Source organism: Neofelis nebulosa, chromosome 2 (genome assembly GCF_028018385.1).
Source record: "Neofelis nebulosa isolate mNeoNeb1 chromosome 2, mNeoNeb1.pri, whole genome shotgun sequence".
Lineage (NCBI taxonomy): Eukaryota > Metazoa > Chordata > Mammalia > Carnivora > Felidae > Neofelis > Neofelis nebulosa.
In genome coordinates this window covers 34,955,377-35,022,777 of record NC_080783.1, presented here as the reverse complement: position 1 = coordinate 35,022,777, position 67,401 = coordinate 34,955,377, and the positions used below count along the sequence as shown (strand labels likewise).

Sequence of the window (67,401 nt, the reverse complement as noted above, 5' to 3'; positions counted from 1 at the left end):
TGACTGATATTTCACTTAGCATTATATCCTCTAGATCCATCCATGTTGTTGCAAGTGGCAAGATTTCATTATTGTTTTATGGTTGAATAATATTCCATTGTGTGTATATACCATATCTTCTTTATTCATCTATCATTGGTTACTTGGGTTGCTTTCATATTTGGCTATTGTAAATAATGTTGCAGCAAAAATAAGGGTGCATGTATCTTTTTGAATTAGCGTTTTTGTTTCCTTTGGGTAAATACCCAGTAGTGTAATTATTGGATTATATGGTAATTGTATTTTTAATTTTTTGAGGGAACTTCATATTGTTTTCCACAGTGGCTGCACCAGTTTGCATTTCTACCAATAGTGCAAAAGGATTCCTTTTTCTCTACATCCTCACTAACATTTGTTTCATGTGTTTTTGATTTTAGCCATTCTGACAGGTGTGACACAGTATCTCTTTGTGGTTTTGATTTGCATTTCCCTGATGATGAGTGATGGGCATCTTTTCATGCATTTGTTGGCGATCTGGGTGTCCTTGGAGAAATGTCGGTTCATGTCTTCTGCCCATTTTTAATTGGGTTATTTGTTTTTTTGGTGTTGAGTTATATAAGTTTTTTTTAAAATATATTTTGGATATCAACCCCTTATCAGATATAACATTTGCAAATATCTTCTCCCATTCAGTGGGTTGGTTCCCTTTGTGTTTTGTTGGTGGTTTCTTTCACTATGCAAAAGCCTTTTATTTTGGTATAGTCCTAAAAGTTTAATTTTGTTTTTGTTTCCTTTGCCAAAGGAGATAGATCTAGAAAAATGTTTCTTTGGCTGATGTCAGAGATTACTGCCTATGTTTTCTTCTAGGAATTTTATGATTTCAGGTCTCACATTTAGGCCTTTAATCCATTTTTAGTTTATTTTTGTGTATGGTGTAAGAAAGTGGTCCAGTTTCATTATTTTGCATGTAGCTGTCCACTTTTCCCATTACCATTTTTTTTGAAGAAACAGTCTCCCATTGTATATTCTTGCCTCCTTTGTTGAAGACTAATTGACCATATAATTGTGGGCTTATTTCTGGGCTCTCTATTATGTTCTATTGATCTATGTGTTTATTTTTATGCCAGTACCATACTGTTTTGATTACTACACCAACGTAGTATATCTTGAAATCTGGGATTGTGATAACTCCAGTTTTGTTCTTCTGTTACAAGATTGCTTTGGCTATTTGGGGTCTTTTGTGGTTTCATATAAATTGGAGTGTGATTTGTTCTAGTTCCATGAAAAATTCTGTTGGTATTTTGAGGGAGATTGCATTAAATTTATAGATTAGTTTGGGTATATGCACATTTTATCAGTATTCTTCCAATCAATGAGCATGGAATATCTTTCCATTTGTGTCATCTTCAATTTATTTCGTCAATGTTTTATAGTTTCCAAGGTACAGGTATTTCACCTCCTTGTGTAAGTTTATTCCGAGGTATTTTATTATTTTTGGTGCAATTGTAAATGAGATTTTTAAAAAAGATTTTAAGTAATCTCTACATTGAACATGGGGCTAAAACTTATTGCCCCCAGATCAAGAGTTGGATGGCTCCGCTGGTGTCAGCCAGTGCCCCCAAGATTATTTTCTTAATTTCTGTTTCTGCTACTTCATTATTAGTGTATAGAAATGCAACAGTATTCTGTATATTGATTTTTTATCCTGTGGTTTCACTGAATTCATTTATCAGTTCTAGTAGGTGTTTTGCTTTTTTTGTTTTTTGTGTTTTTTTTGGCGGAATCTTTAGGATTTTCTTCATGTATTATCATACCATCTACAAATAGAGTTTCATGTCTTCCTTACCAATTTGGATGCATTTTATTTTTTTCTTCTCTGATTGATGACGCTATGACTTCCAGTAATATGTTGAATAAAAGTGGTGAGAGTGGACAACCTTATCTTATTCCTGATCTTAGAGGAAAATATATCTCAAATTAAGACTTCAATAGATAAAATTAACAGCAGACTGGACAAACTAAAGAGGATTAGTAAACTGGAAAACAGACCAGAAGAAAATCCCCAAATTGAAACATGGAGATCAGAAATGTAAAGAGTATGAGAGACATTTCCAGAAAGACAGATTGAAGTACTTTGCTCCTTCCGCTAAGTACAACTAAAAACCCTAAGCATTATATATAAAACAAAAGTAAGAAGACCTTATCTGGATCTTAGGAATGACATGGTTGTGAGTTTTCCCTGGCTTTTCTTTATCCTAGACTTGATGCTGGAGAAGTTGGCAACCTGGAAACATCAATAAGCACAGACAAAAATCCTCAATAAAGTCTGCTCTCTCTAGCCAAAGGGCCAGGAAAAGAGCAGCCAAGAAAACAAAATAAAGAGAAACAAAAACAACAAATTTGAGATGGTGGAAGAACAGAGGGAGAGAGAGAAAGAAAGGAAGAGCATCTCAAGCAGGCTCCACAGTGCAGAGCCTGATGCAGGGCTTGATTGCACAACCCTGGGATCATGACCTGAGCCCAAATCAAGAGTTGTACACTCAACCTGAGCCACCCAGGTGCCCCTTGACAGAAAACTTTTTTTTTTTTTTTTTTTTTTTTTTAGTAATTGCTACAACTTATTGAGTACCAGATACTTTGCTTAAATTTTTTTAAGTTTATTTATTTATTTTCGAGAGAGAGCAAGTGGGGGAGGGACAGAGACAGAGAGGAAGACAGAGAGAATCCCAAGCAGGTTCTACACTGTCAGCACAGAGCCTAACACAGGGCTCAATCTCACAAACTGTGAGATCATGACCTGAGTCAAAACCAAGAGTCAGAGGCTTAACCAAATGAGCCACCCAGGTGCCCCAATACTTTATTTGGGGGGGGGGGCGCAAGTGAGTGAGGGGCAGAGAGAATAGGAGACAGACAGAATCCCATGAGGGGCAGAAAGAGCGAGAGAGCTCACCCAGAGTGGTGCATGAGCTCACCCAAAGCAGGGCTTGTGCTCATCTGAAGCGGGACTTTAGCTCACTGGATGCAGTGCTTGAACTCACCAACTGTGAGATCATGACCTGAGTCAGATGCTTAACTGACTGAGCCACCCAGGCGCCCCCTTAATAGAAAACTTTTAAAAATACAATTGATTGCTCTACTCCAGCCGAACACCACAGAAAAAAACATGGTTCTACTTCCACTTTAGCTAGCAAAATTCAAGTGGGGATCTGAGATTTCCACCCTACCAAGGTTCTGACAAAATTACTCAACCTCTGACTAGGTGGTACCAGAGAAGGCTGAGTAGGGAGCTGGGGCTTTCATCTCTGCTGGGTGATAATACTCCTCCCTGTTGTATCCATCTGGAGATTTTCATCCTCATTTGTAGTAATGAGATACCCCTCCCTCTTCCTGCTGGTGTGGCATTTTGAGGCCATGTGGAGAGTCAGAACTTTCATGCTGTCCACAGACAACATGGACTGAGGCCACTCCACTCAAGGTCAGTCAGGCCATCTGAGGTAATAGGTAATGAAGCAATCCTGCCCCTCCCATGCAGTGCGGAGTCAGAATTGCCAACTCTGCCCAGAGGTGAGGTGGAACTCCTCTCTGACCTGAGTGTTAACATAAGCTGAGTGGAGATCCTGGACTCCTCATTCCCCTGCCTTTCCCACCAGGGTAGTATCAGAGGAGTCCTAGTGAAATAGAATATTTAAGTAAGACCCAGAGTCTTATAAATGCCCCAAATACTCAGGTTTCAATAATAATAAAAAAAATTACTTGTCAGACCAAGGATCAAGAAAATATAATTTAAAAATGTCAACAGATGCCAAAATAACAGATCTTGGAATTACCCGATGATGACTTGATTTGAATTTTTTAGAGAAAAAGCGAGCTTGGGGGAGAGGGGCAGAAGGAGAGAAACTTAAGCAGGCTCCACACTGAGCGTGGGCTCAATACCATGACCCTGGGATCATGACAATAGCCGAAATCAAGAGTTGGTCACTCAACTGACTGAACCACCCAGGTGCCCCCCTACGATGATTTTAAAGCAGTCATCAGAAAAATGCTGTAATGAGCAATTACAAAAACACTTGAAAAATAAAAAAAGGAAAAATAGAAAGTCTCAGCAAATAAATATGAGACACGAGGAACCAGATCGAAATGTTGTAGCTGAGAAACACGACAGTTGGGGGGAAAACCCCCCACGGGATGGGCTAAACAGTAGAAAGGAAGGAATTGAGGGAAAAAATTGGTATTCTTGAATAATAGAAATTATCCAATCTAAATAACAGAAAATAGATGGGAAAAGAATGACCAGAGGATCAAGGACCTTTTGAACTATAACAAAAGATCTAGTATTCATGTCAAGAGTCCCAGAAAGAAAAAAGTGGGCAAGGCTGAAGAAGTATTCAAAGACATATGGTTGAAAACTCCCAAATTAGGCAAATGATCTAAACCTTCAGATTTGAGAAGCTGAATGCATCTCTAAAAAAGATAAACCCAAAGAATATATACATAGTCAAACACATAGTCAAAGACTATACAAAGACACATAGTCAAACATCTTTTGAAAATCCAGCCACCCACTACTTTTTGTAAAGTTTTACTAGAATGCAGTGACACCCATTCATTTACATGTTACCTACTTTCTCACTACGATAGCAAACATATACGCTTAAAACATATAGAAGAAAAAATACAGTGAACCTTCATTGATTCATCACCTAATTTCAACTATTATTATCTCACAGCCAATCTTATTTGGTCTATACTCCCTCTCTCCTCCCTTCTGCTTCTCCCAACCCCTCGGATTATTCTAAGGCAAAACCAAGGCACGGTAACTTTTCCAGGAATCCTTTCCTGTAACTGTTGAAAGGGAGGCAATATTCTTTCTTCCACTAGTAGAGTATAAGCCAGGACTGCAAGCAACCACTTTTGCAACCATTCAGAACGTTCTGGTGACTTCCTATCTCATCCAGAACAAAATAATCTACAAAGCAGGGGTGTCTGTCTGGCTCAGTCAGTAGAGTATGTGACTTTTGATCTTGGGGTTGAAGTTTGAGCCCTACATTGGGTGTGATTACTTAGAAATAAAATCTTAACGCTCCCCCCGCCCCACCCCCCCCATGATCTACAAAGCCCTACATAATCTAGCCCCTGGATCTCTCTCTAACCTCATTTCCTAACACTCTAACACCCATTCAGCTTCAACTATACTGGTCTTGCTGTACGATGAGCATACTAAGGATGCTTCTGCTTCTGTGGCAATTACTATCTCCTCTGCTTGCATAATCTTCCCTGGGTTATTATCTACATGGGCCTCTCCCTAATTTCCTAAGAATTTTACTCCAAAAAAAAAAAAAAAAAAAAGGTTACCTATTTATTCAATATTTACTGAGCATCTTCAATCTTCCTGGCACTGTTATAGGTTCTTGGGATATGCAATGAACAAATTAAAACATCTCTGGGATCACGGAGCTTACCTCTCAAAGGTGTAAAAGTAAACTCCTAGAGAGAAACAGCAGAGAAGGGAAATATGGATGGTGTTAAGGGAGGTTGTGGCAATTTTAAGTAGTCAGGGAAGGACTCACTGAAATAAACATCTGAAGGAGAGTGAAATGTGTATACCCAGAAGAGGAAGGACTATACTTGGTATGTTTGAGGATAAGGAGGCCAGTGAGGCCACAGAACTACAGAGGAGAAAGTAGCTGGCATTGTTGTCAGAAAGATGTAGTGGCATAGAAGATATTATCTATTTAAAGTTTATTTTTTTTATTTTGGAAGGGAGATAGAGAGCAAGCAAGGGAGGGACAGAGAGGGAGACAGAATCCCAAGCAGGCTGTGTGTGGTGTGTGGAGCCTGATGCAGGGCTCAATCTCCCGAACCACGAGATCACATCCTGAGCCAAAGTCAAGTGTCAGACGCTTAACCTATTAAGCCACCCGGGCGTCCCAGACAGTAGATATTGTAAAGGTGATTATAATGACTTTGGTAGACTGATATGGAAGCCTTTGGCTTTTGAGATGGGTAACTTGACATTGAGTTTTAACAGGCTCACTCTGACTTGTTTGTAGACTGGGAACAGTTAAGATGGATGATTGATTCCACTGATGGTCCAAATTCTCTACCATTGCTTTTGTCCCCACCTTTTGCCATGTAATCTTGTAATATCCTCCCATGCAGATGCTAACACCCAGCCACATGCCTTTCTTTGACCAATGGGATATTAGCAAATTGGCCCTAGGACACCATTCCCGAGGGGCAGGATAAGCCTCAAAGCTTGAACTTCCTTGCTTTTAAAGGTATCTAAACCCATGTTTTTTTCTTTTAGGTTTATTTATTTTGAGAGACTGCGAATGGGGGAGGGGCAGAGAGAGACAAAGACACAGAATCCCAAGCGGGCTATGTACTAACAGCGCAGAGCCCCATTCAGGCCTCAAACTCACGAAACCGTGAGATCATGACCTGAGCTGAAATCAAGAGTTGGACACTTAACCAAGTCACTCAGGCACCCCAAAGATCTATAGGCCCTTAAAGGTTTATGTCATTCAATCTAATGCATCTCACTTTCAAACATGTAACCAATCCACTTTTCTTACATCTTAAAGGCTGTTAATTAGTACAACTGAATATGCAGGTCACCATCTGCAATGGCAAAATTTATGTAACTCAAAAACTAGGACTACAGTATGTAATTTGAGATTATCTAAGGTCAATTTATTTAAAATGTACTATCATTTAGAATGTACTCTTAAGAAAAAAATTCAGAGAAATCCTCTGCACAGGCCACCTTAATGTAATTTTTGAGTGCAAATTAACCCTAAGATTATTGTATTGCAGGGGACCAAAGGAACATGCAAAATACCAGTTAAGAATATGTGACTCCTTCCAGAGCTAATAGCTTTTGTATAATCCAGGCCACTATTCCACTTGTGCTTTTCATCTATTAAACACACCTGTAACTCTGAGATAAATACTGTAATATTCCTTAGTTTTACAAATAATATAGTCAAGAACAGACTTAGTGACATTCCAAAGTCATGCAGCTTATAGTAAGGGCTAGTTTTCAATCTAAATAGTATGGACCTGGAGTTGAGATCCTTATTCTGGCAACAAAAATTTATACTATGCCCTAAAAATCTGCTTAAAATCTCAGCGTTAATTTTATTTTTAAATTTCTAAAAAACCCCAAAACTCTTTTCAACAAACAATGCAAGAACTGGACATCCACATGCAAAGATTAATCCTTCACAAAAATTAACTCAAACGGATTAGATTTAAATGCAAAGCACAAAACTTTAAAACTCCTAGGGAGAAAAGCTAGATGATCTGGAGTATGGCGACTTTTTAGAGACAGTAATGCCATAACCCATGAAAAAAAACTGACAATCTAGACTCTCTAAACATTAACTGCTGCTCTGTGAAAGGTCAAGAGAACAAGTCAAGCCAGACTGGAAGAAAATATTTGCAAAAGACAGGTCTAATAAAGGACTTTATCCCAAATCTACAGGTAACTTTTTTTTTTTATTTTTGAGAGACCACACACATATGCACACACAGGGGAGGGACAGAGAGAAAAATCCCAAGCAGGGTCCACACTGTCAGTGCAGAACTGGATGTGGGGCTCGAATGCAATCTGACATCATGACCTGAATGGAAACCAAGAGTCAACTGGTTGACTCAACTGACTGAGCCACCCAGGTGCCTTACAAAGAACTCTTAATGTATCTTTATCATTTAATCTAGCAATCACTTGTTTTCTACCCAAAAGAATTGCAAACTTAGGTCCAAAAAAACAAAAAAACCCACACCCGTCCATGGGCATTTTTAGCAGCTTTATTCAAAATTGTCAAACTAGGAAGTAAGATGTTCTTTAGTAGGTGAGGGGATAACCTATACTACACCCAGACAATAGAATACTAATTCAGAACTAAAAAATGAACTATAAAGCTATGAAAAGATGGGAGGAACCTTAAATGCACATTACTTAGGTGAAAGCCGCCAATCTGAAAGGCCAAATACTGATTCCAATTATAGGACATTCTAGAAAAGGCAAAACTACAGAGTGAAAAGATTGGTGGTTGCCAGAGTATGGAAGGGGAAGAAGAGATAATAGGCAGAGCTCAGATTTTTAGAGCAATGAAAACACTCCATATTCTACAACGATGGATGGATTACACATTTGTCCAAACCCAAGAACGTATTACACAAAAGTGAACTAGAGCAATCTATGGACTTTGGGTGATTAGGTCAACATAGATTCAATTAGAATACATACCCACTGGTGAGGGATGTTAACAGAGGATGCTATAGACGTGTGGGGGCAGAGGGTACATCCATCTCTGTACCTTCCTCCCAATTTTGCTGTGAACCTACTACAACTCTTAGAAGTCTCTAAAAATTTTTTTGAGAGAGTGCATGTGCACAAGCAGGGGAAGGGCACAGGGAGAATCTCAAGCAGTCTCCATGCCCAGGGCAGAGCCAAACACAGGGCTTGATCTCACTCATGACCTGGCCCAAAATCAAAAGTCAGATGCTTAGGGCACCTGGGTGGCTCAGTTGTTAAGCATCTGACCTTGACTCAGGTCATGACCTTACAGTTGGTGAGTGAGTCTGACATCAGGTAAAAACATGAGCCCCAGGCGAGTCCTACTTCTCTCGCTCTCTGCCCCTTTATCTTTTGTGCCCTCTCTTGCTCTTAAAACAAAAGTCAAATGCTTGAATCACCCAGACATCCCAAAGTCTTAAAAAATAACAAAAAATAAAAACCCTGATGCAGAGTCCTAAATGGATCAAATATAAATGAAACCATCGGCAAAAGCCTGACTTTTGTCAAGTCACTTGATAACTTAAACTTGGCTGCCAAGTATTCTGGAAGTTATTTTTATTTATTCATTAAGTTTTTTTATGATTTTATATTTTTTAAGTAATGTCTACACCTAACGTTGGACTCCAATTCAATACCCCAAGTTCAAGAGTTGCATGTTCTTCCAACTGAGCCAGCCAGGTACCCCTCTGGAAGCTTTTCTGTCATTCATTATCAGTCTTGAGCATAGGACATGAGGCCATTTGTAGTATCCTACTGGGGGGGGGGGGGGGGAAGTTAGAATAAAGAGAGGAAGAAAACTGGGGACTAATTTCTACTTCTTTGTGTCCTGTAATGTGGGCTCATTAACATTTGGTTTTAAGAAGGAAGAAGCTCCAATGCTAGCAATCCCTAAAATGCAAACACAGCTATTTCTGAAGACTTAAGGAAACCTCCAAGAATGGAAATCTATGCACGAAGAAAAATGGTGCTAAAACCAAGTTATAGATTCCTTTAAATTTCATAAGCGCAAAAAGTTTATTCTGAATAAATCATTTTATACAGTAATTACTGGAAAAAATGTTCATTACTTTAGCAATTTACTTAACAATTCAAATTATCCAAGCAAAATAAACATGGCAATAAAAAAAATGTAAGAAATTTACAAAAGCTATACAAAATAACTTATTTAAAAATTAAGACTGATACAGTCTATAAAATCTCTTCAAGAGAGCTATACTGTTACAGATCTATGTATCTTTTCTCAGGGGATGAAAGAAAGGATGCTTTAAGGCTTCTCTGAGAGTAATCCTTTTAGCTGGATCATACTGTAACATTTTCTCAATGAGGTCAAAGAGAAGTTCATGTTCAGCATCCTGAGAGAGCATAAATTCCTGAAAGGAAAAGAAATACAGTCAACAATCTTTTCTACTACCATTTATTACCATTTTATTTTCTACCATAAAAAGAAGGGAAATTCAAGGTTTTGATGATTTAAGCCCAGGCTTAAATGGGCCAGGCTCACCTTCAGAGGTTTACAGCGCCTTGAAACATATCTGCCAGCAGAACTGTGTTCATCCCAGTCTAATCGATCATGATGGAAATATTTACGTTTCCTAAAAGTAAATACCCATTCATTTATAATGCTGACAATGAAAACTTAAAAACATCTAGCAAAACTGATTGGTTTCATCACTTATGATGATTTTATTGATCAAAGATTAACACTTTTCTAGAGACTTGGAAAATTACTTAAGTGAAGATGCATTTGTCAAACTTCACCATTTCATAAAATTCTAACCAGAATATAAAACCAAGTGGTACGAAAGATGTACCTACTCTTAAACATACCTCGTTTTCTGTATCATATGTTTTGGTAAAGGTCCAAGAATTCTTTCCATCATTGCCAAATGCTCCTTACTATCATGTGTCTAAAATAACAAACAGAACTTGTTAAGCACATTGTGCACTTTGATCTCATTTAACACAGCTGCTACACTTCTAGTCCAGAGAGAGGTCACAAGGAAGGTGATTACTAAAAAAGGGCAAACTTTTAGCAAGTTACAGCTGATAACAAATATCAAGGCACACAGAACAAGGTCACCAATGACTTCTCTAAATCAACAGCATAATTGTTTATAAATGCTTAAAAATGTTTTTAAATAAAATAATAAATTACGAAGGGAAATACAAATACCCAATAGCATCAGAGTCACAGGACTTTCATTTCTTTATACTCATCTACAGTTAAGTCTACAAGGAGAAAAAAAGCTACCTAAATGTGCATACTTTGCATTAAAGTGCTCATTCACATAAGACTAAATAAATAAATAAATAAATAAATAAATAAATAAATAAATAAAGGGCTCATCCAAACAAACAAGCACTTTTCTTGAGCAAAGCCATCGAAACAGATCATGGTCACTTACTGGAAATACTGTAAACCCAAGGTAGTATTCAATAAGAATACATCCTATACTCCAGACATCACACGGCTGGGACCATCCCAGGGCTGCAAAGCAAAGCAAACTGTCAGAAAAAGACTTCAATATTCCTTGAAGACCTAAAAAATGCCATAAAGATTAAGACTAGAATTCTAAATTTTAAAGTGAGCTTCAATAAAGATATATATAGAAGTTCCCAAACCATAATTAAGAAGTAACTTACCTAAAATAACTTCAGGTGCCCTATAATGCCTTGTAGATACCAATGTACTGTGATGTTCATCATCATATGTTGCACTTCCAAAGTCTACAACTTTAATATCTGGATTTATTAAGGTACGTTCATCACGTTTCTGAAAATCGTAATTCGTGGGTTAAGGAGGCATAATACCTTGAGGCATAAAATATTCATTTCTAACTATGAAAATACTAATACACTGAAGACTTACCATTTTGGGATTATATGCCTCTGTGTAGTCAGACTGCACAAATAAGATGTTTTCAGGCTTTAAGTCTGTGTGAGTCAACTTATTACTGTGCAGAACTGAGAATGAAACAAACAACTGCTGTAATTGGAAAATCAAAAACCTAACCAAACTCAAAGCCCTACAACAAAAAACCTCTCTGATGCCTTTTCCACAGGTCCAAAGTTGTCAACATCCAACAGCTGGCTAGAAAACCACCCACTACCTTCAGTTAGTCCACTGCCAGCTAACAGCTAACTACTCAAAAAGTAAAGAAAGAAGTATCTTTCTCTTACAAAGCCAAGATTTATCATTCTTCAACCCAGTGGTTCCAGGTTAGTAGTTTTAAGAATCAAGCTAAATTACAGTCTTCTCTATGACAATGTACTATTGTATGATAGACAATATACTATTTACTGAATAAAACGCAATGAACTGACCAGCAGCTGGTTATCAACATCTTCCTCATACCTACTCTTAGGCCAGGTTTTTAAGACCTATAGGTTAGATCCCATTTTTTATTTAAAAATCCCAATCAATCTGGCACTAGATCAGTCTCAACAAACTCAAGATTCTCATTCTCAAAGATATGCCAAGTACTCACAATTCACGGACTTGCATATCTGATATGCCATCTTCCTGATATGATCCAGACGAAATGGTAGAAAACCATTTTCCTTAATGAAGTCATAAGTACTAAGTCCTAGTAGTTCAAATACAATGCAAATATGACCATGATGCTCAAACCACTCCAGCATCTGGACACAGCGGCTATAAACATATGAAAAATAACTGAGTACAGCTTCTTACAATTCAAATCTACGTGACAGAATTTTCTGAATTGTTTTTATACTTACAATGTACTGCTGGGGTCTGTTGTATTCAAGTGTTCCAGAACTTGTATTTCTGAGCGAGCAGCTTCACAGTATCTATCCACATTTTTAACTATTTTTACTGCTACATGTCTACCTCCTCTGTTAGAAAAAGTCCAAGTCAAAAAAATGTTAAAGATGATGTCCTACTCCATTTTCCTATCACTCTTTTCAAACTGTGCGACTTCTACTTTGACCCACTGTATTTATCTTCTTAAATCTGTGGTCTAACATTTGGTTTTATCAGATGTACTATATGGAAGTACTCTCTTATAACTGCAACTCAATGTAAATAATGAGAATGATGCATATTTTTTTCATCAAACCACCACTCACATGAATGTTTTGGTCCTTCTATTAAAATGTATGTTACTAGTTGTAATTTAATAAGAACATTGGGGATATCACCACTTCAGTTTGTATTCCAATTAAGACTCAAAACATGTACATATAACAGTTTCTCCTTATAGTACCTGGCAAATATTTTATCAAATTCTTCCTTTGTCTACGTTACCAGAAAACTTTAGAGATAGTAGAAGCATAGCATGGAGCTCCAGCTCTCAAAACCTTACTAACCAATAGTAGGAAGCCTTCTCTAGTCATTTGTTTAGAAAAACTCTGCCATTCAAAAGGGGGGAAAAATTCAAATAGAAGACAAAAAAGGTAAAAGGAGAGTTCTTACATTATCAAGAAATTTTAATTTGAAGAACATGAATAAAGCCAACATGTAATACCATTTTACAAGAGTATTCAACCCTAATGGTGTAATCACAATGATAGCATCTAAAAATACAGATTCCTAGGTTAACTACTCTGATAATTGTTTCAACATGCCTTAGGTAAGCAAAATTCCAAATACCCCTAACATAAAACCAAGGCTTTGAAAAGTTCTGATTTAGATCACTGATCTGGGGCAGGGGGGATCACAATATCCCAGTGGGATAACAAAAGAATACTTTCTAAAACAATAAAACCTGCTCTCAGCTTAAAATTAAAGGCTACGTACACTATTAATAGCTAATACTTAAAAAATGCAAAGTGCTAGTACCTTTTACTGGGAATTTCCCACATTACAGTGAAAAAACCAAATGAAAGGATATAATAATATATTTCATTCATGATCAGACCAGTCTAAAGCTAAAAAAATTTTCTAATGCTGATGACCTCCCCAAATGCAATTACAGTAGGAAACTTACGCTTTATGATCAATGCACTCCACGACTTTTCCAAAAGCTCCTTCTCCTAAAGTATCAACAATTTCATCTAAAAGAGAGAAATAAAGCTCAGTCATACCAAGAAGTGGAAATAATTTACTTATCATAATAAATGCTATCAATGCACATTATTCTAGTTGATGCTACAAATTTCCTTATCACTAGACATTTTACTGGTCAACACTGTCAAAAAACATTTATAACTATTTTTAGGTCTAATTTCATTCTTAAGTTCATTTTATTAACTTGATTTACTGTTTTGGAAGTTCTGCTTAACAAATATTAAATTTCTAAAGAAAGAAAAAACACAATCCCCACCCACCAAAAGAAATGGAAAACAAACAAACAAAAAACAGAGAAAGAAAAAAAGATTTCCAAATCCCTGAAATGTTTATATATAGATTATGTTATCTGAAAAGTTAATAAGTGTTGAAAAATATTCTATACATCTTGCACTTAGTACGTCTCCACTCTGACAGATCAGGTGACCCTCCTCATCATCCTCTACACTCCTGGTTCTTTTCCTTCGGTGACTCTTCTGGAAACGTCAAGTGGGCGGCACCAAGATCATCCAGCCAATCAATATACCCGAGTGAATTCAGGGCAGAATACGAAATTCATTCAGCGGGGAGATATTCAGGCATTCAGATACACGCCAGGCCACAAACGGTTGGCAGGAGCAATTTCAAATTCAGTCCCCAGAAATTCACAGGGCACATAGTTTATGTTAACAGGAGAAAAACATGGCAAGGAACAGATTTTCAGATAAGATACTCAAAGTGGCAAGGCAACAAAACATAATACAATTGTTTTTCTTAAAAAAAAAAAAAAAATGCTTAGTTGTAGCATTCACTGAAACATAATTTTAAGTTTCTAGTGTTCTAATTTAATGTTGCAAAATTGTAGGATGTAATAGTTACTTGGTCAAAGTAGACTGTGGCCAAATTAAGACTTCCTAGCTAATCTAACAAATATTGAAGCAGTAAATAAAATTAAAGTCCTAATTTTGGGGAGAAAAAAAAAAAGATTTGGCATACAAGAATAACACTATGTCATTTAAAATGTCATCTGAACTATCTTCAAATTAACCCATAACCCATTATGTTCCAATCTGTTAAGTGGTTTGCTTAATGAAAAAAGAATTAGAAAGCATGCTTTGCTAGAAAAAGGCATGCCTAAACCTTTACTCTTACAAAAATAAAATGCCTATTCTACTTTTGTGATAAACTTCAATTTATCAAAACAAATCAGATTTCTTGAAGTACCACAAAACTAAGTTAATCACCTCCACTGTTTCACTGGAATGACAATTAATTGCTAACTAGTAATAAAAAGTTACTCTATTACTTAATATGTATTGTATTCAGGAGTTTCCTATGCAATGCACAAACACAGAAAGAATCCTGCAAGTTAAATTGAGATGACTTCTTTTTAAACACAACTTTCTCAAATAATCAAATTCAAGTTTTCCTGTCCCAAGGGGGAAATAAACTTTACAGAATGTTTTAAAAGAGCTCATACCCCATGTGAACGATGGTGTGAAGTACTATGGTGAATCCTATGTTTGCTTTTATAACTACTTCTTCCACTTCTACCAGAAGACTTGCTACTATGGTTCTGGTATCTGCTTTCATGGTCTCTATGGCGATGTCCAGGTTCACATCCTTGACTGTAGTCATTTCTGTATTCATCAATGTAGCGTCGACTATGATAATCTTTCTCATTTATGGACCTGTTTTCCACGTAACGGCTAAAAACAAAAAATACTGTTAATTATTTATGCTAATACTAGATATCCTCAAACCGACAGTACTCTTAATACCTTTTGCTTTCCCCACCAAAAAAAAAAAAAAAAAAAAAATCCCATGCAATTTTAGAAACGTTATAAGCCATCATTGGAAACAGAAACAAATGCTATTCATGGCTACTTACTTAAGTGATGCTCTAATTTTAATCATGAAAATATACCCCCCTCCACCGTTTTACTGAGGTATCACTGACATACAACATTTTGATGCAATATATGTTCATATAGATTATCATTCTTACCTATCAGATGTTTTAGAGTGATTATATTTGCAGTGCTTATTCTCCCGGGCACTGCTATGTGATCTCTTCTTTCTTTTATGACTGCTGCTGCTTCTCCATTTTCCACAGTCCCAATCTTTTTCCTCCCAATCAGGGCAATAAGTTCTCTTTAAGTGTCTCATCTACATAAAAGAGAAGTTTTAAGTAGTATCCTACCTGTCAGCACTGAACACTTCAATTAATAAAACTCTTCTTTGCTAATTCATTCTAGCTGTGATTTTTAAACTGTTCTTTTATTGTTTCTTTAAATATTTATTTTTAAGTAATATCTCAACACCCAACACGGGATGGAACTCACAATGTAGAGATCAAGCATTGCATGTTCCACCGACTGACCCAGCCAGGTGTCCCTAAATCGTTCTTTTATTTGTATATTTATTTTTTAATGTTTGTTTGTTTTTGAAAGAGAGAGAGGGAGAGTGTGAGCTGGGAAGGGCGGGGGGAGGGAGTGGCTGCAGAGGATGTGAAGCAGGCTCTGTGCTGATAGCAGAGAGTCCGATGTGAGTTCGAACTCAAAAACCATGAGATTCTGACCCAGACGGGAGTCAGATGCTTAACCGACTGAGCCACCCAGGTGCCCCTAAATTGTTCTTTTAAATCAAAGTTCAAAATTCATTGTCAGCCAATCTAAAATCACCGATAAATCCGATGAGAGCATTGCGCCAAAATGTGGAGTCCAAACTATTAACAATATTCTGCATTATCCATGTTATGCTAAGATTTATTTATTATTATTATTTTTTTTAATTTTATTTTTTTAACGTTTATTTATTTTTGAGACAGAGAGAGACAGAGCATGAACAGGGGAGGGGCAGAGAGAGAGGGAGACACAGAATCGGAAGCAGGCTCCAGGCTCTGAGCCATCAACCCAGAGCCCGACGCGGGGCTCGAACTCACTGACGCGGGGCTCGAACTCACTGACGCGGGGCTCGAACTCACTGACCGTGAGATCGTGACCTGAGCTGAAGTCGGACGCTTAACCGACTGAGCCACCCAGGCGCCCCTATGCTAAGATTTATTGAAAGTGTGTAGGAAAAGAAAAAAACGGGGAGAGGGCTGGAAAGTCCAATTCATCAACTTGGTAAAAACCTTACCCCTTTCCTGTCAGTAGCATAATTTACTATAGGTCCACATATGTAACTCTCCCCATTTAAACGTGTATCGGAAACTAGCCTCCCAACTCAAATGCAATCCGAAACGTTCTTTGCGACAGAACACTCATTATTGTGTATTTCTGTAAAGGAGATATATCCCCAAGGCCTTTTACTATACACAAATCAATGGTGGCATTAGAAAACCACAAAATACCATCTTCGATGACCATTCCCCCGGCATGTATATATATAATAAAACCTAGCTTATCTTAAAAGCAATCTTACATAATCAACTTAGAGGAGGGCAGCACCTTCCTTCCAGAAATGTTTCAAGAAGAATCCCTAACAACTTGGAAAAAAAAACCACGCACACAGAAATGACTTTTCATTGTCCACTATCGTTTTTACCAGTACTAACTGCTGGGGCTCCACCACGTCTCTGCACACAACTCCGAGTCAAAATATTCTGAAGGTTGCTCTCAACATGTTGGGGGATCGAGGGCGCAAAAACTCCAACGCATAAGATGTCTGATAGCCTGACTGCTCTCACACGCTCCTTCAAATATATCCTATTATTTCTCCTTTTCCTAAACCCTATTTTTGTTAACGCCACCGAGGGCAAAGACACTCGTGATTTTCACTTTATTAAATCTTTTAAGACTCGAGTAGACCTTAGGTGATGTCGCCTCGTATCAGCTCAATGCGTTTTTCTCTGTTTGCTAGGAACACAGTTCCTCACAGGAGGCTGACATGCACATTCCAAGAGACAAGTAAACACCACCCACAGCAGGAAGCTTCGCCTCCTCCGCCCCGCCGCCATCTTACAGTTCCGCCGAGGTGGCCAGGGCCGCCGACGACAAAATGGCGCCTACGGGCGTCCGGCCAAGCCCTCCCAGCTCATCCAAGTCACTACGCCTCGCCAGTGTCCGGGGAGTCGCGGTTCAAGGAGAAACTCGCGGCAACAGTCTCGGCAGAGAAGACAAGCGGGCCGCCTCCGTGCGACCCAAGAGGGTGAAAGAGGAAGGGTCGTCGTACTAGAGGTTGTATGCACCACAGGGCGCTCTCCGGGCACAGAAAAAGGGTCTTGACACCTAGCCCGCTTCCTCCTGAGTCTTACCTTCCTGGCCAGAGCGTCCAAGCCGAAGAAGACAAAAGATTGCAACGAGACGACAGAGTAAGCCCAGCTGGCTACCACGAGCTCCAACAACAAAATGGAGCTGACAGCCGCAGCGTCTGGACTCACCTCGAAAATATTGGTGACGCTGCGAGCGCGTCCCCGCCGCGGGGCGGGGCGGGGCGGCACGGGCGCGTCACTGGAGCGCAGGGATGGAAGGAGACTAACGTAGGAGCCGTGTGCGCAGGCGCCGGGTGGGGAGCTCAGCGACAGAAGGTGGAGGTGGGGAAGTTGTGGACGGCGGCTCTGTCGGCCATGTTGTCCACTGTCTAGGTCTTAGGAAATAACGTAAGTACTGTGGAAAAGTCTCGTCCATGCTCTTTAAAAATATTTGGGAACGCTGGATACAAGAAGTGAGGCAAGCATGATACAAAATATCCTGAGCCCTGAATGCAACCACTAAACAATCTTTAAAAAAAAATAAAAGCACCTTTTCTATCATGTAGCCCTAAATTATTAATTGTCTGGATTTCAGCATTTGCTAAGGTTCTGAGACCTATTTTAAACTAGTTAAGGCTTTAGTGGCTGGGACTCACACACCCTGAAATTGGATTGGAAGAATTTTCAAGATTTTGAAAGTTTAAACGAGTGATGGAGACAGGAAGTGGATACCCTACACAGTTAAACATTTTGGCATTAAGCCGGTCCTTTTCAGTGTTAAGGCCAGATGAACTGTAAAAAAAAGGAAATGGAAGGTCGTGAGGGAAAAGCGCCAGGAAACAACCTCTGAACAACAAAATCTTCAAACTACACTTCAACGGACCAAAATGATTGCCAATCCTGACCTCGCACCCTTCCTCCCATTTTGTTTCTTGAACAAAATGATTGCTTATTCATTCCAAACAGTGGAAAATGTATAAAATCAAACATTAACGATTAAGCATAATTTTACTGCTCACACTTGCACAGGAGAGCAACGTATATTGCCCAGCCCTATGCAGATGCACAATTATGGGTAAAAAGTGATGAGGAATACATATTTCCAAAGTATCTGTGGTAGTTTGCATTTCTTAAGCCCCTTTTCTTAATGGATTTGAAGATGCTTTAAAACCATTAATACTTAAATCTTTACATTGGGGCCAAGATCACCAAATACAAGGTAAATATTTCAGAGGGAGAAATCACAATAAATTGTGAAATTTGTAGCTGTTCAGGATACAGTTAGCACACTTAAATGTTAAACAAACCTAGGGAATCCTGGTCTTTGGAGGATGATAGCTAATCATAGTGGGCTAATTATTGTGCCAAGCGCTGTACATACATTTTCACTTAATCCTAACAACCTGCAAGATAGGCATCAACTATATTCTTCTATTACAGATAAAAGTTGCAGTGCATGTGCAGAGAGCAATTTAGAATCCCTACAGTAAGATTATAAGGGTGAAAGAAAATGAACATTGAAAAAATCTTATATATACTACCAAAATTAGTTTCTAAAATGTGTTTTTTTCAAAATGGTTTTAAATTTAGCAAACCCTCTCACACCTAGCCAGTTACTAATGTGAGATTTACCCAAAGTTACATTTATGAAATGAACTATTTTGTGTGTTAGTGCTTATGATTGGGGCATGCTATGTCCACCCCCCCACCCCCCCACCCCCCAATAATAATCTCTACTACCTCAGATTGTGACTGTATTTGTAGATAGGGCCTTTACCCAAGTACTTAAGGTTAAAATGAGGTCATTAGGATGGGCCCTAATCCAATATGACTGACGTCTTTATAAAGAGATTATGACATAATTACCCACTGAGGAGGATCTTGTGAAATAGAAGATGGTCATCCACAAGCCAAAGTGAGAGACCTTTGTGTAAATAACCCTGCCCATGCCTTGACCTCCTAACTGCTAGTCTCTATAACAGAATTTTAAGCTACCCAGTTTCTGGTACTTTGTTATGGCAACCCTAACAAATTAATACAGTGCAAAGATTTAAAAATGGTATTTTGGTGAGGGGCACCTGGGTGGCGCGGTCAGTTGAGCATCTGACTCCTGATTTCAGCTCAGGTCATAGGATCAAGCCCCAAGCTGGGCTCTGAGCTGAACTTGGAGCTTGTTTGAGATTCTCTCTCTCCCTTGGCCCCTCTCTCCCACTCAGTCTCTGTCTCATAAAAAAATAAATGGTATTTTGGTGGAACCTTATAACTTGATTCCCTAATTAGTGAAGTTGAACATTTTCTCTTTTCTCTTGTGACTTGCCCATTCATACCTCATTGCTTTTTTGAATGTACAGTTCTATCTTTTAAGCTTTTTAATTGCAATGAAGTTTTTGATTTTCATATAGTTAAACCTGTTTCATCTTTACCTTTGTCATGTTTGTGAACGGAGAAATTCCTCTTTGGAGGTGTTTCTCCCCACCCCCGCCACCCCGGAAACTTATCCATCTGGAATTTTGGTACATCATGTGAGGCAAAATTCTTTTGCTATTTTTCTGCATATAATTTACTGGTTATCCTAACACAATTTATGGAGTAACTCTTTAATGATTTTGGATATTGCTTTAATTATATATTAAACTCCTGTGTATACACTACTCTACACTCTTATACTCTACTCTCTAAAATACTACACTCTTTTAGTATTCTAGCTATATTCCCCACACCATTTTATTTATTATTACTATTCTAATGTTTGAGGGAGAACAAGTGGGGGAGGGGCAGAGAGGGAGACAGAGGATCTGAAGTGGGCTCCGTGCTGACAGCAGAGACTGATGGTGCTTTAACTCAGGAACTGAATGATCGTGACCTGAAATGGATTCGGACAATTGACTGACCCACCCAGGCGCCCCTCCCCCACACCATTTTGATGTTTGCAGCTAATAACATTTTCATTGTAATTTGTTTTTTAAAATTTCCATTATCAATTATTCTGGATGTGCTTTACAGTTATTATGTTGAGTTCCCATCTCTACCTCTACCACAATTGGTACAAACTGAATTGAAAAGAACCATCAGTTTTCTTTTAAATTCAATAGTGAAATGGTAACTAATCAACTTTTCTAAACTGATGAAAAGTTGAATCCTATGTATTAAAATTTATCTATTCGGCCGCCTGGGTGGCTAAGTTAGTTAAGCATCCAAATCTTCATTTTGGCTCAGGTCATAATCTTACAGTTTGTGAGATCAAGGCGGGCGTTGGGCTCCAAGCTAACAGTGTGGAGCCCACTTAGGACTCTCTCTCTCCTCTCTCTCTGCCCCTCCCCTCACTTGTGGGGTGAAGCATTCTCTCTCTCAAAATAAACATTTAAAAAAATTAAAAAATAATAAAGACATTATAAGAATGAGATCTGGGGCGCCTGGGTGGCTCAGTCCGTTAAGCGTCCGACTTCACCTCAGGTCATGATCTCGTGGTCTGTGAGTTCAAGCCCCGCGTCGGGCTCCGTGCTGACAGCTCAGAGCCTGGAGCCTGCTTCGGATTCTGTGTCTCCCTCTCTGCCCCTCCTCTGCTCTTACTCTGCTTCTCTCTCTCTCAAAAATAAATAAACAAAAAAAAAAAAAAAAAAAAAAGAATGAGATCTGAGAACCAAATACTCACCATATTGGTACTTAAAAAAAAAAAAAAAAGACAGTTTAGAATAAAAATTGAGGGAATACCAGTCAATACAAAAACATTTTGACAGTAAAAGCCTCTTAAGAGTGAGGACAAAAAAATTCAATGACATTCAGTTGGAGAAGAAAAATATCAGGTATAAGAAATGTCAAACCAAATTCTGGCCCAAAAGAGGCTTTAATATTAATTCTTGAAACCTAAATGATTAAAATAAAAGGGTGACTCAAAATGTGAGGGCATTAGGGGTACCTGGCTGGCTCAGCAGCTACAGCATGTGACTCTTAAAATTTTTTTTAATGTTTATTTTTGAGAGAGAGAGAGCATGAACAGGGAAGGGGGAGAGAGAGAGGGAGACACAGAATCTGAAGCAAGCTCCATGCTTTGAGCTGTCAGCACAGAGACCTATGCGGGGCTCAAACTTAGGAACCATGAGATCATGACTTGAGCCGAAGTCGGACACTTAACTGACTGAGCCACCCAGGTGCCCCTACAGTGTGTGACTCTTGATTGCAGGGTCAGCCCATGTTGGGTGTAGAGCTTACTTTAAAAAGTGAGGGTTATTAGTATAATTGGCACATCAGTTTAGTAGAAGGTATAAATGGTAATAAGAGGGTATTGCAAGCTAACTTCTAAACTGTAGTTAAGAAAGAAAATATGGGGGCGCCTGGGTGGTTCAGTCGGTTAAGCAGCCGACTTTGGCTCAGGTCATGATCTCGCGGTCCTTGAGTTCGAGCCCCGCATCAGGCTCTGTGCTGACAGCTCAGAACCTGGAGCCTGTTTCAGATTCTATGTCTCCCTCTCTCTGACCCTCCCCTGTTCATGCTGTCTCTCCCTGTCTCAAAAATAAATAAAACGTTACAAAAAAAATTTAAAAAAAGAAAGAAAGAAAATATTATTTAGATCAACTATTTGCAGAAATGATACAAACCAATAAATACCTGGCATCAGTTTTAGAATACCCAAAACCTAATCAAGGTGTGGAATATGGTTCTTGATGAAACCAATGGGATAGCCTGATAAATGATAAGGCCTGATTCAGTGAAAGCCCTATGGTTGAAATAAATGTTAGGAGAGAAGCTTCCATTTACTCTACAGAACACTTACCGCATGCCAGAAGTTTTATACACATTATCTCATTTAATCCTTGCAATAGTTTTATGAGGGAATATTATTTAGGGATGAGAAAACTTGGAGATGTTAACCTGCCTAAAGTTACTAGTAGGGGGCAGAGCTGTGATTCAAACAGTCCAGGACTCCACAACTGGTGCTTATAACCAACTAATCGCATTTTCAAAATGATCACCTGTAGAATTCTGTCCTACAGTACTGTAAATGATAGGCCTTAAAAAAAATGTTCCATGGGCAAATTGGGAAATTGACTGTTTGCTGTACTATAGGACTTCTCTGTGCCTTTACTGTAATTCTAAAGACCAGAAAATAGCAAATGGATTGGCTGGTTTTTCTAGACCATCTCTGTATCTTGTCCTTTCTAACTATGCAAAGTGAATAATTAATGGACAAGGATACTTCCAGGATATGGACTAGATATGGCAGGAATATGTAACTAGGGTGCTCAAAAATACTTGAATTTAAGGCTCAGAATTTGTTTGTTTTTTGCTCAGTGTCTTTTTAAATTATTTTTAAATGTTTCTTTATGAGAGAGTGTGTGAGTGGGGGAGGGGCAGAGAGAAAGGGACAGAGGTTCCAAGTGGGTTCCGACCTGACAGCAGTAAACCTGATGTGGGGCTCAGACTCACAACCACGAGATCATGACCTAAGCATAAGTGGGACGCTCAACTGAGCCACTCAGGTGCCCCGAAGCTCAGCATTTAAGAATGAATGTTTATATGTAATAATTAAACAAAAGGGCTTAAAAAAAATTAAACTTAAATACATTAGATGCTAGTTTTAGTAAGGAATATGCTCTAATAACGGGAATAAAAGCTGTGTAGGGCCCTTTGATACCACCAACTCATAGAAAATCTTATTTGTAAACAAGCAGAAGGATGATGCAGTCTCTTGACATAATTTAAAACTGGGTAAACCACAATAGGTGTGTTCCTCTGAATAGTCTGCCAAATATTCTTCCAGATCTATTATAGCTACTGTGCAAATGGATTGGCATGAATAGTTATGTCCTTAATGTGTACATCATTAAGCGGTCGGTATGTCTTCTCATTTACTGGTAACTTCTCCAATTCATCTAGAGTCTCTAGACCATCTATTACCCTGAAAGAGAAACCATATAAATGTATGAAACATACTATCGAAATACCTATAGCATTAGTTTCCTTAAAAGAAAAGGATAATGTCTCAAAGTTCTTTGAATTTCCTAGTTGAGTGTACAATAAAATATTGATTTGATTTTCTACCACAGATATGAGCCAAAATTCAAGAATTCATTTTTATGCCTTTAGATAATAGCAATGAATAGGAATATTACCACTAAAATATTCCCACAGCATAGCTACAAATGGGTCTAATATAACCATTCACAGATTTTCTTTACTATGGGAAATACCCAGAGAAACTATGTAAGGGTGACACTGTTGTTAATCAGTACTGCCCTATACTGAAGGTGCTGAAGTGGGTGGCTACTTTGCACTTTATCGTGTAAATATGGTATTTTTATACTTTTTTACATCTGGGCAACAACAAAAAACAGTAGTAATAAAATAAGAGGAGGGGAGATGGGACACTTAAACCCATTTACAGCAAACCCACTTCATGTTTTCACCAAGAAAAAAAAATATTGACAGCTATCCTTCTGGCAAGTTAGTCTAAAACATTTGCTAAGAAAAGGTGGCTTTAGATTATACCTCCTAGTTCAACTCAAATCAATTCTGGACACTTGTAGTATTACTCAAAAAAAAAAAAGATAACAGAGGGGCGCCTGGGTGGCTCAGGTAGTTAAGCATCCAACTTCAGCTTAGGTCATGATCTCCCGATTCCTGGGTTTGAGCCCTGCGTAGGGCTGTGTGCTGACAGCTCAGAGCCTGGAGCCTGTTTTGGATTCTGTGTCTTCCTTTCTCTCTCTGCCTCTCCCCTGTTCACACTCTTGTTTCTCTCTCTCTCAAGAATAAACATTTAAAAAAATGTTTAAAAAAAAGATAACAGATTTACATTTTATTTTGCATTTCTTCTTTAAAATTTTTTTATTTACTTATTTTGAGAGAGAGAGAGAGAGAAAATCCCAAGCAGACTACACACTGACAGCACAGAGTCCAATGTGGGGCTTGAGCCCACAAACCCTGAGATCATGACCTGAGCAGAAACCAAGAGTCAGATGCTTAACCAACTGAGCCACCCAGGTGCCCCCTATTTTGCCTTTTTTTTTTAATGTTTGTTTATTTTTGAGAGAGAAAGAATGTGAGTGGAAGAGGGGCAGAGAGAGAGGGAGATACAGAATGTGAAGCAGGCTCCAGGCTCTGTCTGGGCTGTCAGCACAGAGCCTAATGTGGGGCTGGAATTCAAGACCCCCCGCACGAGATCAAGACCTGAGCACAAGTCAGGCGCTTAACCGACTGAGCCACCCAGGCACCCCTACATTTCTAATAACCTTTTGAATTTACTTCCAAATGTAGAACCATTAAAGTCTTTAAATTTTAAGTTTCAAAAGCTGTCTCTCCTCCTGGGTCAATAAGAGAAACAGAGGATATGGGAAACAGATCTCAGGCAAAAAAGGGCATGTACAATTGAGGCCAGTAGGTCAAGTATTTTGGGACACGGGCCCCTTTGAGAATCAAAGGAAAGCTATGTACCGTATTCCCAGAAATAAATGTGTTGTATATATATAAAACACAGTTGCAAGGAATTAAGGGACCTAAGGTTAAGAATTTTTTTTTTTAACTTTTTTTCAATGTTTTTACTTGTTTTTGAGAGAGAGAGAGAGAGAGAGAGAGAGAGAGAGAGAGAGCGCGAGAGTGAGCATGAGCTGGGGAAGGGCAGAGAGAGAGGAAGACACAGAAGCTGAAGCAGGCTCTAGGCTCTGAGCTGTCAGCACAGAGCTCAGCTCTGGGCTCGAAATCACGAACTGTGAGATCATGACCTGAGCGGAAGTCAGGCGCTTAACCAACTGAGCCACCCAGGTGCCCCTTTATAAACTTTTTTTTAAAGTTTATTTATTTATTTTTAAAGAGAGAGAGGGAGACAGTGGGGAGTGGAGGGGCAAATAGGGAAAGAGAGAGGATTCCAAGCAGGCTCCAAACTGTCAGTGCAGAACCCAATGCAGGGCTGAAACTTACACACTGAGATTATGACCTGAGGTGAAACCAAAAGTCAGATGCTTAACCAACTGAGCCACCCAGGGGCCCCAAGAAGCTTTGTTTTTAACTCTAGTTTTATCACAAATCTAGTAACATAAACCCTAGTAATTAATGATTAATAATTCTGAATGGTGACGTAAAGGAGAAAATAAAAGGAAGAGAACCTGAATTATTTACGTCCAGGCAAATACTACTAAAGGATGTAATATTTCATTAATTTCACTGGTTATTAATCTATAAATTAGACATATGTATATGGAATGAAATATAAGAGTTGCTGAGTCTTCTATTTTTCATTAACCTAACTTGGAATTCAAACTGTTAAATAAAAGAAACTATAACTGTACCTTGGTTTATTGAGCATGTAAATATTTGTTGAATAAACAGACAAGTTGACTTCTTGCTGATTTATGAAAGCAATTCCCAGGCATAGTGCTTATAGTGAATATTCTGGCAGAGCCTGCTAAATGCCTCCCTAGGAGTCAGGCACCCTCTCTTCTTGCAGAAACCTCATTTTACTAAGAATGGCAATGTGTCTAGCCAAAAAACATTTCCTACCCTCCCTTGTAGGTAAGAGGAGGCCTCATTGCTAAGTTCTGGGTCTTCTAGGGAAGGTCTTTAAAAAGGGGCTTACTTGGGGTGCCTGGGTGGCTCAGGTGGTTAAGCATCCGACATTGGTTCAGGTCATGATCTCACAGTTTGTGAGTTCAAGTCCTGTGTCGGGCTCTGTGCTGACAGTTCAGAACCTGGAGCCTGCTTTAGAATCTGTGACTCCGTCTCTCTCTGCCCCTCCCCCACTCACGCTCTGTCTCTCAAAAAATAAATAAATGTTAAATAAATAAATAAAAATAAAAAGGGGTTTACTCAGCTGACAAGCAACTAGTAAACTTTTGCTCTTCCTCCTTCCTTCTGCCTGGAACCCATGTTGTGACTGGAGCTGTGCTGCTTACATTATGACCATGAGCTGAGCTTGGGGATGGACAATAAAGATGGTTGAGGAAGAAGAGGCACCACTTAGAATATTGGTGACAAAAATGAACCATCTTTCTTCATAAGAAGAAATCCATTATATAACTGATACTTTGCATAATGATCCTGAAAAAAGTATTGGCTCCTATTTCGCAAAATAAAGGAATTAAGGCTTGAAGAGGTTATAAATTCCCAAGGTCACAGGGCTGGTAAGTGGAGGGCTTACCAGGTATATTTAGCTTTCTTTTTTTTTTAAGTGTTAATTTATTTATTTTTTTTTTATTTATTTATTTTTTTTAATTTTTTTTTTCAACGTTTTTTATTTATTTTTGGGACAGAGAGAGACAGAGCATGAACAGGGGAGGGGCAGAGAGAGAGGGAGATACAGAATCGGAAACAGGCTCCAGGCTCCGAGCCATCAGCCCAGAGCCTGACGCGGGGCTCGAACTCACGGACCGCGAGATCGTGACCTGGCTGAAGTCGGACGCTTAACCGACTGCGCCACCCAGGCGCCCCAAGCGTTAATTTATTTTAAAAAATAAATTCCAAAAGGAATTTCCAAAGGAAACCATAACCAGAATACTCACTTTCCAAATACTGTGTATTTCATATCCAAATGTGGCTGCTTGCCATAGGTGATGAAGAACTGAGATCCATTGGTGTTTGGGCCATTATTAGCCATAGATACAACACCTCTAACATTGTGCTGTAAAAGGCCAAAATATTGATTTAACTGTGTTTTTATATAAATGTTCCAAATAATAGGACTGAAACAAGACCTGAACTCTTTCAGGGACCAAGAAAACACTTAATCAGTTTCTATTAGGGCTAATCTAAATGATCAGTTTCTGGATTATCTATATTTCTGAAACCTTGTATGTAAATTGTTTATATCAAATCATGTGCCCCAATTAATTTCATTTTCACTTTAGAGAAGTACAGTCACAAACACTTAGCAATACCAATATATGATAGGAATCCTTACATTTACATTAAGGAACAGTGTGCTGGCATGAAACAATCTGGCAGACAATAAAACCAAAATCCCCATAACCTCTTCACACATACACTGGACTCTGGCTAGTTTCTTTATCTGTAAAACAAGGGAGGGAGGTTGGACTAGTTCAGGGGTTTATTCAGAATTGAAATGCTCACAAGGGTAAGCAAATAATAAATTAACTGAACAGAATGTAAACATTACAGAGGCTGGCAAAAGGAATGGTGTTATCTCTTGCCTAATGGCCCTAATTTTTTTTTTTTAAACCAATGGCCATAGATAATACATCTGTGAATCTTCCACCCAAGGGCAGTCAGTTCACAACCCAGGACTAGATGATCTAAGGAAGGTCTCCTATAGCTTTAATATTTATGATACTATTTGTTATAAAAGGGACTTGTGTAAAAGAATTAAAAAGACTTTACTGATAAGATTGAAGACGTGACAGAACTGTGTTACAAGGAGATGCAATATAAAAGATCATAAATAACTCTAATGATTATTCTCTCTTTAGCTATTCATCAGGGGACACTAATGACCCAAGCAATGGAGATACAACTGCATCAAGATATTAATGCTTTATTGACTTCCTAAAGGTGACTACCAGTCAAATGTTATATTTGATACATGCACCAGAATGTATGTACCACTTATAACTTAATAAAATACTTAATAACCTATTTCTAAGATTTAAGAATTCAAATTTACCGAACTGTTGCATATGCCTACTACTCCTCTCATCTATTACCCCAGCCTCTCCAAAAGTGAACCATTATCCTACTATCTTTATATATGCCTAAACAATATATTGTTTCCTTTTTCTTGTTTCTGAGCTCTCTAAAGTAGTATCTTACTATTTGTAGTCTTCTGGGAAGTGCTTTTTACACTATCATTTTCTTTCTAAGATTTACACACATATGTGTGTAGTTCTGATTTTTACTGCTTTATATTATTCCACAACTGAATATACTACAGTGTACATTTTATGATCAATGGACATTTGGGTTGTTTTTAGATTTTTGCTGTTAAAAAAACACTCTAGGAACACTCTTGTACTGTTTCCTGATGCATTTGTACAAGAGTTTTCTAGGGTAAACATTTGGGAATGGAATTGCTGGATCAGGGTATGTGAATATTCAATACACACCCTCAACTCTGCATATCAAGATAATGGTTCTTTTCAAAAAAAATTTTTTTTTAACATTTATCCATTTTTGAGACAAGAGACAGAGCACAAACAGGTGATGGGCAGGGAAAGGGAGACACAGGGTCTGAAGCAGTCTCCAGGCTCTGAGCTGTCAGCACAGAGCCTGATACCGGGCTGGAATTCATGAAGTGTGAGATCATGACCTGAGCTGAAGTTGGGCGCTTGACTGACTGAGCCACCCAGGTGCCCCTAAAGGTAATGATTCTTAATCTTGACTGTAGGTATCACCAGGAAACCTGAAAATATAATCTAGGTCCTAATCAGTCCTCCTATTTTTCTCTACATTTAGGGGGTTGTAAGACCTTAATATTTTATATTTTTACAACTACACGTGAGTCTGTAATACCCAGTGTTGAAAATCACTGGTATAGGATGGTGGATTAGTGTTGAGGCAGTTAGTTATTAATTAACGCCTAAAAAGTTCTTGTTTGTAATTAATGAAAAAGAATGACTTATAATTTATCACCTCCCAACCCCAACTCCTATAACCAAAGTAATGTTTCCTTATGATAGAAAAACAAAATGAAGAAAAAAAAATTACTCCTAGTACCACCATCCAGACATAAACACTGCAATGAATTTTTTTCAGAGTTTTCTTGGGCATATTTTAATGTAACTGAAATACAATACTAAGTTATATGTTCTTTAAAAAATTTTTTTTATGTTTTATTTATTTTTGAGAGAGAGAGAGAGAAAGAGAGAGACAGAGTGTGAGCAAGAGAAGGGCAGAGAGAGAGACACACACACAGAATCTGAAGCAGGCTCCAGGCTCTGAGCTGTCAGCACAGAGCCTGATGCGGAGCTCGAACTCACAAGCCATGAGATCATGACCTGAGCCAAAGCTGGACGATTGACTGACTGAGCCACCCAGGCACCCCCTAAGTTACATATTCTTACTGAGCAGAATTTATCTTTTTCTAATTTCTAAAGTTATCATTCTATGCAGATACAAAGCTTAAAAGACCATATGATAAACTGTTAGCAGATGTCACCTCTAGGAAATGACACTTATTTATTTTAATTTTTTAAATTTAATTTAAAATAAGATTTTTAAAAAATAGGCATGCATTAGTTTTTTAGTAAAAAAAAAAAAAAAAGTTCTTGGGGTGCCTGGCTGGCTAAGTTGGTAAAGCATGCCCTCTTAATTTTCGGGTTGTAAGTTTGAGGCCCATGTTGGATACACAGATTACTTAAAAATAAAATCTTAAAAAAAAAAGGAAATAAAAGTTTGAAAAACACAGAAAAATATGACAAAGGAAATAAAAACCTCTAATTTTACCATGGTATGCATTTCTCTTTAACGTAGTTGGGATCTACCACAGGTATTAAGTTAATACAGGAATATTCAAAGATCTAACAGAAAATGTTGAAAGTTGGACATTGATAATAGGCAGGATTGCAACCAGGAAGTCTTTCCTCCCTACTACCAAAAAAAGCCCAACGATTCAGGTCATTCAACATAAATTTTATAGTGAGACATTAGGCCCTTTTGGTACATTACTGATTAAAACATTTCAGGTTGGGCATACAGATAAGCTCACTTAATATCAAGATTCATGTGATTGTGAGATTCTAGAATATATTTTAGGCAACAACTGCCATTTATAATTTCTCCCTGGCATTTATCAAGTGTACTACTAGAAAAAAAGTATGTTTGTATACTAATAACATTAACTTGTGTTACTACAACATATGTATTAAAGGTTTCAAGTGTAAACAAGGCATTAGAAACCAGATGTTGACACACTGGAGATATACCTTAAGATATTCACTATATTCATCTTCAAATTTCTTGCCCCAGATACTGTTACCTCCTCTTCCGGTACCTATATTACAAGACAAGCAAATCAAAAGAAGTATCTAATTAAAGTTGAGAAAGGGTTCATTTTCTAAAACAAAAGGGCTATTTTATAACTTGTTAAATACAAATAAAATTTGACATGTCCTCTCCTCAAAATTTCACTTTACAGACTGGAAAAATAAAGTATCTCTACAAAAAACCCAATCCCCTCCCTATCAATATTGTTCATATTTTACTTTAAATCTAAGTGCTGGTAGCTTCGACTAAAAATTTCTTGCTAGGGTAAGGGGCCTGGTTATAAAAACTCTATGTAGGGGCTCCTGAGTGGCTCAGTTGGTTAAGCGTTTGACTCTTGATGTCAGCACAGGTCATGATCCCAGGGTCAAGGGATCAAGTTCTGCGTCCATGCTCAGCATGGAGCCTGCTTAAGATTCTCATTCTCTCTCTCTCTCTCTCTCTCTCTCTCTCTCTCTCTCCCTCCCCCCCCCCTCTCTCTCCCTCCCTCCTCTCTCCACCCCTCTCCCCCCACTTTCGCTCTCTCTCAAAAAAACAAAAAAAAACCCCAACACAATCCACATGCTTATATTTTATCTATTTTATAAAAATTAAATAAATTTTATTTAAAAAATATTTTGAGTATAGTTGACATACAATATTACATTATATATTTTTCTATTCTTTGTCTACCCTCTTTTTCACACTATATACCCAATTCTCTAGATATTAATAGAATAACTTACCTGTTGGATCTCCTGTTTGAACCATGAAACCCTTGATATTTCTATGAAATATACATCCATTGTAGTAATTACTGGCACAAAGAGCCAAGAAATTCTGAAAAGAGTAAAAATAATAACTGGGAAATGATATAGCAGAAACATTTAAAGAACAAACTGTATTTACTGAAAACACTATAACAATGTATTTATGTCTTTTAGGCGTTACATTGGATAATGTCACTTCTCTGCCTAAAACACTTTGCTTCCTTCTGTTTTTGGAATAAAACACACAATCTTCAGTAGGGCCTAATAGGCCCTTCATGACCTGGCCTACCTCTGCATCTCATGTGATAATAACTTCTTTCTGTTACTTACTGTGTTAACCCCATCATCCTTCTGAAAATTCATCCACAAGAGGTAAGCATTCCTACCTTGAGGCCTTTGTACTGCTATCTCTATACCTGGCATATTCTTTTTATATGTCTTTCTATGGAGATGCCTTCATTATTTTTCTGCATGTGATTTAAGTATCACTTTCTTGGTTAGGCCTGCCCTCACCTTTTTTTAAATAATTACTTTCTGTTAGTCCCTACATCAACACTTTATTTCTTTCAAGACATTATCACGTTCTAGAATCACTTTTTTTTTCTAGAATGAATCCCTCCCTGTCCCCCCTCCCTCCTCCAATGCTTATCTTCTCAGCTAGAATATCAGTTTCACGAAGGCAAGGAATGTCTCTTGATCATTACAGTACTCCCAGACCCTGGCAAGTTAGCCTTTCATAAATAATTGTAGATTTTTTTTAAGTTTGAGAGAGAGAGAGTGCACGTGTGAACGAATGCCCATGTGCATGAGGAGCAGAGAGAGAATCCCAAGCAGACTCTGCACTGACAGCAGCAGAGCCTGACTTGGGGTTTGATCCTACAAACCATAAGATCATGACCTGAGCCAAAATTACAAGTCAGTGCCTAACCAACTGAGCCACCAGGTGTCCCCATAAATAAATGTTGAATGAATATATAGAGAGCCAGTTCTTTCCTTCTTTGTCATTTAAACAAGTAAAATAACATAAGAAACAGTTATCTTACCTAACATGGTAATGATTACTTATATTTCCAGAGGAAAATAAGTCAAAAGAAAAGATACCAGCCACTCTATGGTTAGAGAAAAATTATCTACTCTTTCTTTGATCCTCAAAGGTGAAGTGGAAACCAGGCCAATAATTCTAATGGATAGTTTTTCCTGACAATGGTTTTGTATTTTTAAATTTTATGTTTATTTATTTTTGAGAGAGATCATGTATGCATGTGTGTGCAGGGGAGGGGCAAAGTGAGGGAGGAGTAGAGGGCTGCCATGCTGGCAGCAGAGAGCCTGTTGTAGGGCTGGAACTCAAGAATCTGAACCATGAGATCAGGACCTGAGCTGAAGTCAGACACTTAACCAACTAAGCCACCTAGCTGCCCCATGACAATGGTTTTATAGACAAGTTTTTTTTTAATTTTTATATTTTTAGGTTAATTTGATTTCAAAATGGTTATCCTGTTGCATTAACTCATTTTTAATATGTACATAATGGTACTTACCTCACATGTTTTGGGTGTCCTTTCACAGAAGACTTCTATTTTAATATCACCTACATCTGTATGCAGTGTCACTGACTAAAAAGGAGAGAGAATGTGAGAACAATTAAGATTTCTTCGGATGACTTTATGCATTGTATTATTTCCCAAACTAGATTAAAGATGACAATCTGAATGAAAACACAGAAAGAAATACCATTTCAGAGATGACCTATCCACATAGCTGAGAAGCTGTACTTCTTCAAAATTTATTTCAGCAGTAGAAAAAAAACTCCAGATGATAAATATATGTTAATGTAAAATAGTATCCACCCTAAAAACCTGACAGTAAATACTGTGATGGAAATACTTAAAGTTTGAATTTTTCATCAATAAAAATGAAAACAATGGTTAGTTAGTATTACTGATTTAAATAGCAACTCCCCAACATCATTAATATATATTGAAAAATAGTAAGAAAATGACTTTTCAAAACATAGTCTGCACCATTTTCCTTAATGTAATTAAATTGAGAGACAGTGTTAAAAACAATTCCTTTCTTCACTAAAGACAACAATTCTCAGTTTTTCTAGATTCTAAATGTGCAGAGATAACCATATTACTCTTGCTTGCTTGTTTTTTGTTTATCTGATGTTGAGTAACATTCCTTTTGTTACCCATTGTGGGGTGGGAATCTGAGAGGTTATTATTTTTTTAATGTTTATTTTTGAGGGGGGAGGGGCAGAGAGAGAGAGGGAGACAGAATTTGAAGCAGGCTCCAGGCCCTGAGCTGTCAGCACAGAGCCTGACACGGGGCTCAAACTCAGGAACCTCAAGACCATGACCTGAGTGAAGTCAGAAGCTTAACCAACTGAGTCACCCAGGCGCCCCTCGCGGGGTTATTCTGAGGCTTCCTTTTTCATTTCTCTTCTTCCAGTAGTATCCAGCAGTCAGAGAGTATGTTCAGGTTGATAGAGGGCAGGAGTGTGTGTGAGGTGGGGTTGGGGGGTGGGGGGGAGACAGCATGATTCTCATTGCTTTTCTTCTACTTCAAGCTCTAGTTGCCCACCTTAGAACAAACAAAAGGATCCAATTAAAATGATCACACCTGGCTATACGCTTCAACTCCCTCTTTCCATCTATATGTTGTAATCAGTCTTTTTCTGTAAAAAGTAAATTCTATGCATTTTAAGTGAAAACACTGAAGAATTTAAAAGTAGTTTTGTTTCTGGCTTTGTTTAGAGGCATCATACATTTTATGCTTCTACAGTTTATCATTTCTGTCTTGCCATTGAAAGTTCATGCAATTTTATTTCCCTTCAATGAATTTCTAAAAATTATTTATAATGAAACGCATTCATAAGAATTGTGTAAAACTTACCATTTTTCTTCCTGATCGTTTCGGGAAGTATTATTGCTTAATTTCTCAGTCTCCCCGAGAGAAGTTAGAAAACGAATCTTTATTCCCAAAAGAGAAAAGAATTAAGTTCATTTTCCTCTCTTAATTCACACGTGCTCATTTTTAATGCATATTTAAAATGCCTACAATAGCACCCTCTAAGTAATAAAAATTTGGTTATGGAAATGATGAGATCCTATCCGACTCAAGCCCCTCAACCTCTTACTTCCCCTGCTCACTCTTCTTCAAAAGCCTCCTCGCAAACTCCGCAACTAGCCAGGTACATTTCCGCCTTGGGATCTAGGCACTGGGTGTTCCCTTTGTCTGGAACACTTATACTTAGACATCTGGACAGCTATTTTCCTCACGTCCAAGTCTCTGCTCAAAAGTCAGGTCTCATTGGCCTGATAACTCTATTTAAAACTGCCTTGACTCTAGTGCCTGCCCAATTTCCTTTTTTCATAGCACTTATCGCTAATATACTACATATTTTTCTAATTAAATCTGTTCCAACACCACCCTCCCCGCCCAGAATGCTGACGCAAGCCCAAGAACTAAAACACGGAGCTTGACAAGTGTCTCAATAAGTGAATGAAAGAGTGTGTGATATTACTTACCACTTCAGTTAGCACAGCTCTAATTGAAACGACAGACGCCGTTCCTTGCAGATGCCCATGTTTCGAAATAAGTGTCTTAGGGCTACCGGAAGTCGAGCGCGGGACCCATTAGCGAGAACGCTCCTCTCCTGCTCGCCTCCTTTTCCCTTCCAGCCTCATTGCTATCTCAAACCAAAATGATTAGAACTAGGAAGACAGTGTCATTTATCTTCACCTGGTACGCTTTTGACAGTGAACGGGAGCTCTTTTAATAATAATACAAAGACACAAAACGTAAACCGGAACTATTCTGGGCAACCTCCAGAAGTGCCTTGGGTTCAGACGTAAAATGGGAAGGACCACTTCCGCCCAGCTCCTTTCCCCCGCCCCATTTTGCAATGCCAAGAGTCCCTGCGCAGGACCGGAAGTGGTGCTAGAGGAGAATTGGTGAGTCCTGGGCTATTTATTCCCGCTTGGCCAGGCCCAGGTTAGCGTAAGTTGTGGAAGTTGTGAGATTGCGTCTGTGAAAGGAGGCAGAGGAGGAGACAGGGGCAGGAAACTGCCTTGTGGCATAAGAGCATAGGGCACCAGGGGAGCAGGGGTCCTAACTCAGGAGTTTCTGCCAGTGCCTGGTCTCGTCACTGTCCTGGAAAAGGTCTGAAGTGGGACTGAAATGTCAGGTAGATAAAGTAACGTAAGAGGGTGCAGTTCGCAGGCTGTAAAGTGGTCCCTACTAATGTATTTTAAAAACAGTGCTTACTCTAGGCCAGGCATTGTTCCCAGCTGTACGGTTAAATCTTGTGACAACACTATAAGCAGGGCACTTTTATTCTCATTCTAAAGAAGGTGAGACAGCAGAGGTTGAGACATTTGTTACACAGCTGTGGTTCTGGGAGTTAGTTGCGTTTCAGAATGGGTCCTCCAACCCACAATGCTATGCTGCCTCCCATTGTTAATTGTTGCGTCAAGCTTCTCGGTTTTCTAAAAATGGAGGGTGTTCTATGTTATTTACAAGGGTTCTTTCAAATTTAGCAGTAAATAACTCAAAAGTGGTATGGTGGCCCACTAGGGCTTCACTTTCAAGGCCTGCCAGATTTAGAAGAGTCTGGAAAGTGGGGCAGTATCAGAACTTGGAAATTCGAGAGTGGAAGTGGTATAAGGACCTTTAGAAGGTCTTCCGAGACCTTAGGCTCCAGTGGATTTTGTAGGCTCTGCATCATTTCTTTGTTTTTGTTTTTAAGAAAAAGCGTGTGGGGCGAGGGGCAGAGGGAGAGAGAGAATTCCATGCAGGCGCCGTGGGGCCTGACACGGGGCTTCATCTCAGGACCCTGGGATCATGACCTGAGTCAAAATCAAGAAGAATTGGGTACTCAGCCAACTGAGCCCCCCCCCCCCCCCCCCCCCGCTCCGGGCGCCCCATTCAAATCAGATACTGAACAAGTACTCACATCTCTTAGTAAACATTTCTGCTGAAAAAAATAGTTTTTTTCAACAAATTTGTTAAACATTTTTGTTGAAAGAATTTGTTTTTGAAATTACTGGGTTATGACTAATTTGGTAAAATTTACAATTGGCCATGCTTTTCTTGTTAATTATTGTGCATACAATGAATGCTTTTCTTCAAAAACAGAAATGTTCCTAGAATCTTAATGGAATTAACAGTGTTTTGTATAGGGGCTAGACACTGGAGATGTTTATTAAGAAAAACTTTATTTGAGGCACCTGGTTGGCTCAATTGGTTAAGTGTCCAACTTCAGCTCAGGTCATGATCTCACAGTTCCTGAGTTCAAGCCCTGCATCAGGCTGTCTGCTGTGAGCACAGATCTGGCTTCAGATTCTTCCTCTCTGTCTCTGCCCCTCCCCTGCTCACACTGTCTCTCTCAAAAATAAATGTTAAAAAAAAGAAAAAAAGCTTTATTTAAGAAGTTAAAGGATGGGGCACCTGGGTGACTCAGCTGGTTAGTGTCTGACTTGATTTCAGCTCAGGTCATGATCTCCCAGTTTGTGAGAGCCCCGAGTTGGGCTCTGTGCTGACAGCATGGGATATTCTCTCTTTCTCTCTCCCCCACCATTCCTCTCCCCACCCCTCCCTCACTTGCACTCTCTCTGACTCTCTCAAAATAAATAAAAAGTTGAAGGAAACTTGTAAGGAAAGATAGTATTTAGAGTAATGGAAAAGGGATGAGGGTGGTTGAAGCAAGGATGGGGAGAAAAAGAACTTTGTGTTGGGGGCTGAGGAAGTGGGGATGAATGTGTACTATGTACCAGGCTTGTGCTAGGTGATTTACACATCTTAATTGATTTGCTTCTATGGATGGCCTTTGATTTTGGTTATAGTAGCTCCCATTTGGTAAATGAGAAAACAGCTTCAGAGAAGCTAAGTGACTTACCTAAGGTATCATGTGCTGGTAAGTGGCAGAATCAGTATTTGAACCCAGGGATATGTGACTATAGTTCTTTTGCTCATATGCTTTGCTACCTCAAAGGTCCAGGCTTAAAGTGTACATGTGTACCATTTCCTGTGTATTGACTTCAGATACTCAATTTTACCTGATTTCTTCTCTCCCTTTTGTTGTTGTTAGTGTGCAAGCAGGAGAGAGGGGCAGAGAGAGAGACTCTTAAGCAGGCTTCATGCTCAGTGGGGAGCTCCGTGCAGAACTCGATCCCACAACTTTGGGATCGTGACCTGAGCTGAAATCAAGAGTCAGACGCTCAACTGACTGAGCCACCCAAGCATCCCAGTTTTACCTGATTTCTGTATGTTATCTCGTGTACTCCTCACTCCCACAACAATCCGGCTTGTTCATTCCCTGATCTGCAGTTCTTCCCGTTCCTTCATGGATTTGAAGGTTCTCCTTTCCTCCTTGAATGACTTTGCATCCCTCTCACTTGCTGAGAGTTGGGACAATGTTGGATTACTGGTGGAACCAAGCCCACCACACACTGTAAACACACTCTTCCTTACCAATGACTTGACCGAGGAAGTGATGGAGGAGGCGCTGCAAAAGAAGTCGGATCTTATTCTCTCCTATCATCCGCCTATTTTCCGACCTTTGACGCACATAACCTGGAAAACCTGGAAGGAGCGCCTGGTGATTCAGGCTCTGGAAAACAGAGTTGGTATTTACTCTCCTCACACAGCCTATGATGCTGCACCCCAGGGAGTCAATAGCTGGTTGGCTAAAGGCCTTGGTGAGAAGCCTCTTCTTTCATGTTTAATATTTTCCCTACGAATGCTTTGAAATTGTAGAATGTCTTTCTAGTAGAATTTTAACTGCTTTAGATGTGGGTACCATTCTATTTTTATATATTTAAAAATAATGTTGTGAAATCTGGCCATTAAATTGCATTTGAGAAATTAAATTTTCATCCTTAATAAGGAAAGCATAGGAAATCTTTATTGCTGGACTGAGCTTTGTGAGTCCTCACTCATGTGACACAGTGCCTAGCACCCAGAAATTCAAGAAGTGCTTGTTAAATTGAGCTCTGAAATCTCAGATCTCTCCAGGATATTCTTTGTATGTCAGATAGAAATCAGATTTTCACTGAATGCTTACTCATGCCCAGCACAATGACGGAATTCAGCCTATGTGTTTTAGCTTTATTTTTAGTTAGTTATTTTCATTTACTCACTTGGGGTTGAAACTTTTATGATGACATAATCTGAATTAATGTGGTCAAGTAGGTTATGAGCATTTGCAACCTGAATGATGATTTACCTGAATAAATTTAGTAAGCAGTCACAATTCTATGTATCATCTAAAACTTCATGAGTCCAGTTTTTGTGGTATTTAACAGTCTTCTGGAAAATAATTCTGAAAATAAATTTGATTTTATGTCAATACTAAATCACTAGATTATGGGGACTTTTGGATGTATATGTAAGGGATATATATATGTGTGCATATTATATAAACATCAGTTTCTAAAAAGCTTATTTCTTAAAATTTTGTCCATAATAGTTTATCTTTTTAATTAAAAAAAAAAACACAACACAATTTTATTCCTAGGAGTTTGCACCTCCAGGCCCATACATCCTTCCAAAGCTGCCAACTACCCAACGGGGGGAACGCACAGAGTAGAATTCAGTGTTAACTCCACCCAACACCTGGACAAAGTCATTTCTGCAGTGAAAGAAATTGCAAATATTTCTATCACTTCTTTTTCTACTAGGTATGATATATTTTTCTTCTTTTTTGTGTGTACTTATCTGTAAGGATCTTCTTTATAAATTCTATAACTCTAGTATTGTGAACTGAAACAAATTGTTTCCCCCCAGGGTGGGTTTACGAGGCAGTATACTTCTCATTTGCATGTAGGTGCTCCAGAAGAACCATGGGTTTTTTTTTTTTCCTGAAACAATAAAAATGACAAGTAACACTATTTTCTAGGTGGGAGGGACTATACTATGCCTTTTATTTACAATGTTTCTAATTCCCCTGATAATGTTGAAAGGTGGTTTTTACTTTATAGTATATAGATAAACCCTACTGACTCACTGATTACATAGGTTTACTCTTAACCAGTTTCAAGCAAATCAGTGATTCTCAAACACTTTAACGGAAGAAGACATTCAGGTGCCTCTTAAAAGGCCAATCATTTATTTAGGGCAGAGATATCAAAATGGTGCCTTTAGTGGATTTTCTTTGAAGCTAATTTATCCGAACATCTTTTGAAGCATGTTAGGAGACAAGTTACACAAAGCTGGAACTTAATAATTGTTTAAAAAAAACAAAGATGAATATAATAACTTTAAGAAGATGGAGATCTGTTCCAGGCTACAACAAAAAGGGACTCTTGTGAGTGGTTTTTAGGTGTAGATACCTTGTAATAAAATTATTGCAAATGCTTTCTAATAGTGTTGAGGGATTTAAAAAACCTCAAGAAAAATTGTTTCCAGGACTTTGTATAGATTCCAGTTATGGATGTCTTTTACCATATTGAAATACTGTGTAAGTACTGAAATTAAAAAGATACACATGAAAATTTTAAACAATGTAAAAGTCCTCCTTGTTCCCTCTACTCAATTCCAGTATCTTCAATTCATGTTACCTTTTCCTTTGTTTTCAGAGAAGTGGGTATCTTTCTAAACACATACAGGAACATGGAGAAATGCAGATTTTTGTGGTTTTGTTTTTTTTTTATTGTTAATTAAATGGCATGCTGCATTTGCCCCTTTTACTGAACAAGAGGTCTTAGAGATCTTTCTATGTAGGTATAGAAGATCTCTTTAACTGCTATGTAGTGTTTCTTATGGGTCTACTGGACTTTCTTTAAGCATTTCTCTTCCTAACTAATGAACTTTTTCCTTTTTTAAAAAGTTTATTTATTTTGAGAGAAACAGAGACAGTGCGAGCTGGGGAGGGGCAAAGAGAAAGGGAGAGAGAGAATCCCAAGGAGGCAGCGCAGAGCCCAATGTGGGGCTCCTAATTCACTAAACCAAGAGATCATGACCTGAGCCGAAATCAAGAGTCAGACACTCAACCGAGTCACCTAGGTGCCTTCCCCCCTTTTTTAAAACTGATGCACATTTAGTTTGGTTTTAGTTTTTCCTTATTACGGGTGATGTCTGGGTTTTGTGATTAGATCGGGGTCCAGGCACTTTTTCCTTTTTTCTTGTCAAAGCTCTACGGATGATTCCAGTGTTGACAACTACTCTTCCAGATTCTTTTAAGGTGTCTTTTAGCTCTAGAATTCTATGATTATATTTTTAGAGTTTATGGTTAAATACAAAACTTTTCTGATGCCAATGTTTTTGGAGATACTTCAGGGCACTGCTTCTCAGGGTCATTCAAGACCCCCTACAGAACGTTGGCTTCATCCTAAAGCTATGTAATTAGAATGGGGTTTGCCTGAAAAATCTGTCCAGGAGATTCTTGTTTCAGTGGTTTGAAAAATTAACTTCTTTGAGCCTTAAAAAAATTCAGTTTGAGGGCACCTGGGTGGCTCGGTTGAGTGTCCAACTTTGGCTCAGGTCATGATCTCATGGATTGTGACTTTGAGCCCCACATCGGTCTTACTGCTGTCAGCTTGGAGCCTGCTTTGGATCCTCTATCTCCCTTTCTCTCTGCCCTTGCCCCGAGCGCGTGCGTGTGTGTGTGTGTGTGTGTGTGTGTGTGCGCGCGTGCGTGCGCGTGTTTTCTCTCTGTCTCAAAAATAAAAAGCCCTTCATTTGGGAAAAAAATTCGATTTGCTTTGGCCCCATTCATAGAAGTTCTATTTCACTGGATCTGTAGAAGGGTCCAGTAGCTATCATTTTAAGAAGCTAGCAGATTTCTGATGCATACCTGGGATTAGGAACAATTCTAGAATCGTAGTTTCAAAGTGAGGTCCCTGAACCAGCAATATCAGCATCACCTGGAACTTGTTAGGTAAATTCTAAGACCCCACCTAGATCTACTGAATCTGAAACTGGGGAGGTGGGGTGGAGCTCAACATTCTATTTTAATAAGTCTACAAGGAGATTTGGATGCATGCTGAAGTTTGAAAAATATTTTTATTTATTTAATTTTATTTTTTTAAGTTTACTTTTTTTTTTTTTAATTTTTTTAACGTTTATTTATTTTTGAGACAGAGACAGAGCATGAACGGGGGAGGGTCAGAGAGAGAGGGAGACACAGAATCGGAAGCAGGCTCCAGGCTCCGAGCCATCAGCCCAGAGCCTGATGCGGGGCTCGAACTCGCGGACTGCGAGATTGTGACCTGAGTCGAAGTCGGACGCTCAACCGACTGAGCCACCCAGGCGCCCCTTAAGTTTACTTATTTTGAGACAGCGAGAAAGAACACGAGAAGGGGAAGGGCACAGAGAGAGAATCCCAAGCAGGCTCCGCACTGTCAGCACAGAGCCTGACAGGGGTCTGGAACTCACAAACTGAAAGATCATGTCCTGAGCAGAAGTCAAGAATCTTGACAATTAACCGACTGAGCCACCCAGGTGTCCCTTGAGAAATACTATTCTTGGGGCACCTGGGTGGCTCAGTCAGTTGAGCCACTAACTTCGGCTCAGGTCATGATCTCGCAGTTTGTGAGTTTGAGCCCCACGTCGGGCTCTGTGCTGACAGATCAGAGCCTGAAGCCTGCTTCAGATTTTGTGTCTCCCTCTCTCTCTGCCCCTCCCCTTCTCATGCTTTGTCTCTCTCTGTCTCAGAAATAAATAAACATAAAAAAATTAAAAAAAAAAAGTATTCTTGAAAATGGTTTGGTTTGGGATTGCAACCTAAATTTCATGTAAATTTTTTTTTAAGTTTATTTTGAGAGAGAGTGAGTGTAAGTGGGGGAGGGGCAGAGAGAGAGGGAGAGAGAGAATCCCAAACAGACTCTGACTGTCAGCAAGGATCCTGATGCAGGGCTTGAACCCACAAACTGAGATCATGACCTGAGCTGAAACCAAGTGTCAGAGGCTTAACCGACTGGGTCACCCAGGCGTCCCCTAAATTTCATGTAAATCTAATCTTAATTATAGGAGGTTGTAAAGTGTGGATTGTTTATGTTTTACTTATATTCATCCTAGAACAGCAAGTGATTTTTTTTTTTTTTTTTTTTTAAATAGGACTGATGATGAAGAACAAACACGGATTAGTCTGAATTGTAGTCAGGAGGCTTTGTTACAGGTGATGGCTTTTCTTTCCCAGAATAGACAATTCTATCAGAAGACTGAAATTCTGTTACTGGAGAAGGTAATAAAAATATATACTGTGCATTTTTGTTTGGCAAATTCATTTGTAAGTTGTTATATCAACACGCTGTTAACTGTTACCTAAAGAAGCACAAGGTAGTGTTGAGGGCATAAAATACCCTGGAAAATATACTGTACTGAGAAAGGGAGACATTCCAGGAATGGAAAAGTGTTGGTAGAGGTTTTAGTTCATTCAGGCTGCTATAACAAAATACCCTGGACTGGATAGCTTATGAGCAACAGAAATTCATGTCTCACAATTCTGGAGCCTGGGAATTCCCAAGATCATGGTGCTGACAGATTTGGAGTGGTATCTGGAGAGGGTCCACTTCCTGATTCATCATCGGTACCTTCCCTCTGTGTCCTCACGTAATGGGAAGCACTAAGGATCTCTCTTGGAATCTGTTTTATAAACTAATTCCAGTCATGTGGGCTCCCCTCTCATGACTTAAGTACCCCCTAAGGGCTCCACCTGCTAATACTATCATCTTTGGGGGTTAGGATTTCAACATAGGAATTTGTGCAGGGGCAGACACATTCAGGTTATAGAAGTGTAGTATTGTGTGTTTTTTGTGTGTGTATTTTTTTAAATGCTTATTTTTTTTAGAGAGTGACAGAGTGTGAGTGGGAGAGGGGCAGAGACAGAGGGAGACACAGAATCCAAAGCAGGTTCCAGGCACTGAGCTGTCAGCACAGAGCCTGATGTGGGGCTCGAACCCCCCCATGAGATCATGACCTGAGCCGAAGTTGGACGCTTAACCAGCTGAGCCACTCAGGTGCCCCAGTGTGGTAGTTTTTTTTTTTTTTAATGTTTTTTTATTGAAGTATGGTTGAAACCCAGTATCATATAGTACTTTTTAGGGTTAGAGACTCGGTTACAGGTTCTATCACTTTTATACCCTCTGCCTGGACCATTCTATTTGCTCCTTTAACTTGACAGCTATTCGTATGGTGATTTCTGCATCTTTACTTTCTGGCTCAGAATGCTTTCTTAAGGTAAAAACTTAAAAAAATGAACCCATATTTCCTGGAACTCTCTGTTCCACTTAATGGATCCCACATATAATTTAGTATATACAAATATTGACCTTATTCCCACATCTCCCCTTTGAATATTACTTTTTTCTATTTCATTGGTGGCATCATCTTCTGCCTGATTTTTTAAGTTTACACAGCTCTCCCTTGCCTCTCATAAATCCATGCCTGCTGATTCTGTCCCCAAATCTATAGAATGTTTCTCTTCTCTATGTCACCACAGTAGTTGAAAAGTTGTGCTTTGTCACCACAGTAGTTGAAACTCTCCTATCCCAGGTGACAAAAGAAGAGTAGTCTCCCTAGTGGGCACCGGAAGGGCAACAGTCCATGCTTTTTCTCATAGTGTACTGGCCATGGCCTCTGTCTCCATCCCTTGCTCTGCACATCAGCTGTAGCGTCTGCTCTTGGAACCGCTCTGAGCTCGTACCTTTCCACATCTCACCCTATCCCTTTCCTACCACACTATACTTGACATCACCCCCTTTATTATTATTATACATTTTTTTTTACTTTTTTCTGGTCTGGGAGGCCTACGTTTTTGCAAAACCTTTGGTTCCACTTCCTCCAAGTATCCCCACCCCAAGTCCCAGCTCATTTATTTTGTCATTTCTTTGTGCTCCCATAAAATGGTTCCTGTCTTGTATTTAAACACTTTTATTGTGATTAGTTATCTAAACATTTGCCTCTCAGGAGACTGAGCTCCTAGAAGTCAGAGAATGTTTTTGTCAGGCTTGCATCCTTGAACTTCAACCGGGACCTGGCTGTAGTAAGCTCACAGTGTGCATGTTTTATTGATTTCAGTATTTGCTGTATGTTTTCTAGGACTGAGATGGACAGTTTTTCTAACTTGTGTTTCTCTTCAGCCTCCACTTCCACAAACTGGGATGGGACGGTTGTGCACACTGGATGAGCCTGCTTCCTTGGCAACCATGATTGAGCGAATCAAAAGGCACCTTAAACTAGCTCATGTTCGCCTTGCTCTTGGGGTAGGAAGGACCTTAGGTAAATATGACCCATTTATTTGTCCCGTGTACCTACTAATAATGTAGTATTACATAGTATTTGGGCAAAAGTTGATGGTTTGGGTTGTAGTAATGTGACAGGAAACATGTTAGTTCACGGGGGGCTGACTGATTTATTTTATCAATCCAGGTGGGCTAGGTTATGCTGTGGTGTACATCTCATTTGGCTCAAGCAAGATTTGTCTCATTCCTACTCCATGTTCATTTCAAGTCAGCAGAAGAAGTCTACTCATCGTACACTGATTGCTGTTGCAGAGGGGGAGTTTTGGATGGTCTTGGACCATCAGTTAAACATTAACCCAGAAATGATACATTTTCTGTTCAAATCATTGTCTAGAATGAATCACATTTTGAGCACAAGTCAGGGCATGAAGCACAGTCCTACCATGGGCCAGGAAGGGCGCCGGAAGTTTTTATTATTCCAATCACAATGCAAGTATTCTATTTTATAATACTGATGGCATTTTACAGCAAGGTGCCAAGTGATCCACTGCAGTTTCCGAGTCTTGTAGTCTTGGTTTTTGGCTTTTAAATACTGCAGTAAACATAGGGGTGCATATATCTTTTCAAGTTAGTGTTTTTATTTTCTGTGTGTAAATATCCAGTAGTGGAATTACTGGGTCATATGTATTCCTATTTTTAATTTTTTGAGGAACCTCCATACTGTTTTCCACGGTGGTTGCACTTAGTAATGTTCCCACTAGCAGTGCATGAGGGTTCCTTTTTCTCCACATCCTTGCCAACACTTGGTATTTCTTGTCTTTTTGTTTTCAGCCAGTCTGAGAAGTGTGGGCGATCTCTCATTGTGGTTTTGGTATGCATTTCCCTGATGATTAGCGATGTTGAGCATCTCTTCATGTGTCTTTTGGCCATCTGTATGTCTTTGGAAAAATGTCTTTTCAGGTCTTCTGCCCATTTTTAAATTGGATTATTTGTTTTTTTATAGTGTTGAGTTGTAGAAGTTCTTTATGTATTTTGGATGTAAGCCTGTCATTGGATATATCATTGCAAATATCTTTTCCCATTGAGCAAATTGCCTTCTCATTTTGTTGATGGTTTCCTTTGCTGTTCAAAAGCTTTTTATTGTGGTGTAGTCCCAATAGTTTATTTTTGCTTTTGTGTACCTTCCCTGAGGAGACCTATCTAGAAAAGTATTTCTAAGCCGGTGTCAGAGAAATTACTGCTTATGTGTTCTTGTAGGAGTTTTATGGTTTCAGGGCTCACATTTAGGTTTTTAAACCGTCTTGGGTTTATTTTTGTGTATGGTATAAGAAAGCTGTCCATTTTCATTTTTTTGAATGTAGCTGTCCACTTTACCCAACACCATTTGTTTTTTTGTTTGTTTTTTCTATTGATAACCAACTTTATTTTTTTTCTTTAATTTATTTATTTTTAAAATATAATTTATTGTCAAGTTAGCTAACATACAGTGTATACAGTGTGCTCTTGGCTTCGGGAGTAGATTCCCATGATTCATTCCTTACATACAACACCAGTGCTCATCCCAATAAGTGCCCTCCTCAATGCCCATCACCCATTTTCCCCTCTCCCCATCAACCCTCAGTATGTTCTCTATTTAAGTGTCTCTTACGGTTTGCCTCCCTCTCTGTTTGAAACTATTTTTCCCCCTGCCCTTCCCCCATGGTCTTCTGTTAAGTTTCTCAAATTCCACATATGAGGGAAAACATATGTATCTGTCTTTCTCTGACTGACTTATTTCACTTAGCATAATACCCTCCAGTTCCGTCCATGTTGTTGCAAATGACAAGATTTCATTCTTTCTCATTGCCAAGTAGTCATTCCATTGTGTATATAAAACACATCTTCTTTATCTTTTCATCACTTGATGGACATTTGGGCTCTTTCCATAATTTGGCTATTGTTGATAGCGCTGCTGTAAACGTTGGGGTACATATGCCCCTGTGATTCAGCAGTCCTATATCCTTTGGATAAATTCCTAGTGGTGCTATTGCTGGGTTGTAGGGTAATTCTATTTTTAATTTTTTGAGGAAACTCTGCACTGTTTTCCAGAATGTGGCTGTACCAGTTTACATTCCCACCAACAGCATGAGAGGGTTCCCGTTTCTCCATACCCTCGCCAACAATTGTTGTTTCCTGCGTTAATTTTAGCCACTCTGACTGGTGTGAGGTGGTATCTCAGTGTGGTTTTGATTTGTATTTCCCTGATGATGAATGATGTTGAACATCTTTTTATGTGTCTGTTGGCCATCTGGATATCTTCTTTGGAAAAGTGTCTGTTCATGTCTTCTGCCCGTTTCTTCACTGGATTATTTGTTTTTTGGGTGTTGAGTTTGGCAAGTTCTTTATAGATTTTGGATACTGACCCTTTATTTGATATGTTATTTTCAAATATCTTCTCTCATTCTGTTGGTTGCCTTTTAGTTTTGTTGATTGTTTCCTTCGCTGTGTAGAAGCTTTTTATCTTGATGAGGTCCTAATTGTTCATTTTTGCTTTTATTTGCCTTGCCTTCAGAGACATACCAAATAAGAAGTTACTGGGACTGAAGTCAAAGAGGTTGTTGCCTGTTTTCTTCTCTAGGGTTTTGATGGTATCCTGTCTCAAATTTAGGTCTTTCGTCCATTTGAGTTTATTTTTGTGTATCATGTAAGAAAGTGGTTCAGTTTCATTCTTCTGCATGTTGCTGTCCAGTTCTCCCATCACCATTTTCTAAAGAGACTGTCTTTTCCACAGGATACTATTTCCTGCTTTGTCAAAGATTAGTTGGCCATATGTGGGTCCAATTCTGGGTTCTCTATTCTATTCCATTGGTCTGTGTGTCTGTTTTTGTGCCAATACCAGACTGTCTTGATCATTACAGCTTTGTACTAGAGGCTAAAGTCTGTGATGGTGATGCCTCCTGCTTTGGTTTTCTTTTTCAACATTACTTTGGCTATTCGGGTCTTTTGTGGTTCCATACAAATTTTAGGATTGTTCCAACACCATATGTTGAAGAGACTTTTTCCCATTGGATATTCTTGCCTCCTTTGTTGAAGATTAATTGACCATATATAAATGGGGGTATATTTCTCAGCTGTTTCATTGATCTATGTGTCTCTTTTTATGCCAGCACAATACTTTTTTGATTATTAAACCTTTGTAGTATATCTTGTTTTTAACGTATGTTTATTTTGAGAGAGAGAGACAGAGAATGAGCAGGGGAGAGGGGCAGAGGGAGAAAGAGAATCCCAAGCAGGCTCTGCGCTGTTGGCACAGAGTTTGATGTGAGGCTCAATCCCATGAACTGTGTAATCATGACCTGAGCCGAAATCAAGAGTTGGACCCTTAACCGACTGAGCCACCCGGGTGTCCCTGTAGTATATCTTGAAATTGGGTAGTATGATGATGCCTCCTGCTTTGTTCTTTCTCAAGATTGCTTTCAATGTCTTTTGTGCTGCCATACAAATTTTAGTATTATTTGTTCCAGTTCTGTGAAAACTACTGTTAGTATTTTGATAGGGATTGCACTGAATCTGTAGATTGCTTCAGTAGTATGGACATTTTCACAATATTCATCACATCCATGATAGTGGAATATCTTTGCATTTCTTTATGTTACCTTCAATTTCTTCCATCAGTGTTTTATAGTTTTCAGAGTGTAGGACATTGACCTCATTGGTTAAGTTTATTCCTATTTTATTCTTTTTGGTGCAGTTATAAATGGAGTTGTTTTCTTAATTTCTCTTTCTGCTATTTCATTATTAGTGTATAGAAATGCAACAGATTCCTGTGTATTAATTTGTATTTTGCAACATTATTGAATTCATTTATTATTACTTTTGGTGGAGTCTTGGGGTTTTCTGGTGTATACTATTATGTTGTCTGCAAATAGTGAGAGTTTCACTTCTTCCTTAACAATTTGGATGCCTTTTATTCTTGTCTGATTGCTATGACTAGGACTTCCAGTGGCAAGAGTGGGCATCCTTGTCTTGTTCCTGATCTTAGAAGATTAGCTCTGTTTTTCACCACTGAGTATGATGTTAGCTCTGGGCTTTTCATATATACCCTTTATATATTGAGGTATGTTTCCTTTAAACCCACTTTGAGGTTTTTATCATGAACAGATGTTGAATTTCATCCTGTTCTGCCCCTATTGAGATGGTCATATGATTTTTATCCTTTGCTTTGTTAATGTGTTTTACATTGATATTCTGAATATTGAAGCATCATCCTTGCGTCCTTGGAATTAATTCAGTTTGGTTGTGGTGGATGTATTGGTGAATGTGGTTTGCTAGTATTTTGTTGAGGATTTTTGCATCTATATTCACCAGGGATATTGGCCTGTAGGTTGGGAGTGTCTTTGTCTCGTTTTGGTATCAGGGTAATGTTGACCTTGTAGAATGTATTTGAAGCTTTCCTTCCTCTTCTATTTTTTGGAATAGTTGAAGGAGAATACCTATCAAATCTTCCTTGTTTGGTAAATTCATCTATATATCTAGACTTGTATTTGTTGCGAGTTTTTTGATTACCCATTAAATTTCATTGAATTGGTCTGTTCAGATTTTATTTGTTTTTACTTTAGAGAGAGAGTGTGTGCATCAGTGGGGAGAGGGGCAGAGGAAGGGAGAGAATCTTAAGCAGGTTGCACTCTCAGTCCATCATGGGACTTGATCCTACATCCCTGGGATCATGACCTGAGCTGAAATCAAGAAGCGGACACTCAACCAACTGAGCCACACCGGTGCCCCAGTCTGTTTAGATTTTCTATTAATCCCTGATTCAATTTTGGAAGATTGTGTTTTTCCAAGAGTTTATTTCTTCTAGGTTGTTCAGTTTGTTGGCATATAATTTTTCATAGTAGTCTCTTTGGATATCTGTTTTGTCAGTTGTTACTTCATTCATTTCTGATTTTTTTAAATTTGGGTCCTCTATTTTTCTTGATAAGTCTGGCTAAAGGTTTATCAATTTTTGTTTATTCAAAGAAACAGCTCTTGGTTTCCTTGATCTTTTCTATTGTTTTTTTATTTTAGTCTGTATTTCATTTATTTCCGTCCTGATCTTTTATTTCCTTCCACTAACCTTGGGTTTTGTTGTTCTCATTCTGTTAGATGTAAGGTTAGATTGTTCAGATATTTCTTGTTTCTTGAGGTAGGCCTGTATCACTGTAAATTTTCCTTTCACTGCTTTTGCTGTGTCCCAAAGATTTTGGACCATCGTGTTTTCATTTTCATTTGTCTCTGTATTTTTTGATTTCTTTGTTGACACATTGGTTGTTTAGCTCCCACATGTTTGTGGTTTTTTTCCAGTTTTTTTCTTGTGATTGATTTCTAGTTTCCTACCATTGTGGTTGGAAAAGATGCATGATATGATTTTAATCTTCATAAATTTATTGAGACTTATTTTTTTTTTTAATTCTTTTTAAATGTTTTATTTATTTTTGAGAGAGACAGAGACAGAATGCAAGTGGGTTAGGGGCAGAGAGAGAGACACACACACAGAATCCAGAGCAGGCTCCAGGCTCCAAGCTGTCAGCCCGATGCAGGGCTTGAACTCACACGCCGTGAGATCATGACCCGAGCCGAAGTTGGACGCTCAACAGACTGAGCCACCCTGGTGCCCCAATTGAGACTTCTTTTTTGGCCTGACATGTTTTATCCTGGAGAATCTTCCATGTAAGTTTGAAAAGAAGGTATATTCTGTTGTTTTAGGATGGAATGTTCTGTATATATCTGCTAACACTAATGTGTTGTCCAAAGACACTGTTTCTTTATGGATTTTCTGCCTGGATGATTTATCCATCAATATAAGTAGGTGTTAAAGTCTCCTACTGTTACGATAGTACGGTCAAACTTTCTCTTTATATCTGTTAATACTTGTTTTATGTATTTAGGTGCTCCAATGTTGGGTGCAGAGATATTTGTAATTGTTATATCCTTTTTTGCATTGATTCCTTTACCATTATGTAATGCCTTCTTTCTCTCTTGTTACATCTTTGTTTTAAAGTCTATTTTGTATTGCTACCTTTGTTTTGTTTTGTTTTGTTTTGCTTCCATTTGCATGGGATCTTCTTCCATCCCTTTTCCTTCAGTTTGTATGTATCTTTAGGTCTGAAGTGATAAAATACAGACCCTTCTATATGCTGCCTACAGGAGACTCACTTCACCCTATATTTTTTGATTGTTGCATTTACACCATTTACATTTAAAGTAATTACTGATAGGTATGTGCTTATTTTTATTTTGTTAATTGTTTTCTGGTTATTTATGTAGTTCTTTTCTGTTCCTTTTTTCTTCTCTTGTTCCCTTTCGTTGTCACTGGTAATTTTCTTTAGTGTTATGCTTGGCTTGCTTTCTTTTCAGTTTTTGTGGATCTGTTACAGATTTTTGTGTTTGTGGTTACCAGAAAGTTTCTCTATAGGACCCTAAATATATAGCCATCTATAATTGATGGTTACTTAAGTTCGAACACCTTTTTTTTTTTTTTTAATGTTTGTTTATTTTTGAAAGAGAGAGTGCGCACATGCAGTGGAGGGGCCAAGAGAGAGGGAGACAGTGCATCTGAAGTGGGCTCTGTGCTGACAGCAGAGACCCTGATGTGGGGCTTGAACTCACAAACCATGAGACCATGACCTGGGCTGAAGTCAGATGCTCAACTGACTGAGCTGCCCAGGCACCCCAAGTTGGAACACCTTTTAATTTTTTTTTTTTTTCAACATTTTTTATTTATTTTTGGGACAGAGAGAGACAGAGCATGAACAGGGGAGGGGCAGAGAGAGAGGGAGACACAGAATCGGAAACAGGCTCCAGGCTCCGAGCCATCGGCCCAGAGCCTGACGCGGGGCTCGAACTCACGGACCGCGAGATCGTGACCTGGCTGAAGTCGGACGCTTAACCGACTGCGCCACCCAGGCGCCCCGGAACACCTTTTAAAAGGACTTGTTTTTTATTCCTACATGTTGTGTGTGGCATATTTTACATCTTTTTATTCATAACTATTTCCTAATTATGGCTTTTTCTTTTCTCCTTAAAAGAAGTTCTTTAACATTTGTTGTAAGTCTGGTGTGGTGGTGATGAACTCCTTTAACTTTTGCTTGTCTGGGAAACTCATTTTATCTTTCCTTCAAATCTGAATGATAATCTGGCTGGTAGATTATTCTTTTTTTTTTTTTTTTTTTTTTTTTTTTTTTTTTTGAGAGAGACAGAGCACATGAGCAGGGGAGGGGCAGAGAGAGGGAGACAGAATCTCAATCAGGCTCCTCAGTGTCAGCATGGAGCCTAATGTGGGGCTTGAACCCATGAAACCATGAGATCATGACTTGAGCTGAAGTCAAGAGCTGGACGCTTAGCCAACTGAGCCACCCAGGTAGCCCCTGGGTAGATTATTCTTGATGGTGGGTTTTTTTCCTTTTAGCATTTTGAATATATCATGATACATTCCCTTTTGGCCTGAAAACTTTCTGCTGAAAATCAGCTGATAGCCTTCCAGAGTTTTCCATATAAATAACTTTTTGCTTCTCAGTTACTTCTTTTAAAATTCTCTTTATCTTTAGTCTTGGACATTTCAGTTATTATGTGTCATGGTGTGTATCTCCTTGGGTGTGTCTTGTTTGGACTCTCTGTGTTTCCTTCTAAAGGTCAGGGAAGTTTTCAGCTATTCTTTCTTTTTTTCTTAAATTTATTTTTATTTTTTATTAAAATTTTGAGAGAGAGCAAGCATGAGTGGGAGAGAGGCAGATAGAGGGAGGGAGGGAGGGAGGGAGGGAGGGAGACAGGATCTAAAGTTGACTCCGTGCTGTCAGTGCAAAGCCAACATGGGGCTCGAACTCACAAACTGTGAGATCATGATCTGGGCTGACATTGGACGCTCAACTGACTGAGCCACCCAGGCTTCCCAACTGTTATTTCTTCAAATAAATTGTCTGCCTTTTTCTTTATTCTCCTTCTGAGACTGATACATGCTATGATTGTTCACTTGATGTTGAAGAGATCCCTTAACCTATCCTCATTAAAATTTTTTTTTTTTTTTCTGTTCAGGTTGGCTGTGTTCCATTATCAGTTTTTCAGATCACTGATCTGTTTTTCTGCATTTGTTAATTCCCTCTAATGTATTTTTCATTGCAGTTATATTCTCCATTTCTGGTAGGGTTTTTTTTAATGTTTTGTTTATTTTTGAGAGAGCACAAGTGGGGGATGGGCAGAGAGAGAGGGACACAGAGGATCTGAAGCAGGCTCTGCACTGAGAGCAGTGAGCCCATTGTGGGGCTTGAACTCACAAACCGCGAGATCATGACCTGAACCAAAGTTGATGCTCAGCCAACTGAGCTACCCAGGTGCCCTGATAGGTTTTTTTAAAAAAAATATTTTCTGTCTCTATGTTGAAGTTCTCACTGAGTTCTTCCACTCTTCTCTCCAGTCTGGTGAGCATCTTTATGACCATTACCTTAAACTCTTTACCTGGAGTATTACTTCTCCCTGTTTCATTTAGTTCTTTCTCTGAAGTTTCATTTTATTCTTTCATGTGGAACATATTCCTCTGTCTTCTCATTTTGCTTGACTTTCTGTGTTCACTTCTATGAATTATGCGGAATAGCTGCTTCTCCCCAACTTGAAGGAATGGTCTTATGTATGGTCATCCCTGAGTAGACTGTGTGCCTGCTGACTTTGGTTGGCTGGAATGGTGTTGGGCATGGGCAGACTCCCAGGGCACTCTGTGCTGGAGTTGCCCTGGTGGGATGGTTGGAGCTAAAGTGGGCATGGACTGGGGTGGTCCTAAGGCTCTCAGAGAATGCCTTGGCAGGATAACTGAAGCTGAAGTGGATGTAAGCCAAGTGTTCCAGGGTGCTCTGTGCGCTCTGTGGAGCTGAGGTGAGGCATGGACTGGTGGGGGGGAACCTGAGTGCTTTGCACAGGGGGCACCCTGGCAGCACAGCTGTACCTGAAATAGGTATAGGCCAGGGGGTCCCAGAGCTCTCCATGCAGAGGGCACCCTCAGCCTCTCTCTTAAAATACCACTGATGGAATGACCAGTAATGAAGTGTCCATTCTAGAAGCCTTAAGTGCTAAATACTTGTTGGATTTGGGCTTCAAAGTTTCTGTTATTTTACTCTACAGCAACTCTTCAGACGTTGTTCTTTTGAGTTAAATATGATATTTAAAAATACATGTCAAATGAGTTTGTAGCATTCCTATAACTAGCCCTTTTAGTCCCTCACCTGAGAAGGAGCTGGTACCTGCCTATCTCTCACTGTTGCCTGGAAAACCAGGATGGTCACTTTACCAGCCTTATGTGGGCTTGTGCACAGCTATGTCTGTTTTAAGGAATTAATAGCCCTGCATTGGGTAATTTTTGCAATACCAAAGAATCATCTGTCTATATGAAGATGTGTTTTATTATTTTTTTAAATTCAGTAAGCAAAGTTCATTTACTGGTAATGAGACCAGGAGTAAAGTCTGCATTATGTGAAAGATTATTGATACAAATTATAATATTAAAATGAAGGGGAATTATAATATGTTGGTCTCTTGTTTCCTTTATTTTGAAGAGTCTCCAGTCGGAGTCGTGGCCCTGTGTGCTGGTTCTGGGAGCACCGTGCTGCAGGGGGTAGAGGCCGACCTTTACCTCACAGGTACGATAGCCTCTGGGTCTCCTTTTCTTTTTTGTGTGTATCATTCCCAGCTTTATTTTTTATAAGAAAAAAAAAAAAACAGGTTTTTAAGCCAGCACCTGGCATATAGATGGATCTAATACCTGTTGTTAGAACCTGAACTAAATAGGAACTGCACTGAAATTGGAGATAGACCATATTCTTTAATTTTTTTTTATTATTTTTTTTTACTAGTAAATTTAGACCATATTCTTTTAGAGGGAAAAAAAAGTCATTAAACAATTTACTGTTAGATTATCTTAAAAACTTGTGTTCAGTATTTATTTAACCTGTGTTCTTCCTAAACATTCTCATAGATTTCATGTCTGTTAACGGGACACTTTCTACCTTTCCACCTTAGCTAAAGCCACTAAAGCCAATCATTAGTTCCTATCAGTTCTAGCTCCAGAATCTTTTTTTAAAGGTTTATTTATTTTTGAACCCATGAGCCATGAGATAATGACCTGAGCCGAAATCAAGAGTTGGATGCTCAACCAATTAGGCCACACAGGCACCCCATCCAGAATCTTTATAGAGCCTTTCCTCTTATCTATTCAGGCATCATCTTCTACGTGAAATACTTAAATCTAATCTTAAGTCTTCCACATACAACCCTCAAGTTAACTTTTTTTTCAAAAGTACAAATTTGATGGTATATAATATTATCCTAGCTAAAAAGTCTTTAGTGGTTTCCTTCACGTGTCCTGGTCAGGCCTGAACATTCATCCTCTTTCATGCAGCCTTCTGCTGTTTTCTCTGGCTAGAATGCCTTCCTTGCCCATTTCTTTATACTTCTAGTGATAAGCTCAAGATACCTCCTCTGAGAAGCTTTTTCTGGAACTGTCTGGCTCCTGCCCTGATGGTCATGCCTTCCTCTCCAATTACTATTGCTTTATCCTTTTTTTTTTTAATTCTTCATTTTTTAATTTTAGAGCGAGAGTGAGCAGGGGAGAGGGGCAGAGGGGCAAAGGGGGAGGAGGGAGAGAATATCTTAAGCAGGCTTCACAGTCAGCACAGAGCCTGACGTGGGGCTCATTTCCAAGACCCTGGGATCCTGATCTGAGCTGAAATCAAGAGTCGGACACTCAGCTGCCTGAGCCACCCAGGTGCCCCTCCTGTTGCTTTCTCCTTAACCTCCAGTATGCATTTCTATCAGATGGTAATTGTTCAGCTTTATACTCTGTCCTTGAGGGTAACATCTAATAGGTACAAGGCCCATCATTCAGAAGATTTGGAGGCACTTTGTACACTAATGGTTGTATTTTGCTACATTTGCATATTCTGTGTTACATACATATTCTGTGTGTGTATGTGTATAAATTATATATCTATGGGTGTGCATATAAATATATTTCTATTTATGTGTTTCCCTCGAAACCATTTTGTAATAAATTTCATACATGACCTTTTATCCCAGAAACATCAGCATATATCTCCTAAGAACTAAGGACATTTTCTTTTATGACCAATGATCAAATACAGGAATTTAGGATTGTTAAGACACTTACTTAATATGTAGTCTATATTTAAATTTTGCCAAATGATTAGAATTGCATTTCTTTTTCTGATTGATACCTAATCTGTGAGCACACACTGCATCTAGAAGAGTTTCTCGGCTCTGTCCAGAGCATTGACATTTTTGAAGAGTATAGGCCATTTGTTTTGTGGTATATCTCTAAATTTGGGGGATGTGATTATTTCCTTATAAATAATGACTTTCTTAAAACTAGTTCTTTTTTTTTTTAAACGGCTTGAAAGAGACTTTTAAAATGTTTTTGTTTTTAATTATTCTTTGTTTTTAGAGAGTGCACAAGTGGGAGAGAGGGGCAGAGGAAGAGAAAGAGAATCTTAAGCAGGCTCTATACTTTGCATGGAGCCTGATGTGGGACTCCATCCCATGACCCTGGGATCATGACCTGAGCCAAAATCAAGAGACACTCAACTCACTGAGCCACCCAGGCACCCCTAGTTTTCTTTGTTTACACTTTTAAGCAATATGTGCATAAGATAAATTCATGCAGTTCAAAATTGTTAAAATAGCCTTCCTATCTGGTTACTTGGGGAAATAGAAAGTATCTTCTTATCTGGCTGACTTTAGATGTCTATGATCTGTGAGGTGTCGCTTTGAGTAGAACTTTAGGGATGAAAAGCACCAGGTCAAAGGCGCATATAGGCCCTCTCCTGATGTTCATCACCCTTACTCTGAGTGTAACATGGTAGTATCAGGGTGTTAAGGGTAGTATCCTAGAAAGACCAGCAGATTTGCTCCTTGTAAATATAAATTCTCATTTGCTTCTTTCCCACAGCTACCCTCCTAAGCTAGGCTTTTCTTCCCTTTGCCTTCAGCTAGTACAGAGTCTTTGCAGATCCCCCTGTCCACGCCCTGGCTTTCATGCCTTCTCCTCACAGCATTTATAATTGTCCAGGTCACCAGACTTGTCTCTCCTGAAGCATGACTTCTAACTGGGCCCCTTAGTGTCTTTCTTCTTTTTACTTTCCTATTTACCTTTACTATTACCTTTACTATTTACTCTTACCTTTACTATTACAGATTAAGATATTTTAAAAGATTATTGAATAAAAAAATATCCCATATATGAAATTGACATGTATTGGGGAGCAGGAAAGTGTGGAGGATTAAAACTTTCCCTAAGAACCTTTTCCCTTATTTTTTGATGTTTTCAGGGCTCTAAACATATTTCAAAATTAGACTTGTTATGAACAAGCTAAATTGTGTATTTTTGCTGTAAAATCAGAAGTCCTCAAATTCACAAATAGTGTTTTTAAAAAATTCACTTGAGGGGGCACCTGGGTGGCTCAGTGAGTTGAACATCTGGCTCTTGATTTTGCCTCAATCATGATCCCAGGGTCATGGGATCAAGCCCTGTTGGACTCTGCAATGAGCATGGAGCCTACTTGGGATTCCCTATCCTGCCCCTCCCTTGCGTACACACACACACTCTCTAAAATAGGAAAAAGCAACTATTGGGGCACCTGGGTGGCTCAGTCAGTTAAACATCTTGGCTATTAATTTCGGCTCAGGTCAAGATCTCATGAACAGCGAGATTGTACTGTGGGGCTCTGCGCTGACAGCACAGAGCCTGCTTGAGATTCTCTCTGCACCACCCATGCACGTGCTTGTGCTCCTTCTCTAAATAAACATTACAAAAAATACAGAACACTGGAGTTTTTTTAAACCTTTTTACAAAAGAGGAGCTCCTCTTCTACCAGTAACTTCAGAATTTCTAGGAATTTTGCCTAAGTTAAAAGAAAATAAATACCCTGTATGTATGTATGTATGTATGTATGTATGTATGTATTTACCTTGTCTTTAATTTAGAAGTAACCTTAAGCTGGTTTTATCCTTATTAGAGTAGAGCCGATAACTGAAGATTTTGGTGTTCACAAAGCAAAGAAGTGTTTGGGAAATATACCTAGGATTTTCTGGAGATATTTTGTTATTTGATATTGATATAGATGAGAAATTTTCTGAAAGCCCCAGTTGACTTAGCAGTACTCGTTTATCTTCTTATGGAAACATTTTGAATGGGTGTTCTTGTAGATCTGGTTCTGGTGGTATTAGATGCTATTGCATACGGGAGTTTAGATTCTTGTCTCGAGTCTGCCAAGGAGAAAGAATTTGGAATTCTCATTGGGATGATCTGTCTCTTTCTAAATTGGAAGACACCTAATAAACCTGTACATTGCTTTCTAGATTTATGTGTAAAGTTCTGCTTTTTACACGATGAAGACTTGGTGTTTCTGCAGTTATGGTTCAGCATTCCACAGACTCTGTGTCTAATATTTAAGTATTTGCTCTTTCCTTTGTTGGCAGGTGAGATGTCCCATCATGATGTTCTGGATGCTGCATCCCAAGGAATAAATGTCATCCTCTGTGAACACAGCAACACTGAACGAGGTTTTCTTTCTGATCTTCGAGATATGCTGGGTGCTCACTTGGAAAATAAGATTAATATTATCCTGTCAGAAAGAGACAGGGACCCTCTTCATGTGATTTAAAGCATACAGGGACAACAAGATGACAGAGTCTACAAATTGATTTGCTCCCAACTTGAATGCGTAACAGGAATCAGCAGACTTAGTTAGTATCCATCTGGAAGAATGTCATAGAATGTACACTATTTCTGGTTTGTAAATCTGCTTCACCAAATAGTCTGTAGCTTGTATGGTAAAAACCATAATGTATTAAACACTTAACAATTAAACGTATTAAACAAACTATTAAATATTTATTATAAGATGAATTAAGATTATGATACAATGTGAAGTACATATTTATCAACTCCAGGAAGATTACTTAACATTCTTGGTAAGTACCTTCTTCTTAGCTTAATTATAGATGAGATCTGTCATTTGAGATCTCTCTGCTCTTGGTTAGTTTAAAAAACTTGAGATTAGAATACTGATTTCTAGGTAGCAGCCTCTAGGGGGTGATAAGGTATGTCTGTATGTTCCTGTTCATAGATCACTAATGTCTCACATAAATTTCAGAATCAGGATAAGGTTTTGTTTTTGTGTTTTTTTTCTTAATATACATGACCATTATTCATAACTATTGTTTTATTGCTTTTGGGTAACTTACCTGTAATTTTATTAGTAATACATAAAAGATGGTTTTCAAAATAATACCAGTTATCATACAGTATTAATTTTGTGCTAGGCCCTCTCAAGTATGTTATAAACAGTTTCAATCCCTATAAATAAGAATACAGGTATTATTATTATTTCCATTTTACAGATGAGTGAACTGAAACAGAGGTTAAGGAGTTTGTCCAAAGCCACGTAGATAGGGAGTGAAAGAGTTAGGACACAAAATGTGGTAGCCTTGCTTCACAGTCTGTGTTCTTTACTTCTTAACACTGACGGTAAAACTGATATAGGAGTTATATAAGGAATTCTGAAGGAAAAGAAATCCATTTTCACTGGGATTTTCTCTGGCTGGTATGGGAGGTTTTTCGTTTGAATACTTATATTTCCAGATTCTCTGCTGAGCTTTTTACTTTGGTAATAATAAAAGCAAATCTTGTAAAATGCTGAGAAAGGATTTTACATTTCTTTTGTAGGACCCTTTTCCTACCAATCATCGCCCAGAGGATTTGGGATCCTGACTCACAAATTATTCTTGGTGGTTTGCTGTAATATTGATTCACTGCAGAAGTAACTCGATAGGACTGAGCCTTAAGAAATGTCCCCAGTTAGAGTCAGAGGAGGAGCCAAGAGAGGAGGTGGGAGGAGAATCAGAAAAGATTCAGAAGCCCAAGTAGAAAGCTTGGATGAGGGATGGTGACACCAAAGTAGAGAGAATGAGATAGCAGACAGCTTTGAGAGACCATCTTACTGGCATTTGCCTCAGTCATTTGTGTTCTATGTGCTGGGCCCATAGAGAAGTGGGGAGAATAGGACAGAAATTTGGATGATATTTTAGAGTGTATTGTAATTAACTATGCTAAGGATATGCAGAGGGCTTACAGGGAAAGTTATCTGAGGAATGGGGATAGATTTCAGTCAAGAGGTACAGCGTGAACAAACACCAAGAAAAGAGGAACCACACAATGCATTGAAAAAGCCCAAGTAATTAATTCACTTGTCAGGGCAGAAAGCAGGAGGCATGAAAGGTATGGTCAGAGATGGTACTTAAGAAATAGCTTGCGGGGCGCCTGGGTGGCGCAGTCGGTTAAGCGTCCGACTTCAGCCAGGTCACGATCTCGCGGTCCGTGAGTTCGAGCCCCGCATCAGGCTCTGGGCCGATGGCTCGGAGCCTGGAGCCTGTTTCCGATTCTGTGTCTCCCTCTGTCTCTGCCCCTCCCCCGTTCATGCTCTGTCTCTGTCTGTCCCAAAAATAAATAAAAAACATTAAAAAAAAAAAATTTAAAAAAAAAAAATAAAAAAAAAAAGAAAAAAAGAAATAGCTTGGGGCCAGTAATTTCTCAAACTGTTTTTTTCTCTTTATGGCACACTTAACAGTTACTCATGCTGAAGGTTGTGGATTAATTCCTTTGGATAGAGTTCCAGAGGGGATTTAACGGATCGAAGAATTCATTCATGATTGGACATAAAGAATGACATTATTGGGGTGCCCACGTGGCCCAGTTGGTTAAGTGTCCGACTCTTGATTTTGCTGGGGTCAAGATGATCTAGCCGTTTATGAGTCTGAGCCCCGCATCAGGTCTGTGCTGATAGTGTGGAGCCTGCTTGGCAATCTCCCTGCTCCCCACCCCCACCCTCTCAACTTGTCATGTCTCTTTGTCTCAAAATAAGCTTTAAAAATTGTAGTAGTAATGTCACTTTTTTTTTAAGTTTCTTTACTGGCATGCTAACATTTTTAAGTAACTAAAAGTACTCCCAAATATATCCTCTGTAGTTTTTAAAACATAAAGTACTACTGAAGATGAATTCTTTATTTTTGCTTGTCAAATTTTCTCAACTGTTAACTTTAAGGTGTTATCATTGCTTTTCAAACTTGAATGTGCACAAGAACATCTGGAGATGTAGTTTAAAAATGCATTACAAAAGGGGCGCCTGGGTGGCTCAGTCGGTTAAGCGTCTGTCTTCGGCTCAGGTCATGATCTCATGGTTTATGAGTTCGAGCCCTGCGTCAGGCTCTGTGCTGACAGTTTGGAGCCTGCTTTGGATTCAGTGTCTCCCTCTCTCTGCCCCTCCCCAACTTGTGCTCTGTCTCTCAAAAATGAATAAATGTAAAAAAAAAAAAAATGCATTACAAAAAATGCAGATTGATTTGTAATGCAAAAGATGCATTACAAAAGATGCAGCTGCTTGAGTAGGGCCCAGGCATTTGAGTTCCCAGGAGATACTGCTGCTGCCATCTTGAGGACTACACTTGAGGTAGCAAAAGTAACAATGGTGACACGAATACTTGGGAGGGCTTGAGGCCAAAGTGTGCTACATGCCAAAATTATGAAAATTTTGTAGTTTTCTTTTATTACACTCACATTTAATGTCATATTGTCTACAGCATCAGTTATTTCAAGTTTATTTTATTCAGCATAGTAAGGATACTATTGCTATTAAAACCTCATAATAGATATTTTGTACTTGACCTTCGTGTCCTTAAAACTCCTGTCTAGCATAGAGCCTTCTGTGTAATGAGCGTTCAACAAACATGGATTAAAAATGTTTTAGCAGCAATTTGAAAAAATGTAGGAGACTCTCCTAATGGAGAAGTAATTGTAGAAAGCCTAGAACAAAGTCATTTGCGTAACACTTTTTTTATCCCTTAGTTTTAGAGGCCATACAGTCTGTGATAAGGCAGACCCTCATGACTTTGTCATCTGTTGGCTACTCAGGACTAGGCTGGAAGAGTCTTCTCACCTAGAATGTAGGAAAATACATTCTGAACAATGTTACTGGCTCCACATTTGAATCAGGGGACAACAAAGACTTCTAAAGTAAGTAACTTTTTGATGGAGGTTCCGGAAGATGGCGGCGTAGGAGGACGCTGGGCTCACCGCGCGTCCTGCTGATCACTTAGATTCCACCTACACCTGCCTAAAGAACCCAGAAAACCGCCAGAGGATTAGCAGAACGGAGTCTCCGGAGCCAAGCGCAGACGAGAGGCCCACCGAAGAGGGTAGGAAGGGCGGCGAGGCGGTGCGCGCTCCACGGACTGGCGGGAGGGAGCCGGGGCGGAGGGGCGGCTCGCCGGCCAAGCAGAGCCCCCGAGTCGGGCTGGCAAAAGCGGAGGGGCCGGACGGACTGTGTTCCGACAGCAAGCGCGACTTAGCGTCTGGGAGGTCAGAAGTTAACAGCTCTGCTCAGAAAGCGGGAAGGCTGGAGGACAAAGGGAGGGAGAGCTGCTGAGCCCCCGGACGGCAGAGCTCAGCTTGGCGGGGAACAAAGGCGCTCGCCAGCGCCATCTCCCCCGCCCATCCCCCAGCCAAAATCCCAAAGAGAACCAGTTCCTGCCAGGGAACTTGCTCGCTCCGCGCAAACACCCAACTCTGTGCTTCTGCGGAGCCAAACCTCCGGCAGCGGATCTGACTCCCTCCCGCTGCCACAGGGCCCCTCCTGAAGTGGATCACCTAAGGAGAAGCGAGCTAAGCCTGCCCCTCCCGCCCCCATGCACCTTGCCTACCCACCCCAGCTAATACACCAGATCCCCAGCACCACAAGCCTGGCAGTGTGCAAGTAGACCAGACGGGCCACACCACCCCACAGTGAATCCCGCCCCTAGGAGAGGGGAAGAGAAGGCACACACCAGTCTGACTGTGGCCCCAGCGGTGGGCTGGGGGCAGACATCAGGTCGGACTGCGGCCCCGCCCACCAACTCCAGTTATACACCACAGCACGGGGGAAGTGCCCTGCGGGTCCTCACCACTCCAGGGACTGTCCAAAATGACCAAACGGAAGAATTCCCCTCAGAAGAATCTCCAGGAAATAACAACAGCTAATGAACTGATCAAAAAGGATTTAAATAATATAACAGAAAGTGAATTTAGAATAATAGTCATAAAATTAATCGCTGGGCTTGAAAACAGTATACAGGACAGCAGAGAATCTCTTGCTACAGAGATCAAGGGACTAAGGAACAGTCACGAGGAGCTGAAAAACGCTTTAAACGAAATGCAAAACAAAATGGAAACCACCACGGCTCGGATTGAAGAGGCAGAGGAGAGAATAGGTGAACTAGAAGATAAAGTTATGGAGAAAGAGGAAGCTGAAAGAAAGAGAGATAAAAAAATCCAGGAGTATGAGGGGAAAATTAGAGAACTAAGTGATACACTAAAAAGAAATAATATACGCATAATTGGTATCCCAGAGGAGGAAGAGAGAGGGAAAGGTGCTGAAGGGGTACTTGAAGAAATTATAGCTGAGAACTTCCCTGAACTGGGGAAGGAAAAAGGCATTGAAATCCAAGAGGCACAGAGAACTCCCTTCAGACGTAACTTGAATCGATCTTCTGCACGACATATCATAGTGAAACTGGCAAAATACAAGGATAAAGAGAAAATTCTGAAAGCAGCAAGGGATAAACGTGCCCTCACATATAAAGGGAGACCTATAAGACTCGTGACTGATCTCTCCTTTGAAACTTGGCAGGCCAGAAAGGCTTGGCACGATATCTTCAGTGTGCTAAACAGAAAAAATATGCAGCCGAGAATCCTTTATCCAGCAAGTCTGTCATTTAGAATAGAAGGAGAGATAAAGGTCTTCCCAAACAAACAAAAACTGAAGGAATTTGTCACCACGAAACCAGCCCTACAAGAGATCCTAAGGGGGATCCTGTGAGACAAAGTACCAGAGACATCACTACAAGCATAAAACATACAGACATCACAATGACTCTAAACCCGTATCTTTCTATAATAACACTGAATGTAAATGGATTAAATGCGCCAACCAAAAGACATAGGGTATCAGAATGGATAAAAAAACAAGACCCATCTATTTGCTGTCTACAAGAGACTCATTTTAGATCTGAGGACACCTTTAGATTGAGAGTGAGGGGATGGAGAACTATTTATCATGCTACTGGAAGCCAAAAGAAAGCTGGAGTAGCCATACTTATATCAGACAAACTAGACTTTAAATTAAAGGCTGTAACAAGAGATGAAGAAGGGCATTATATAATAATTACAGGGTCTATCCATCAGGAAGAGCTAACAATTATAAATGTCTATGCGCCAAATACCGGAGCCCCCAGATATATAAAACAGTTACTCATAAACATAAGCAACCTTATTGATAAGAATGTGGTCATTGCAGGGGACTTTAACACACCACTTACAGAAATGGATAGATCATCTAGACACACAGTCAATAAAGAAACAAGGGCCCTGAATGATACATTGGATCAGATGGACTTGACAGATCTATTTAGAACTCTGCATCCCAAAGCAACAGAATATACTTTCTTCTCGAGTGCACATGGAACATTCTCCAAGATAGATCATATACTGGGTCACAAAACAGCCCTTCATAAGTTTACAAGAATTGAAATTATACCATGCATACTTTCAGACCACAATGCTATGAAGCTTGAAATCAACCACAGGAAAAAGTCTGGAAAACCTCCAAAAGCATGGAGGTTAAAGAACACCCTACTAACGAATGAGTGGGTCAACCAGGCAATTAGAGAAGAAATTAAAAAATATATGGAAACAAACGAAAATGAAAATACAACAATCCAAACGCTTTGGGACGCAGCGAAGGCAGTCCTGAGAGGAAAATACATTGCAATCCAGGCCTATCTCAAGAAACAAGAAAAATCCCAAATACAAAATCTAACAGCACACCTAAAGGAAATAGAAGCAGAACAGCAAAGGCAGCCTAAACCCAGCAGAAGAAGAGAAATCATAAAGATCAGAGCAGAAATAAACAATATAGAATCTAAAAAAACTGTAGAGCAGATCAACGAAACCAAGAGTTGGTTTTTTGAAAAAATAAACAAAATTGACAAACCTCTAGCCAGGCTTCTCAAAAAGAAAAGGGAGATGACCCAAATAGATAAAGTCATGAATGAAAATGGAATGATTACAACCAATCCCTCAGAGATACAAACAATTATCAGGGAATACTATGAAAAATTATATGCCAACAAATTGGACAACCTTGAAGAAATGGACAAATTCCTAAACACCCACACTCTTCCAAAACTCAATCAGGAGGAAATAGAAAGCTTGAACAGACCCATAACCAGCGAAGAAATTGAATCGGTTATCAAAAATCTCCCAACAAATAAGAGTCCAGGACCAGATGGCTTCCCAGGGGAGTTCTACCAGACGTTTAAAGCAGAGATAATACCTATCCTTCTCAAGCTATTCCAAGAAATAGAAAGGGAAGGAAAACTTCCAGACTCATTCTATGAAGCCAGTATTACTTTGATTCCTAAACCAGACAGAGACCCAGTAAAAAAAGAGAACTACAGGCCAATATCCCTGATGAATATGGATGCAAAAATTCTCAATAAGATACTAGCAAATCGAATTCAACAGCATATAAAAAGAATTATTCACCATGATCAAGTGGGATTCATTCCTGGGATGCAGGGCTGGTTCAACATTCGCAAATCGATCAACGTGATACATCACATTAACAAAAAAAAAGAGAAGAACCATATGATCCTGTCAATCGATGCAGAAAAGGCCTTTGACAAAATCCAGCACCCTTTCTTAATAAAAACCCTTGAGAAAGTCGGGATAGAAGGAACATACTTAAAGATCATAAAAGCCATTTATGAAAAGCCCACAGCTAACATCATCCTCAATGGGGAAAAACTGAGAGCTTTTTCCCTGAGATCAGGAACACGACAGGGATGCCCACTCTCACCGCTGCTGTTTAATATAGTGCTGGAAGTTCTAGCATCAGCAATCAGACAACAAAAGGAAATCAAAGGCATCCAAATTGGCAAAGATGAAGTCAAGCTTTCGCTTTTTGCAGATGACATGATATTATACATGGAAAATCCGATAGACTCCACCAAAAGTCTGCTAGAACTGATACATGAATTCAGCAAAGTTGCCGGATACAAAATCAATGTACAGAAATCAGTTGCATTCTTATACACTAACAATGAAGCAACAGAAAGACAAATAAAGAAACTGATCCCATTCACAATTGCACGAAGAAGCATAAAATACCTAGGAATAAATCTAACCAAAGATGTAAAAGATCTGTATGCTGAAAACTATAGAAAGCTTATGCAGGTAATTGAAGAAGATATAAAGAAATGGAAAGACATTCCCTGCTCATGGATTGGAAGAATAAATATTGTGAAAATGTCAATACTACCCAAAGCTATCTACACATTCAATGCAATCCCAATCAAAATTGCACCAGCATTCTTCTCGAAACTAGAACAAGCAATCCTAAAATTCATATGGAACCACAAAAGGCCCCGAATAGCCAAAGTAATTTTGAAGAAGAAGACCAAAGCAGGAGGCATCACAATCCCAGACTTTAGCCTCTACTACAAAGCTGTCATCATCAAGACAGCATGGTATTGGCATAAAAACAGACACATAGACCAATGGAATCGAATAGAAACCCCAGAACTAGACCCACAAACGTATGGCCAACTCATTTTTGACAAAGCAGGAAAGAACATCCAATGGAAAAAAGACAGTCTCTTTAACAAATGGTGCTGGGAGAACTGGACAGCAACATGCAGAAGGTTGAAACTAGACCACTTTCTCACACCATTCACAAAAATAAACTCAAAATGGATAAAGGACCTGAATGTGAGACAGGAAACCATCAAAACCTTAGAGGAGAAAGCAGGAAAAGACCTCTCTGACCTCAGCCGTAGCAATCTCTTACTCGGCACATCCCCAAAGGCAAGGGAATTAAAAGCAAAAGTGAATTACTGGGACCTTATGAAGATAAAAAGCTTCTGCACAGCAAAGGAAACAACCAACAAAACTAAAAGGCAACCAACGGAATGGGAAAAGATATTTGCAAATGACACATCGGACAAAGGGCTAGTATCCAAAATCTATAAAGAGCTCATCAAACTCCACACCCGAAAAACAAATAACCCAGTGAAGAAATGGGCAGAAAACATGAATAGACACTTCTCTAAAGAAGACATCCGGATGGCCAACAGGCACATGAAAAGATGTTCAACGTCGCTCCTCATCAGGGAAATACAAATCAAAACCACACTCAGATACCACCTCACGCCAGTCAGAGTGGCCAAAATGAAGAAATCAGGAGACTATAGATGCTGGAGAGGATGTGGAGAGACGGGAACCCTCTTGCACTGTTGGTGGGAATGCAAATTGGTGCAGCCGCTCTGGAAAGCAGTGTGGAGGTTCCTCAGAAAATTAAAAATAGACCTACCCTATGACCCAGCAATAGCACTGCTAGGAATTTATCCAAGGGATACAGGAGTACTGATGCATAGGGGCACTCGTACCCCAATGTTTATAGCAGCACTCTCAACAATCGCCAAATTATGGAAAGAGCCTAAATGTCCATCAACTGATGAATGGATAAAGAAAATGTGGTTTATATACACAATGGAATACTACGTGGCAATGAGAAAGAATGAAATATGGCCTTTTGTAGCAACGTGGATGGAACTGGAGAGTGTGATGCTAAGTGAAATAAGCCATACAGAGAAAGACAGATACCATATGGTTTCACTCTTATATGGATCCTGAGAAACGTAACAGAAACCCATGGGGGAGGGGAAGGGAAAAAAAAAAAAAAAAGAGGTTAGAGTGGGAGAGAGCCAAAGCATAAGAGACTGTTAAAAACTGAGAACAAACTGAGGGTTGATGGGGGGTGGGAGGGAGGGCAGGGTGGGTGATGGGTATTGAGGAGGGCACCTTTTGGGATGAGCACTGGGTGTTGTATGGATACCAATTTGACAGTAAATTTCATATATTAAAAAATAAAAAAAAAAAAAAAAGAAAA

The 67,401-nt window shown here is 39.2% G+C and overlaps 3 protein-coding genes across 5 annotated transcripts; 1 reads left to right on the top strand and 2 right to left on the bottom strand.

Annotated features, from left to right (window-relative positions):
- Nucleotides 1-9,273: 9,273 nt before the first annotated feature.
- Nucleotides 9,274-27,003, bottom strand: CLK1 (CDC like kinase 1). 2 transcript variants are annotated; one of them, XM_058709735.1, is made up of 13 exons: nucleotides 26,979-27,003; nucleotides 15,304-15,464; nucleotides 14,776-15,004; nucleotides 13,702-13,792; nucleotides 13,237-13,303; nucleotides 12,026-12,142; nucleotides 11,773-11,939; nucleotides 11,154-11,248; nucleotides 10,928-11,057; nucleotides 10,690-10,772; nucleotides 10,112-10,191; nucleotides 9,786-9,876; nucleotides 9,274-9,654 (listed from the first exon to the last, which is right to left on the bottom strand). In XM_058709735.1, the coding sequence occupies exons 2-13, from the start codon at nucleotides 15,462-15,464 to the stop codon at nucleotides 9,511-9,513; spliced, it is 1,455 nt and encodes a 484-aa protein (XP_058565718.1). In that variant the 5' UTR covers nucleotides 26,979-27,003; the 3' UTR covers nucleotides 9,274-9,510. The 2 variants fall into 2 exon arrangements, with proteins under 2 accessions (XP_058565718.1, XP_058565712.1); XM_058709729.1 differs by lacking the exon at nucleotides 26,979-27,003 and adding an exon at nucleotides 17,554-17,686.
- On the bottom strand, nucleotides 21,696-34,977 carry PPIL3 (peptidylprolyl isomerase like 3). Its single transcript, XM_058709771.1, has 7 exons — nucleotides 34,691-34,977; nucleotides 34,056-34,134; nucleotides 32,699-32,773; nucleotides 31,137-31,230; nucleotides 30,354-30,421; nucleotides 26,979-27,097; nucleotides 21,696-23,386 (listed from the first exon to the last, which is right to left on the bottom strand). The coding sequence occupies exons 2-7, from the start codon at nucleotides 34,056-34,058 to the stop codon at nucleotides 23,260-23,262; spliced, it is 486 nt and encodes a 161-aa protein (XP_058565754.1). The 5' UTR covers nucleotides 34,059-34,134; nucleotides 34,691-34,977; the 3' UTR covers nucleotides 21,696-23,259.
- Nucleotides 34,978-35,031: 54 nt separating this feature from the next.
- NIF3L1 (NGG1 interacting factor 3 like 1) lies at nucleotides 35,032-58,242 on the top strand. 2 transcript variants are annotated; one of them, XM_058709750.1, is made up of 7 exons: nucleotides 35,032-35,116; nucleotides 37,252-37,861; nucleotides 38,680-38,842; nucleotides 42,219-42,345; nucleotides 44,243-44,381; nucleotides 53,902-53,985; nucleotides 57,839-58,242. In XM_058709750.1, the coding sequence occupies exons 2-7, from the start codon at nucleotides 37,429-37,431 to the stop codon at nucleotides 58,021-58,023; spliced, it is 1,131 nt and encodes a 376-aa protein (XP_058565733.1). In that variant the 5' UTR covers nucleotides 35,032-35,116; nucleotides 37,252-37,428; the 3' UTR covers nucleotides 58,024-58,242. The 2 variants fall into 2 exon arrangements, with proteins under 2 accessions (XP_058565733.1, XP_058565742.1); XM_058709759.1 differs by lacking the exons at nucleotides 35,032-35,116; nucleotides 44,243-44,381 and adding an exon at nucleotides 35,327-35,349 and having other exon boundaries at nucleotides 57,839-57,975.
- The last annotated feature ends 9,159 nt before the right edge of the window (nucleotides 58,243-67,401 follow it).

Coding starts and splice junctions, on each gene's coding strand:
- CLK1 (XM_058709735.1), bottom strand. CDS start 15,464: ATGAGACACTTAAAGAGAACTTATTGCCCTGATTGGGAGGAAAAAGAT. Junction 12,143..13,236: donor GAGTGCATTGATCATAAAGC/GTAAGTTTCCTA, acceptor TTTTTCTAACAG/AGGAGGTAGACATGTAGCAG. Junction 10,773..10,927: donor GGCACCTGAAGTTATTTTAG/GTAAGTTACTTC, acceptor TTTGCTTTGCAG/CCCTGGGATGGTCCCAGCCG.
- PPIL3 (XM_058709771.1), bottom strand. Junction 27,098..30,353: donor AATATAGTGAATATCTTAAG/GTATATCTCCAG, acceptor GGCCTTTTACAG/CACAATGTTAGAGGTGTTGT. Junction 23,387..26,978: donor AAATACACAGTATTTGGAAA/GTGAGTATTCTG, acceptor TTTCTCTTTCAG/GGTAATAGATGGTCTAGAGA.
- NIF3L1 (XM_058709750.1), top strand. CDS start 37,429: ATGTTATCTCGTGTACTCCTCACTCCCACAACAATCCGGCTTGTTCAT. Junction 37,862..38,679: donor CTGGTTGGCTAAAGGCCTTG/GTGAGAAGCCTC, acceptor TTTTATTCCTAG/GAGTTTGCACCTCCAGGCCC. Junction 42,346..44,242: donor AAATTCTGTTACTGGAGAAG/GTAATAAAAATA, acceptor GTTTCTCTTCAG/CCTCCACTTCCACAAACTGG.